Raw genomic sequence first — 72,089 nt, 5'->3', positions numbered from 1 at the left:
ATTTTGAGAGAAGTTCTACTGTGGGTAACATGATATCAAACAGCATCGCATGCTACAAAGAAAGCTTTTGTGAAAGGAAGAGTCAATCTATGCAGCAAACTTCATCGTTGTCTTATTTTAAGTAACTGCCGCAGCCACCCCAACCTTCAACAGCCACGACCCTGATCAGTCAGCAGCCATCAACACCAAGGCATGACTCTCCACCAGCATCTGGAGCTTCATCTGTTATACACAGGGCTGCTATGTCAGAACTGGAAACCCTGGTGGCATAGTGGTTAACAGCTACAGCTGCTAACCAAAAGGTTGGCAGTTCAGATCCACCAGGTGCTCCTTGGAAATCCTACGGGGCAGTTCCCCTCTATCCTATAGGGTCGCTATGAGTCAGAATGGACTCGACGGCAACAGCTGATCTTTTGTGTGTGTGTGTTTGTCAGAACTGACTCAACGGCATATAACAATAACAACATAGCGTTAAACATAACTTTTATATGCACTGGGAAACCAGACTTTGTGTGACTTGCTTTATTGCAATATTTGCCTTATTGCTGTAGTCTGGAACTGAATCCACAGTATCTCCAGGGTATGCCTTTATTAAACATGCTCAAAGAACTAAGGGAGAACAAAGACAAAGTACTAAAGTAAATCAGGAAAATAATATATGAACAAAACAAGAATATTAATAAAGAGATAGACACTATGTCTTAGTTTCTCAGTGCTGCTATAACAGAAGCACAAGTCGTGGCTTTAATTAACAGAAATTTATTTTCTCACAGTTTAGGAAGCCAGCAGTCTAAATTCAGGTCACCACTGGCTCTGGGGAAGTTTTTCTCTGTTGACTCTAGGGGAAGGTCCTTGTCTTTTTTCAGTTTACGTTCCTTGGTAATCTTCATGTGGTCTGGCATCTAACTTCTCCCATTCCTCATTGCTTGCTCTCTGCCTAATATGTTCTTTCTATGTCTCAAAAATGATTGGCTGAAGACACACCCTACATTAATATAGTCTCATTAACATAAGAAAGAAAACCCTATTTCCAGATGGAACTACATCCACATGTATGGGGTTGCCGTTGTTGTTAGGTGCCCTCGAGTTGGTTCTAACTCAGAACGACCCTATGCACAACAGAGTGAAACACTGCCCAGTCCTGCACCATTCTCACAATTGTTGCTATGCTTGAACCCATTCTTGCAGCCACTATGTCGATCCATCTCGTTGAGGGTCTTCCCAATTTTATCTGACCCTCTACTTTACCAAACATGATGTCCTTCTCCAGGGACTGATCCCTCCTGAAAACATATCCAAAGTATGTAAGATGCAGTCTTGCCATCCTTGCTTCTAAGGAGCATTCTGGTTGTACTTCTAAGACAGATTTGTCCATTCTTTTGGAAGTCCGTGGTATATTCAATATTCTTCTCCAACACCGCAATTCAAAGGCGTCAATTGTTCTTTTGTCTTTACTCACTGTCCAGCTTTTGAATGCTTATAAGGTAATTGCAAACAACATAGCTTGAATCAGGTGCACCTTAGGCTTCAAGGTGACATCCTTACTTCTCAACACATTAAAGAGATCTTTTACAGCCAATTTGCCCAACGCAATGCATCTTTTGATTTCTTGACTGCTGCTTCCATGGATGTTGATGGTGGATCCAAGTAAAATGTAATCCTTGAAAACCTTAATCTCCGTTTTATCATGATGTTGCTTATTGGCCCAGTTGTGAGGATTTTTGTTTTCTTTATGTTGAGGTGTGATCCATACTGAAGGCTGTGGTCTTCGATATTCATCAGTAAGTGCTTCAAGTCCTCTTCACTTTCAGCAAGCAAGGTTGCATCATCTGCATAGCGCAGGTTGTTAATGAGTCTTCCTCCAATCCTGATGCCCGGTTCTTCTTCATATAGACTAGCTTCTCAGATTATTTGCTCAGCATACAGATTGAATAGTTGTGGTGAAAGGATACAACTCTGATGCACACCTTTCCTGATCTTAAAACCACGCAGTATCCCCTTGTTCTATCTGAATGACTGCTTCTTGATCCATGTACAGATTCTTCATAAGCACAATTAAGTGTTTTGGAATTCCCATTCTCCATAATGTTGTCCATAATTTGGTATGACCTACACAGTTGAGTGCCTTAGCATAGTCAATAAAACACGGGTAAACATTCTGGTATCCCCTGCTTTCAGCCACAATCCATCTGACATCAGCAATGATATCCCTGGTTCTACGTCCCCTTCTGAATCCAGCCTAAATTTCTGGCAGTTGCCTGTCAATATACTGCTGCAGCAGCTTTTGAATGATCTTCAGCAAAATTTTGCTTGCATGTGATATTAACGATATTGTTCTACAATTTCCACATTCGGTTGGATCACCTTTCTTAGGAATAGGCATAAATATGGACCTCCTCTTGTTGGTTCACCAGGTAGCAGTCTTACAAATTTCTTGGCATAGAAGACTGAGCACTTCCAGCACTGCATTCATTTGTTGAAAAATCTCAACTGGTATTCCATCAATTCCTGGAGCCTTGTTTTTCCCCAATGTCTTCAGTGTAGCTTGGACTTCTTCCTTCAGTACCATCAGTTCCTGATCATATATTACCGCCTGAAATGGTTGAATGTCGACCAATTCTTTTTGGTATAGTGACTCTCAACTTTCTTTTGAACAATTCTTTTTGGTATCGTGACTTTCCACTTTCTTTTGAGGCTTCCTGCATCATTTAATATTTTCCCCAAAGAATCCTTCAGTATTGCAACTCGAAGCTTGAATTTTTTCTTCAGTTCTTTCACCCTGAAAAAATGCTGAGCATGTTCTTCCTTTTTGGTTTTCTATCTCCAGGTCTCTGCACACGTCATCATAATACTTTACTTTGTCTTCCCAAGGTGCTCTTTGAAATCTTCTGTTCACCTCTTTTCCTTCATCGTATTTTCCTTTTGCTTATCTACTCAACATTCAGGAGCAAGTTTCAGACTCTCTTCTGACATCCATTTAGGTCCTTTCTTTCTCTCCTTTCTTTTTAATGACTTCTTGCTTTCGTCATATATGATGTCCTTGATGTCATTCCACAACTGGTCTGGTCTTCAGACATTAGTATTTAATGCATCAAATCTATTCTTGAGATGGTCTCTAAATTTGGGTGGGATATACTCAAGATCGTACTTTGGCTTTTGTGGACTTGTTCTAGTTTTTTTTCAGTTTCAATTGAACGTGTAGATGAGTAATTGATCTGCAGTCTTCCCCTGGCCTTGTTCCATCATCTCTTTCCACAGATGTAGTCAATTTGATTCCTGTGTATTCCATCTGGTGAGGTCCAGGTGTATAGTTGCTCTTTATGTTGGTGAAAAAAGGTATTTGCAGTGAAGAAGTCATAGGTCTTGCAAAATTCAGTCACATGATCTCCAGCATCATTTCTATCATCGAGACCATATTTTCCAAGTATTGATCCTTCCTTGTTTCCAACTTTCACATTTCAATCACCAGCAATTATCAGTTTGTCCTGATTGCATGTTCAATCAATTTCAGGCTGCAGAAGCTGGTAAAAATCTTCCATTTCTTCATCTTTGACCTTAGTGGTTGGTGCATGAATTTGAATAATAGTCATATTTACTGGTCTTCCTTGTAGGTGTATCGATATTGCCCTATCACTGACAGTGTTGTACTTCAGGATAGATCTTGAAATGTTCTTTTTGACGATGAATGCAACACCATTCCTCTTTGAGCTGTCATTCCTGGCATAGTAGACTATATGATTGTCTGATTCAAAGTGGCCAATACCAGTCCATTTCAGCTCACTAATGCCTAGGACATCGATGTTTATGCGTTCTATTTCATTTCTGACAATTTCCAATTTTCCTAGATTCACACTTCGTACATTCCAGGTTCTGATTATTAATGGATGCTTGCAGCTATTTCTTCTCATTTTGAGTCATGTCACATCAGCAAATGAAGGTCCCAAAAGCTTGAATCCATTCACGTCAACAAGGTTGACTCTACTTTGAGAAGGCAGCTTGTCCCCAGTCGTCCTTTGAGTGCCTTCCAACCTGAAGGTCTTATCTCCTGGCAGCATATCAGACAACATTACACTGCTATTCATAAGGTTTTCACTGTTTAAATCTTTTCAGAAGTAGACTGCCAGGCCCTTCTTCCTAGTTTATCTTAGTCTGGAAGCTCAGCTGAAACCTGTTGGCCATGGTTGACCCTGCTGGTCTTGGAATACCGGTGGCATAGCTCCCAGCATCACAGCAACACACAAGCCCCTACAGTACAACAAACTGACAGATGCACCAGGGTAAAAATACAGGGTAGACATGTCCATTATAAATGGGAGAAATTGGAGGGAAGGAAGCTTTCACAGGCACCAAGCAAGTCCAAAACCCAGCAGAGAAAATTTCATTCATTCTCAGTCTTCAAACTAATCCTCTGTTCTCCAAAACCATCCAGGCAACAACCCCCCACCCTCCAGATTCTGGGTGTTGGCCATGCTCCCCAGATTCTGGATGGAGGCACCTCGGCCCTAGGTATCAGTTCCACCTTCCACACCTATTACTCCCTTAGCTTTGGGCAGCCCCATTCTCCCAGTTCATCTGAGTGGTGGCCCCATTCCTTCAGCACGGTAGGCTTCGTTCTGCTATTTGGGCATGGCAGCTTTGCCCCCTCAGCTTTGAGCAGTGAGCCCATCCTCTTGGCCCACCTGCATGGCAGCCCCACACTCCAGAACTGAGTTGGTGGAGATCTGATCGGCAACTACCCGTTATACCCATCGCATTAGGTCAATTCTGACTCATAGCAACCCGATAGGACAGAATAGAACTGCCTCATAGGGTTTCCAAGGAGCGGCTGGTGGATTCAAACTGCCAATCTTTCAGTTAGCAGCTGAGCTGAAACTAGGGGGCTGTTTTTCCACACTTTCAAATGGAAGTTGTGGTTCCATCCTTTGAATTGGGGGCAGATCTGCCTGCCACATTACCTCTCACAGTTTTGCCGATCCCCAAACTGCTCCTGTGATTCTCCTTTTATTTCTTGGAGGAAAACAGATGTTCACAAACAAGTCTCTCCATGGGCCCATCTTCTGCCTATAGAAATCCAGGAGACAGGCAGCTTTCCTTCATTTACTACTGTCTCTGACCCTTTCAGTCTAAGATGGTGGGATTTTTGCTTCAGCAGTTGAATAAATCCATCAGTCACAGCCTTAAGCTCTTTAACAAAAGACTGAGTAGCCACATCCTTGGTGAGAGTTCTAGGATATGTGACATGTCCTTAGTTTGTACAAGAGAATTTTCCAAATCTTTAAGTTCTGGCTTCATTTTGCAGAATTTGTCTTTAAGTCCATCTTTTACCTCTCACATTCTACTGTAAGTGGCAAGGAGAAACCATGCTACTTCTTAAGAACTTACTTAGAAATTTTCTTAACCAAATATCCAAGTTCATCACTTGCAAGTTCTGCCTATCATGAAACATTTGAACACAGTTTAGACAAGACCTTTGCCACCGCATAAAAAGTATCACCATCCCTTCAATGTTGAATCACATGTTTATCATTTTCCTTTTAAATTCTTACCAAAAGCACATTAGTGTCCACATTTCTAGCAACATTCTGTTCATGATATAGAAGCTCTCAATCAGAATTGTCCTTACTCTCCATAATTCTACCAACAGTCTCTTCAAGGTAAACTAGGTCCTTACTATAAAAGCACACCAAAATTCCTCCAGATTCTACCCATTACCCAATTTCAAAACCATTTCCACATTTTAGGTATTTGTGAGTAGCACCCCACTCTCTGGTACCAAATTCTGTCTTAGTTTCTTAGTGCTGCTATAACAGAAATACCACAGATTTGTAGCTTTAAAGAACAGGAATTTATTTTCTCACAGTTTAGGAGGCTAGAAGTCTAAATTCAGAGCACTGGCTCTAGGGAAAGGCTTTCTCTCTCTGTACCCAAGTCAGTGTAGGATGCATCTTAAGCCACTTCTGAGATATAAAAAGAGTAGATTAGGCACAGAGCAAGCAAGCAAGAAGGGAAAGAAAATATGTGCCAAGCCACATGACAATTGCCAAGAAACCAAAGAACAGAAACTGAAAAGAGACAAAGATTTTCCCCCAGAGTCAGCAGAGATTCATACTGACACACTTACAATCAAGCATTCAAATAAATATAAAAAACAAAGAGACAATCCTGAAAGCTTCAAGATGTCACAGGAGATTAAGTACCAATTTCTCCTCAGAAACCTAGGAGGCCAGAAGGTGCTGGGATGGCATCTTTAAAGTGAGGGAGTGGTGAGGGGAAGAGCAGTTAACCACAAATTCTGGATACATATAAAGGTGTAATTTATCATATGAACTCCATTTGGAGTGGTATACAATAGAGTTTTTGTATGTTAATGAAGTGAAGTTGGTATCAATTTACTTACGTTGTTACAAGTTTAAAGTGTAATCCTCATGGTAACCACAGAAAAAATATCTTAAAAATATATACAAAAGGAAAAGAGAAGGGAAACAAAATCGTTCACTACAAAATACAATTAATTCAAATGATGGCAGTATTGGAGGAAATGAAGGCCAAAGAAGTTATAAGACACACAAAAAGCAAATAGCAAAATGGTAGAAATATGTTCTTCCTTAATAGTAACTAATGTGTTGTTGTTAGTTATCAGGTGCCCTTGAGCCAGTTCCAAATTATAGCAACCCCATGCACAATAGAAGGAAACACTGCTGGTCCTGCACCATCCTCACTATCGTTGTCATAGTTGAGCCCATTGTTGCAGCCACTGTGTTAACCCATCTCATTGAGGGTCTTCCTCTTTTTCCCTGATGCTCTACCTTACGAAGCATGATGTCCTTCTCCAGGGACTGATGCCTCCTGATAATATGTCCAAAATATGTGAGAGGCAGTCTTGCCAATATTGCTTCTAAGGAACATTCTGGCTGTACTTTTTCCAAGACAGATTTGTTCATTCTTTTGGCACTCCATGGTAACTAATGTAGGTGGATTAAACTCACCAATGTAAAAGCATAAAGTGGATTTTTTTCTAAAGATTTATCTGTATTTTCTCTACAAGAGACATACCTTAGGCCCAGAGACACAAATAGGCTAAAAGTGAAAGGATGAAAGAAATATTCCATGCAAGTACTACTAAAAGAGATTGAGAGTGGCTATATTGATCTCAGACAAAACAAACTTTAAGAGACAAAGAAGCACATTATACAACAATAAGAGAGTTAATGCATAAAGAAGATAAAACAGTTTTAAGTATACCTGCATCTAACATCAGAGCCCCAAAATATATGAAGACACTAATAGAATTGAAGAGGGCAATAATAGTTCCAAATAATAGTTGGAGACTTTAATATGGCACTTTCAGTAATGGATATAACATCTAGAAAGAAGATAAGGAAATAGAGGATTTGAACAGTATAAATCAACTAAACCTAACAGAGATATATAGAATACTCCAACCAACAACAACACAATGCACTTTTTTCTCCAGTTTACATGGAACATTTTTGAGGTAACACCATGTGCTAGGTCACAAAACAAGTATCAATATATTTAAAAAGATTGAAATCATACAAAATATATTCTCTGACCAAAATAGAATGAAACTAGAATTTAATAACACACAGTAACTGCAAAACACACAAATCTGTGGATTTAAACAGCACGGTATTAAACAATCAATGGGTCAAGGAAGTAATCAAGAGAGAAATCAGAAAATACTTAGAGTCTAATGAAAATGAAAGTACAACATACCAAAACTTAAGGGATGCAGCGAAGGCAGTGCTCAGAGGTAAATTTATAGCAGTAAACAACTACATAAAAGAACGATCTCAGATCAATAACCTAACTTTACAATGTGAGGAACTAGCAAAAAGAGAAAACTAACCCAAAGCTACCATAAGGAAGAAAATAATAAAGATCAGAGTAGAAATTAAAACTCTGTCTTATTCTTCACTTCCTGCTTGTGCTAACCCTAAAGATTAGACAGAGGTGAAAACTTAGGGTCATTTTAGGGTCATCTGAGAGCCTTTTCTGTGCGCTGAGAGTCTGATTTAGGTAAAACAAAGTCAAATTCCATGCATCAGACCTTCGACTAAGCCCCTAAACCCAAAGACAGGTCAAAAAAGACAGACACAATTCCTTGAGGACAAGGTCTGGTCTTCCTACTCCAGAGCCAGGACCCACAATAGAAGTGTATTCTTCCATCCAGACTACTGCTAAACTGGGGATGGGGGTGGGACAAGTGTAACTTAAAAGGCTACAAAACCATCTTAGCATGTTTCATTTGCTTCTTTCCAGCTTACCATTTAACCTGATTGCTGTAAACATTTGACTATCTTCCAGAGTTCCTGTAGAGTTAATCCCAACACTTGGTATTTCAGGAGAGGCAGGCCCCTAAAAAAAAGAGAGTCCTCTATTATACCATTTCCTCCAATTGATTATTTACACAAATGCAAATATTACATATTAAGGAAAGAAGAATCTATTCAACAGTGTTGAAACAACTGCATAACCATAAAACAAAAGATGAACCTTGACTCCTACCTCACACCATAAATAAAAGTTGATTCAAGATTGATCAGAAACCTAAATGTAACAGCTAAAGCTATAAAGTTTCTAGAACAAAACATAGGCAAACATCTTTGTGACCTTAGGGTAGGCAAAGATTTCTTATACAGGCCACAAAATCAATAACTATAAAAGAAAAAAATTGATAAATTGAACTCCAATTTTAAAAAATTTGATCATCAAAAAACATTAATAAGAAAATGAAAAGGCAAGATATTGACTGGTAGAAAATATTCACCAGATATGTATCTGCCAAAAGACTTGTGTCCATATTACATAAAGAACTCATATTAATCAAAAACACAAACACCTCTATAAAAAAATGTGCATAATTTGAACAGGCAATCAATATAAAAAATACCCAAATGACCAATAAAAACACATGGTAAGTTTTTCAACAGGGAAATTCAAATTAAGATCCCAATGAGATACCATAATGGCATAAATTAAATATGTTGTCCATTCCAAGGTTTGGCAAGGACATGGAACAATTGCAAATCTCATATATAAATGATTTGAGGTAAAATGATACAAATATTTTGGAAATTAGTATGTTAGATAAAAAATTGTGGCGTATTTATGAAATAGGACACATGCAACTGTACAGATGAAAGAAAATCAGATATACAAGAACCTACTGAATATTCTCAGTTGTAATAAGTTCAAAAACAGACAAAACTAATCCATGGTGATGTTGTTGTTGTTAGGTGCTGTCGAGTCAGTTCTGACTCATAGTGACCCCATGTACAACAGAATGAAACAGTGCCTGGTCCTGCGCCATCCTTACAATCCTTGTTATGCCTGAGCCTATTGTTACAGCCACTGTGTCAATACACCCACCTCGTTGAGGGACTTCTTCTTTTCCACTGACCCTGTACTTTACCAAGTATGATGTCCCTCTCCAGGGACTGATCCCTTCTGACAACATGTTCAAAGTGTGTAAGACAGAGTCTCACCATCCTCGCTTCTAAGGAGCATTCTGGCTATACTTCTAAGACAGGTTTGTTCATTCTTTTGGCAGTCCATGCTATATTCAATATTCTTGACAAACACCACAATTCAAAGGCTTCACTTCTTCTTTGGTCTTCCTTATTCATTGTCCAGCTTTCATATTCGTATGATGTGATTGAAAATACCACGGCTTGGGTTAGACCCACCTTAGTCTTCAAGGTGATATCTTTGTTCTTCAACACTTTAAAGAGGTCCTTTGCACAGATTTGCCCAATGCAATGTATCACCTCATTTCTTGACTTCCCCTTCCATGGCTGTTGATTGTGGATCCAAGTAAAATGAAATCCGTTACAACTTCAATCTTTTCTCCATTTGTCATGATGGTGCTCACTGGTCCAGGTGTGAGGATTTTTGTTTTCTTTATGTTGAGGTGTAATCCATACTGAAGGCTGTGGTCTTTGATCTTCATTAGTAAGTACTTCAAGTCCTCTTCACTTTCAGCAAGCAAGGCTGTGTCATCTGCATAAGGCAGGTTGTTAATGAGTCTTCCTCCAATCCTGATGCCATCTTCTTCTTCATATAGTCCAGCTTCTCGGATTATTTGTTCAGCATACAGATTAAATAGGTATGCTGAAAGAATACAACCCTGACGTACACCTTTCCTGACTTTAAACCAATCAGTATCCCCTTGTTCTGTCCAAACAACTGCCTCTTGATCTATGTAAAGGTTCCTCATGACCACAATTAAGTGTTCTGGAATGCACATTCTTCACAATGTTATCCATAGTTTGTTATGATCCACACAGTCGAATGCCTTTGCATAGTCAATAAAACACAGGTAAACATCCTTCTGGTATTCTCTGCTTTCACCCAGGATCCATCTGACATCAGCAATGATATCCCCGGTTCCACATCCTCTTCTGAAACCAGCCTGAATTTCTGGCAGTTCCCTGCAGATATACTGCTGCAGCCATTTTTGAATGATCTTCAGCAAAATTCTGCTTGCGTGTGATATTAATGATACTGTTTAATAATTTCTGAATTCAGTTGGATCACCTTTCTTGGGAATAGGCATAAATATGGATCTCTTCCAGTCGATTGACCAGGAAGCTGTCTTCCAAATTTCCTGGCACAGACCAGTGAGCACTTCCAATGCTGCATCCATTTGTTGAAACATCTCAATTGGTATTCCATCAATTCGTGGAGTCTTGTTTTTTGCCAATACCTTCAGTGCAACTTGGATTTCTTCTTTCAGTACCATCGGTTCCTGATCATGTGCTACCTCCTGAAATGGTTGAACATCAACTAATTCTTTTTGGTATAATGACTGTGTATTCCTTCCATCTTCTTTTGATGCTTTCTGCGTCATTTAATGTTTTCCCCATAGAATCCTTCACTATTGAACTCAAGGCTTAAATTTTTTCTCAGTTCTTTCAGCTTGAGAAACGCCGAACGTGTTCTTCCCTTTTGGTTTTCTATCTCCAGCTCTTTGTACATGTCATTATAATACTTTACTTTGTCTTCTTGAGCCACCCTTTGAAATCTTGTGTTCTGTTCTTTTACTTCATCACTTCTTCCTTTTGCTTTAGCGGCTCAACATTCAAAGCAAGTTTCAGAGTCTCCTCTGACATCCATCTTGGTCTTTAATTTCTTTCCTGTCTTTTCAATGACATGACCTCTTGCTTTCTTCATGTATGATGTCCCTGATATTGTTCCACAAGTCGTCTGTTCTTCAGTCATTAATGTTCAACGCATCAAATCTATTCTTGGGATAGTCTCTAAATTCAGGTAGGATATACTCAAACTCATATTTTGCCTCTCATGCACTTGCTGTGATTTTCTTCAGTTTCAGCTTGAACTTGCATATGAGCAATTGATGGTCTGTTCCACAGTTGCCCCCTGGCCTTGTTCTGACTGATGATATTGAGCTTTTCAACCATCTCTTTTCACAGATGTAGTCGATCTGATTCCTGTGTGTTCCATCTGGCGAGGTCCATGTGTACAGTTTCTATTGATATTGGTGACAAAAGGTATTTGATCTCCGGCCTTGTTTCTATCACCAAGGCCTTATTTTCCAACCACCAATACTTCTTCTTTGTTTCCAACTTTCACGTTCCCATCACCAGTAATTATCAATGCATCCTCATTGCATCCTGATTGTATGTTCAATCAATTTCAGGCTGCAGAAGCTGATGAAAATCTTCAATTTCTTCATCTTCGGCCTTAGTGGTTGGTGTATAAATTTGAATAATAGTCCTATTAACTGGTCTTCTTTGTAGGCATATGGGTATTATCCTATCACTGACAGCGTTGTTCTTCAGGATAGACCTCGAAATGTTCTTTTTGACGATGAATGAAACACCATTCCTCTTCTAGTTATCATTCTTGGCATAGTAGACTATATGATTACCTGATTCAAAATGGCCAATACCAGTCCATTTTAGCTCGCTAATGCCTAGGATATGGGTGTTTATGTGTTCTCTTTCATTTTTGAGGATTTTCAATTTTCCTAGATTCATACTTCGTACATTCCAGTTCTGATTACTAATGGATGTTTGCAGCTGTTTCTTCTCATTTTGAGTCATGCCACATCAGCAAATGAAGGTCCCAAAAGCTTTACTCCATCCATGTAATTAACATTGACTCTTCCCCAGTTGTCTTTTGAATGGCATAGCTTCCAATATCACAGCAACACACAAGCCCCCACAGTACAACTGACAGACACGTGGGGGAATCTATGATGATAGAAGTTAAAATATTGGTTACCCCTGGGGATCAATAATGACAAAAATGCATGGGGAATTTTCTGGGTTAAGGAATATGAGTGTTAGCTACATGGGTGTATACATATGTAAAAATTCATCAAGCTATATGTTTAAAGGAGTCTCTGGGTGATGCACATGGTTAACACCATGCTTGGCTCCTAACCAAAAGACTGGACTTTCAAATGTACCCAGGGTGCCTTAGAAGAAAGGCATGGTGATCTACTTCTGAAAAATAATCCATTGAAAACCCTGTGGGTCTCAGTTCTCTCACACACATGGGGTTGTCATGAGCCAGATTGACTGGTGGCAATTGGCATATACTTAAGATTTGGGCATTTTACCATGTGTAAATTACAAACTACTTTATACCAAAAATAATAGGTAAAGTTGAAAAGATCAACAAGCTTTTCTTTTTTACAAACAATACAACTGCATACAGATAAAAATCAAAAGCATATACAGACAGCCAAGCATAATGGCTGATTATAAGTCAAATGACAAATTCAATTGCAATCCCATACAGCAACAGCAAAACTTAAGAATATGTAACTTTCATACATACAAGAACAATAAAATTAAAAAATGTGTTTACTAAAACATGTTTAACTCACTGAGGAAAAATTATAAATCACTTTCAGTATGCATTGAATATGACCAAAATAAAAAAATAGGTCAAACAAAACAACCAGTGCCGTCGAGTCGATTCTGATTCATAACAACCCTGCAGGACAGCGTAGAACTGCCCCATAGAGTTTCCAAGGAGCACCTGGCGGATTCGAACTGCTGACCTTTGGTTAGCAGCCAATAGGTATGTGAAACTAATTTAGAGACAGAATCAATAATGGAAGCTGTCAATTTTCTCAAATATTGTAATTATTATAAGCACTTTCAATAAGTTACAAAGTAAATTCTTATGAATAAATCCATAATTTTGTACAAGTCCAGTGAAAATTCCAGTAGCATTTCTAATGAACTCAACAGTAAATCAGTTCACTTTATATGGATGAAAAAAGGCAAAAACTATCAAAGGTAAAGAAAAACACACTTGGTTTTCCCTACTAAACCTGTAAATTAATATACATAATTAATAGAAAATGGTGTTAGTGAAAGAAGAAAATTAACTGAAGAAATAAAAAGGAGCCAAAGGAAGCACGCATCTGCCAACATTTGATCATAGACAAAGAGGGTATTGCATTGCAAATCTGTAAACTTGTCAGTTTTTTAATAAAAGGCCCAACATACTTCATTAACTGTGCTTGTTTTGCGTAAATATTCTGTATTCCAGGGAAAACACCAGTCTTTTTTCTCAATTGTATTTTAGTTTTATTTTATTTATTCTTGTAGTTTAGATGAACCTTTACAGAACAAACTAGCTTCTCATTAAACAATTAGTATACATATTGTTTTGTGACATTGTTTCCAACACCAAGACATGTCAATACTCTCCCTTCTCCACCTTGGGTTCCCTATTACCCACTTTCTCATCCCCTCCTGCCTTCTAATCCTTTCCCCTGGTCTGTTGAGACCTTTTAGTCTCATTTTCTTTCATGGGCCTGCTGTCTAATATTTGGCTGAAGGGTGGCCCTCAGTAGTGACATCATTACTGAGTTAAAAGGATGTCTGGAGGCCATACTCTCAGAGTTTCTCCAGTCTGTGTCAAGACAGTAAGTCTGGTCTTTTTTTGTGAGTTAGAATTTTGTTCCACATTTTTCTCCAGCTCTGTCCAGGACCTTCTATTGTGATCCCTGTCAGAGCAGTTGGAGGTGGTAGCTAAGCACCATCCCTTTGTACTGGCCTCAGTCTGGTTGAGGCCCTAGTAGTTGTGGTCCATTAATCATTTGGAATAATCTTTCCCTGTGTCTTTAGTTTTCTTCATTCTCCCTTGCTCCCAAAGGGGTGAGACTAGTGGAGTTTCTTAGATGGTCACTCACAAGCTTTTAAGACCCCAGATGCTACTCACCAAAGTTGAATGTAAAAGATTTTCTTTATAAACTATGTTATGCCAATTGAGCTAGATGTTCCCCAAAACCATGGTCCCCACAGCCCTCAGCTCAGTCATTCTGTCCCACAGGGAGTTTGGATGTGTCTATGGAGCATCCATGACCTTGCTCTGTACAAGTTGTGCTGGCTTCCCAAGTATTGTGTACTGTCTTGCTCTCCACCAAAGTTACCACTTATCTATTGTCTATTTAGTGTTTTTCCATCCTCACCCCTCCCCTCCCTCATAAACATCAAAGATTATTTCTTTTTGTGTGTAAACCTTTTTGTGGGTTTTTAAAATAGTGGTCTCATACAGTATTTGTCCTTTTGTGATTGACTTATTTCACTCAGCATAATGCCCTCCAGGTTCACCCATGTTATCAGATGCGTCACAGATTCATCATTGCTTTTTATCATTGTATAGTATTCCATTGTGTGTAAGACCCATAGTTTGTTTATCCATTCATCTGTTGATGGGCATCTAGGTTGTTTCCGTCTTTCTGCTGTTGTGAACAATGCTGCAATGAACATGGGTGTACATATGTCTGTTCATGTAATGGCTCTTATTTTTCTAGGATATATTCCTAGGAGTAAGATTGCTAGATCATATGGTATTTCTATTTCTAGCTTTTCAAGGAAGCACCAGATCATTTTCCAAAATGGTTGTACCACTTTGCATTCTCACCAGCAGTACATAAGAGTTCCAGTCTCCCTGCAGCCTCTCCAACATTTGTTATTTTTTGTGTTTTTTATTTGTGCCAGTAATGTTGGGGTGAGATGGAATATCATTGTGGTTTTGATTGGATCTGTTTTCTGAAACGTTGACTCTCCATTGATTCCTAGGTGTGCCTTCAAATGCCACCTGCTCTGAGGAGTCTTCACTGTTGTTGGCTGGAGCCAGGGATAAGGTCAGCGACATGGGTGCTCTACATGGGTGCTGAGAACTGGGGTGTTGGCAGAGCACAGTGACATCTTCAACAGAAAGAGCAAGGGACAGATACTCTTCAGAACTTAAAACTGGAGGTGACCTATGCATGGACTCATGAAAGGGATTATTTTTTTTATGTATTATTTGTGTTAAAAATGTCTCTCATCATAAATGCTAGAATTAAGCAGTTGTTGTTATTTGCTGTGGAGTCGATTTCTACTCATGGCAACCTCATTTCTGCAGAGTAGAACTGCTATGACCTTTCAGGAGCAGACCTCCAGGCCTGTCTTCCAAAGCTTCTCTGAATGGATTCGAACTGCCAGACTTTCAGCCAGTAGTCAAACACTTAACTATTTGATCCACCCAGGAACTCCAAATTAAGCAGTCTCTTGCTCCTTGGAAACTCTATGGGGCAGTTCTACTCTGTCCTTTAAGGTTGCTATGAGTCAGAATCGACTCAATGGCACTAGGTTTTTGGTTTTCTAGATTCGGGTTCCTTGGGAACTTAGTTTCATGCCCATGAGTCATATCATCTGCAAAACTCTGTACAGTCTCTTCCTACTATCCAGCAGCCTATCCTGTCCTTACCTATAATGGAGGGGCCACTTCTCCTTCTGACAAGTGACTCTAGGAAGAAAGGGGCCCTAGAGGAGGAGGAGGAGCTTTCCTGCGCAGTGCAAACTGGGGGCAACCTAGAACCACTACACTCTTCACCATTGATGAAGATTTCAGAGTTGTCCTTTATGGTTTGTTTCAGAGTCACTGCACCCCAATAGTTAAAGAAGTAGCTTCCTATGTCCAGAACCACACCAACACCTTTAACTTGAGGTTCTCTCTTTCAGTAGCCAGATGACAAGAAAAACCACTCATCTCTACATCTCTTAACAATATCTGTATATTAAGAGTGCAATCAAATTATCCCTGAACCTTTTCTTATAATGGATTTTCCATTGTTTTCATCATTTTCTGACTATTTCTGGATATTTTCTACAGAGTCTGGTTAAAGAGAGCTACCCTTCAAGGGGACCCAGTCCTCAAGTTAAAGTACCAATAAGCAAAACCATTAAGTATGGGCAGGTTGTAATAAAGGAAGCATCACAGCTCAACTGTTTCACATCAGCCCAAGGAAGAACTACAGAAAAAAAAAAAAATAAACCCTTCAAAATATCTGGAGAGTTTTTGACATGGATGCAGATTTCCTGAAGTTAAATCCAACTCAGATTTATGGTCTTGGATTGTGGTTAATAGCTAGGCACATTTGGGCGTGAAAATATAAGAACAGTGTATGAGGAGAGAGGTTTAGCTACTTTTTTGCACGAATATAAGAATGGAGATTACAACAAAGATGAGTGGGATTAGTGCTGAACATTATGAAGGGCCTCTTCTTGCTGTCCAGTCTCCTGATATCACACTAGGTCTCTAAAATAACACCTTCATCCCCAGCACCTGTATGTGCACACATGCTCATCTCATTCCTCTCACACACATAACAAACACACACACGCACCACTTACCACTACAACCACCACCACCTCGGTGAGTATAGAGATCTTCTCTTCTTTTTTCTTTGTCCTTTAGATGGAGGTTTACAGAACAAACTAGCTTCTCATTAAACAGTTAATACCCATATTGTTTTATGACATTGGTTAACAACCCCACGACATGTCAACACTCTCTCTTCTCCAACTTATGTCCCCAATTACCATCTTTTCTGTTACCTCCTGACTTCTAGTCCTTGCCCCTGGGCTGGTGTGCCCCTTTAGTCTCGTTTTGTTTTATGGGCCTGTCCAATCTTTGGCTGAAGTGTGACCCTCAGGAGTGACTTCATTACTGAGATGAAAGGGTGTTCCAGGGCCATATTCTCAGGGTTTCTCCAGTCTCTATCAGGCCAGCTAGTCTGGTCATTCTTTCTGAGTTAGAATTTTTTTCTACATTTTTCTCCATCTCTGTCTGGGACCCTCTATTGTGATCCCTGTCAGACCAGTCAGTGGTGGTAGCTGGGCACAATCTAGTTGTACTGGACTGAGTCTGGTGGAGGCCATAGTAGATGTGGTTCCTAATTCTTTGAGCTAATCTTTTCCTTGTATCCTTAGTTTTCTTCATTCTTCCTTGCTCCCGAAGGGGAGAGACCAATGAGGTTTCTTAGATGGCCACTCACAGGCTTTTAAGACCCCAGACGCTACTCACCGAAGTAGAATGTAAAAGATTTTCTTTATAAACTATGTTATGCCAATTGAGCTAGATGTTCCCCAAAACCATGGTCCCCACAGCCGTCAGCTCAGTCATTCTGTCCCACAGGGAGTTTGGGTGTGGCTATGGAGCTTCCATGACCTTGCCTTGTACAAGTCGTGCTGGATTCCCCAGTACTGTGCACTGTCTTACCCTTCACCAAAGTTACCACTTACCTATTATCTATTTAGTTTTCTTCCGTTCCCACTCCTCCCCTCCCTCATAACCATCAAAGATTGTTTCTTGTCATGAGTTTTTAGAGTAATGGTCTTATACAATATTTGTCCTTTTGTGATTGACTTATTTCACTCAGCATAATGTCCTCCAGTTTCATTCATGTTATGAGATGCTTCACAGATTCATTGTTGTTCTTTTTTGTTGTGTAATACTCCATTTTGTGTGTGTACCAGTTTGATTATCCATTCATCTGTTGATGGACACCTAGATTGTTTCCATCTTTTTGCTATTGTGAGCAATGCTACAATGAACATGGGTGCGCATATGTCTATTCATGTGGTGACTGTTATTTCTCTAGGATATATTCCTAGGAGTGAAATTGCTGGATTGTATGGTATTTCTATTTCTAGCTTTCTAAGGAAGTGCCTTACTGTCATTTCCAAAATGGTTGTATCATTTTGCATTCCCACCAGCAGTGCATAAGAGTTCCAATCTCCCCAAAGCTTCTCCAACATTTGTCATTTCCTATTTTTTTAATCCGTGCCAGTAATGCTGGGGTGAGATGGTATCTCATTGTGGTTTTGATTTGCATTTCTCTAATGGCTAGTGATTGCCAGCATTTCCTCATGTGCCTGTTAGTCCCTTGAATGTCTTCTTTGGTGAAGTGTCTGTTCATTTCCTTTGTCCATTTTCTAATTGTATTTTTGTCTTTTTCTTGTAGAGGTGTTGGATTTTCTTGTCCGATTTGTAATAGCCAAAAATTTTTTCACAATCTGTAAGTTCTCTTTTTACTCTTTTGGTGAAGTCTTTTGATGAGCATAAGTGTTTAATTTTTAGGAGATGCCAGTTATCTAGCTTATCTTCTGGAGTTTGTGTGTGGTTGATTGTGGTTTATATCTTGTTAATACCCTGTATTAGGGCTTCTAGTATTTATCCTATTTTTTCTTCTATGAGCTTCATATTTTTTTACTTTATATTTAGGTCTTCGGTCCATTCTGAGTTAGTTTTTATACATGGTGTGCGGTATGGGTCTTATTTCATTTTTTGCAGATGAACATCCAGTTTTGTCAGCACAATTTGTTAAAGACTGTCTTTTCCCCTGGTAGACTTTGGGCTTATGTTGAAGATCAGGTGAACCATAAACCATAACCCGTTGCCATCAAGTCGATTCTGTCTCATAGCAACCCTATACGACAGAGTAGAACTGCCACATATGGTTTCCAAGAAGCGCCTGGTGGATTTGAACTGCTGACCTTTTGGTTAGCAGCTATAGCTCTTAACCACCATGCCACCAAGGTTTCCAAGTGAACCATAGGTGGATGGATTTATATCTGGGTTCTCAACTCTGTTCCATTGGTCGATGTATCTGTTGTTGTACCAGTACCAGGCTGTTTTGACTACCCTAGCTGCATAGTAGGTTCTGAGGTCAGGTAGTGTGAGTCCTCCGACTTTATTCTTCTTCTTCAATAGTGCTTTACTTAACCAGGGATTCTTCCCTTTCCATATAAAGTTAATGATAACTTTTTCCATCTCTTTAAAGAATGTTGTTGGTATTTGGATAGGAATTGTATTTGTAAATTACTTTGGGTAGAATTGTCATTTTCACCATGTTGAGGCTACCTATCCATGAATATGATATGCTTTTCCATTTATGTAACTCTTTTTTGGCTTCTTGCAGTAGTGTTTTCTAGTTTTCTTGCTATACTTCCTTTACATCCCTGTTTAGATTTATTCCTAAGTACTTTATTGTTTTAGGGGCTACAGTTCTGTTTTCATGATTTCCTTTTCATTGTTCTCTTTACTGGTGTATATAATCCAACTGAGATTTTGGAATGTTTATCTTATATCCTGCTATTCTGCTGAATCTTTCTATAAGTTCCAGTAGTTGTTTCATGGAGTCTTTTGGGTTTTCTATGTGTAGTATCATATCATCTGCAAATAGGGACAGTTTTACTTCTTCATTACCAATTTGGATGCTCTTTATTTCTTTTTCTTGCCTTATTGTTCTAGCTAGGACTCCCAGAACAATGTTAAATAGGAGTGATGATAAAGGGTGCCCTTGGCTTTTTCCTGTACCCAAGGGGAATGTTGTCAGCATCTCTCCATTAAGAATGATGTTGGTCATTGGTTTTGCATAGATGCTCTTTATCATTTTGAGAAATTTCCCTTCTATACCTATTTTATTGAGAATTTTATCAGGAATAGGTGTTGAACTTTGTCGAATAACTTTTCTGTGTCAGTTGAGATGATCGTGTGATTCTTTTCTTTCCTTATATTTGTGTGGTGGATTACATTGATTTTCTAATGTTGAACCATCCTTGCATACTTCATATGAATCCTACTTGATCGTGGTGTATTATTTTTTTGAATGATGCTGAATTCTATCAGCTAGAATTTTGTTCAGAATTTTTGTACCTATATTCTTGAGAAATATTGGTCTGTAATTTTCTTTTTTTGTGGTGTCTTTGCCTGGTTTTGGTATCAGGGTTATGCTGGCTTCATAGAATGCATTCAGAAGTGTCACTTCCTTCTCTATGTTCTGAAATAATTTTAGTAGTACCAGTGGAAACTCTTCTCTGAATGTTTGGTAGAATTCTCCAGTGAAGCCATCTGGGCCAGGGTTTTTTTTATTGTTGTTGGAAGTTTTTTTAATTATTATTACCTTTTCAATCTCTTCTCTTGTTGTGTGTCTGTTCAGATTTTCAATATCATTTTCTGTTAGTTTGGGTAGGTAGTATGTTTCTAGAAATTTGTCCATTTCCTTTAAGTTTTGAAATTTGTTGGAGTATAGTTTTTCATAATACTCTGTTATGATCCTTGTTATTTCAGTTGGGTCTGTTGTGATGTCCTCCATTTCATTTCTCATTTGGGTTATTTGTGTTCTCTCCTGATTTTCTTTTGTCAGTTTGGCCAGTGTTTTGTCAAATTTGTTGATCCTTTCAGAGAACCAACTTTTGGTTTTGTTGATTCTTTCTATTGTTTTTTTACTCTCTATTCCATTTATTTCTGCTCTGATCTTTATTATTTCCTTTCTTCTGGTGGCTGTGGGCTTTTCTTTACTGTTCTCTTCGTATTTGTTTGAGTTGTGTAGCTAATGTTTTGATTTTGTCCCTTTCTTCTTCTTCTTCTTCTTTTTTTTATGTGTACGCCTATTGCTATAAATTGATTTCTAAGGGCTGCCTTTGCTGTGTCCCAAAGGTTTGGTATGATGTGTTTTCATTCTTGTTTGATTCTAGGAATTTTTTTAATTCTATTTCTGATTTCTTCTTATCCAGTGGTTTTTAAACAGAGTGCTATTCAGTTTCCATGTAATTGATTTTTTTTTTCCTTGCTCTTCCTCTTTTTAATTTTTACCTTGGTGGTGTTGTAGTCAGAGGAGATACTTTGTGTTATCTCAGTGTTTTGGATTTTGTTGAGGGTTGCTCTGTGGCCTAAGACATGGTCTATTCTGGAGAACGTTCCATGTGCATTGGAAAAGAATGTGTTCTTTGCAGCTGTTTGATGGAGTGAGCTTTATATGCCTATGAAGTCAAGTTAACTGATTGTGCCCTTTAGATATTCTATATCTTTGCTGAGTTTCTTTCTAGATGTTCTGTCCATTATTGAGGGTGGTGTGTTGAAGTCTCCTACTGTTATTGTTCAACTATCAATTTCTCTTTTCAGTGTTGTTAGTTTGTTTTATGTATTTTGTAGCCCTGTCATTGGGTGGACAGATGTTTATTATGGTTAGGTCTTCATGATAGATCATCCCTTTAATCATAAGATAGTGCCTTTCTTTTTGTTTTATACTGGATTTTGTTTTGAATTTTATTTTATCTGAGATTAGTATTGCCATTCCTGCTCTTTCTTGGTAGCTGTTTGCTTGACATATTTTTTTCTGTCCTTTGATTGTTAATAAATTTACGTCTTTGTTTCTAAGGTGTGTCTCTTGTAGACAGCATATTGATGGATCCTGGTTCTTTTTTTTTTTTTTTTTAATCCATTCTGTCACTCTCTGTCTCTTTATGGGTGCATTTAGGCCATTTACATCCAGTGTCATTACTGATAGATGTGAGTTTATTGCTGTCATTTTGTAGTGTTCTTTTTTTCTCCCTGTGGTTCTAAGGTTTTCTTTGTTCCTCTTATTCTCCAGTTCCTGAATTCCTTTTGTTTGTGGATTTTTTTTTTCATTTCCCTTCTTTTCGTAGTTTTGTTTTTACTGAGACTTTACGTTTTTCTTCTTTATTTTGATGAGTAGGTTTGTTAACTTTCTTTGTGGTTACTTTGAAATTTACACTTATCTTTTTAGGTTTGAACTAGTCTGTTATTACTTGGTATCACCTTGCATTCTTCTTCATTTGAAAATTCTGTACCTACACCATTTATTCCCTCTTTTATTGTTCTGAAGTTGTTGTCATCTACAGATTAACCTCTCTGGCTCCCTGTTGTAATTCTTTTGGTTTTGGATAGTCCTTGAGAGTTCATTTTCTACATTGGTATCTGGCTGGTACAATCTCGCATCCTAGATTCAGGCTGTGGTCTGAGGTTGTTTGCTCTCAGGCTGAAGGACTCCCTTTATTAATTCTTATAAGCTTGGGTTTGGTTTTTTCATATTCCCTTAATTTTTGTTTATCTGGAAATGTCCTAATTTCCTCAACATATTTGAACGAGAGTTTTGCAGGATATGTTATTCTTGATTGTCAATTTTTTTTTTCAATGTTTTATATATGTCATCCCATTGCCTTCTTGCCTGCTTGGTTTCTGCCAAATAATCAGAGCTTTGTCTTATTGTTTTTCCTCTGTATGTGACTTTTCATTTTTCTTGCACTGCTCTCAGGATACTTTCTTTGTCTTTTGTTTTAGCAAGTGTGATTATGATATGCCTTGGTGATTTTCTTTTGGGGTCTATCCTGTATGGGGTTTGTTCAGCTTCGTGGATGGTCAGCTTTTCATCTTTCATGACAGTGGAGAAGCTTTCTGTCAGCAATTCTTCAATGATCATCTCTGTGTTTTCCATTTTCTCCCCCTGTTCTGGAACTCCAATCACTCAACAATTTTTACTTTTGATTGTATTCCACATACTTCTCAGGGCTTCTTCATTCTTTTTTCTGATTTTTCCTCAAACAGTGTTGTACCCAAGTATTTGTCTTCAATTTCACTGACCCTATCTTCCATCACTTCAAACCTGTTCCTCAGCCTTTCTATGACAGTGTCCAATTCTTAAATCCTGTTCATCTTTTGGATTTCTAATTGCTGTTTTTCTATGATTTCTAGTTGTGAATTTATTTTATTATTTTATTCCTGAATTCTTCCTTTTTTTGGTCTGTGTTTTCCATGAATTTGTGTGTCTTTTCCACAAATTTGTCTATTTTTCCTCAATTTTGTCTGCTTTTTGCTTCAACTCTTGAATAGCTCTGAAATTAGAGATTTGAATTCCTTATCAGGTAGTTCTAGTGCCTTTTCTTCTACTGGAAACTCATCTGGTGTTTTATTTTGGATGCCTTCTGGAACCATCATGTCCTTTTTTAATATGTTTTGATATTGTCTGCTGTCTTTGGGACATTCAGTAGTGATTTTCTTCATTTATTGATTGTAGATTTGTTTGTTTCATCCTGCTTTTTAGTTTTATTTCGTTATGTCTTAGTAGGCAGGCTGTGTGTTTCTGATGTTTGCTCACCTGTGGGTATGATACTTTTCACCTCCTAGTCCAATGGGCAGGGCCAGTTGCTCAGCTATGGTGCAGCAGGTTATGTCCAGCTGAAGGGGGGGGCTGGGATGGGTTGTTTGTGGCACATACTGGGGCCAAAAGTGTGGGCAGGGAATCAGTGCAGGGCAGGTTCTGGTAGGCCATACCTGTGCTGCTCAGGGGCGTGATGGTAAGTGAATGGTGCAGGTAGGCAGGGAGGAGGAGGAAGGTTGTGATGTGTGCAGCTAAGATGGGTATGAGAAAGAGGAGACAGAAACAGGAGCCAAAAACAAACAAAACAAAAGGTGCTAAGGGAGCTTGCCCTTGGAGTGGAGAGATGAGAATACAAGGGATGGAGAAAAGGCAAAAAGAATAAATAAAAAAACAAATATATAAATAGAAAAAGAGAAGCTCCCAGGGATCCCACCACTCTGCTGCAACAACCAGACAGGTGGCTCCCGGGCCATGTAGTACAGCCTGGCTAGAAAGGGTAGATGTCACACAGCACCAGGTATCCAGGAGACAGGAAAAGAAGGTAAATATAGAGACATAAGAAAATGAGAAATGAAGAAAGACCAAAAGAAAAAAAATGATGTCCCCAGGGATGCCACCAATGGAGCTGCATGGACCAGGGAGATCACTCCCAAGCTGGCAGTACAGCTCACCTAGAAGGGGCTCCCAAGCAGGGAAAAGAAAAATAAAACAAACAAGCAAACAAAACAACAAAAACAAAAAAAGGCCCGTGAATCTCACCAGTGTGAGGGGCTGGGGAAGCAGTTCCCCAGTGAAGTGGCACCTCACAGCCTTTCAAGAAGAAGCAAAGATGACACATGGAGTCAGGCGTTTGAGAGAAAGGAGGAAGGTGGTAAGAGATAAGGAAGAAAACCAAAAGAAGTGGATAAAACCAACACCAGCAACAAACAAATGGCACTCAGAGAAACAGCCAGTGTCGGCAGGGTGAATCCAAGCAGCACCTTGCCAAAGCCAGTGCCTCCTAGCCAAGAGACTGTGGCCAGCAGGAAACAGAGGAGGCCAAGCAGGAGGAAGAAGGGTAGGGGGTGGGAAAGCATGTACCGCTGGTTACCGGGTGCTCTGTCTCCTTCTGGGAGGTCTGTGAAGCTGCTTTCCCATACTCTCTGTTCACCAATCTCCAACAAAAGTCCAAGATGGCAAATCTGTGCTGCTTTAGCGGATACGGAACCTCCACATGTATCTCTCCTGGCTGTCTATTCCTTGTCAGTTTCTTATTCCATTTGGTGTTTGGCTGAGTTCTTTATCTCTTCATTTGATACTTAAGGTTCCAGGATTGACATTCATCTCTGTTTTACTTAGTTTTTCAGGTCTTTGCTGTGGAGGGACGGCATGGTGCTTCCACCCATAGTGTCATATTGGCTCCGCTAGAGGCCTTCTCTTTTGCTCCTTGTTCTGAGATGGATGTATCTGACTAGTCTGCAATTAGCCCCTTTCCCACCTGAACTATCTGCTAAGGCATTTCCTTTGGATTTAATTACATGCAATAACAGTAAAGCCAAAGAGATTTTAAAAGATTAAATAAAATAATAAAGTGAAGAAATGTGTTTTAAACCACAAAGTAACACCTTTTTCTGGTATTCACTGAAATATTCCTAAATTCTTATTCATTTTTCTACATTAAGTCAACCCTTAATTTTTCTCTTGAGAGACAATCCTACTCAACCTCTGATTTCCCACGTCTCCCTCACTTTTCAACAGATAAGTCCCAGTTTTAAGTCCAATGTGCACCATTATTTCTAGTTCAGAACCTGATTTAGGAGGTGTCTTAGTTATTCAGTGCTGCTATAACAGAAATACCACAAGTGGATGGCTTTAGCAAAGATAGATTTATTCTCTCACAATCTAATAGGGTAGAAGTCTGAATTCAGTGTGCGGGCTCCAGGGAAAGGTTTTTTCTCTCTGTCAACTTTGGAGGAAGGTCCTTGTCATCAATCTTCTCCTGGTAGAGGAGCTTCTCAGCACAGAGACCCTGGGTCCAAAGGATTCATTCCCCTCCTGGTTCTTCATTCTTGGTGGTAGGAGGTTCCCTTGTCTCTCTGCTTACTTCTGTCTTTTAGATCTCAAAACAGATTGACTCAAGATACAACCTAATGTTGTAGAACTGAGTCCTGCCTCATTAACATAACTACCTCTAATCTTGCCTCATAAACGTTATAGAGGTAGGATTTATAATGCATTGGAAAAATCACATCAGATGACAAAATGGTGGGCAATCACATAATGCTGGGAATCATGACTTTGCCAAGTTGACACACATTTTTGAGAGGACACAATTCAATCTGTGACAGGAGGTTTAATAGGTACAGAACAAAGGGCAACAAATTTCAAATAGCAGCCAACTAAGCTCTAAAACATAAAGGACAAATATTCTCCTTGCTCCACCCAAGGAAGAAACCTCTGAATTCCTCTCAAATGGGCAACTGAGGGAAACTGGGAATCACTTTTTGCCTCTGGCATGGCTACAGGGACCCACAATCTCTGATGATCAATTAGTCTCTGCCATGGATAAGAAGGTGCACGGAGACTCAAGGGGTACAGGTTCCCATGGAGATGGTATTTGCCTCCCATAGGACCTGACTTGCAAAAAGCAATAGCCATGTGTATCCAACTGTGTCAAGGGCTCCGAAAATTGCTTCGGTATAGGATATGCATCCTTCAATACAAAACTGAGTGGCTGTTTCCTCTGTATGCCTAATGAAAGAATAACATATTAACCACAAAATATTTTTATTAAATTCTGTTCTGCTAGTTCAAATAATCCATTTTTCCATTAGGTGAATGCATATGCTTAAATTATTTAGACCTCCGTATACAAGCATTATCATGTGTCCTTATCCTCGTTAGAAATGTGTTATAACGTTCAGGAGAAAAACCATTCATTCCATTAAGATTGTAGCAACTGTGTTGGTTAGAGCCTTGAAATAATAAACATGAGGTTCTTAGGTAGTGGCTAGCTGGGTAGGCTTTGGGATAAGACAGGCCAGATTCAAATAATAGCCCTTTACTTAATGGACATGTAACTTGCGGCAAGTCACTCAAAATAATTATCTGTCCTTAGGGTCACTATGAGTTGGAATCGATACGATGGCAACAGGTTTGGTTTGGTTTTTAGTCTCTTGATCAATACAAATATTGCGGGGAGGGGGATAATACCTATCTTTCATGTTGTTAGAATTAAGTGTGATAATAGAATATATCACGTAACATGGTGCTTGGACTCTAACAAACCCATTATTGTCAAATCGATTCTGACTCATTGTGATACCATGTGTTACAGAGTTAAACTGCCCCATAGGTTTTTATTAGCTATAATCTTTAAGGAAGCAGATCTCTAGGCCTTTCTTCCTTTGTGCCAATGGGTTCAAACCACCAACCCTTAGGTTAGTGGTTAAGCACAAAACACTTGTGTCATCCAAGGAGCTTTAGACTATAGTAAGACAACAATAAATGGAAAATATTATTACAGGAAATACTAGTTTTATGTGGGAAATAATATTCCCTCTGGCCAACCAACACTTGGTGACTCAGAAATGTCTAGAAACCTGGCCAGGATCACCTGAAGTAAAGTTGTGAAGTAAGTTAAGCTCATATTTGATTCCTTCTTCATCTAATCTCTAACTCAATCTTTCCTATTAAAAATACACCCTCAAAACATAAAAATTTAAAAAAGACAACTGGCAGTGTGTGGTAGTAAAGGTTGGATTTAGGGTTACAGAAGCCTGGGGCTCAGCTTCGTCTAATGTTTGCTAGGTGAACTTGAGTGTTACGTAAACCCTATGAACCTCTATTTCATAATGAATAAATAAGGAATATACATCAAAACTACCTGACAATGTTGCTGTAATAATGATAATTTATGCAAAACACTTTTTAAATATTCAATAAATATTAGTTATTGTGTTTGGAATAAAAGATTAACTCAATATGAACATTACTGAGGCTATAAAAAGTTATTAACAAGGGTACCTGCATTTTAAAATGTCACCAACATTTAAGGACATGGAATGACATAACCGTGGTGGAATTTCAGGTATCCACTGTGTTAACACTTGGACCTAGAGCCTCCTGAATCTCCCACCGCTTTCCACCACAGGAATCTCTTTTTTCTCATCTGCGTCACTCCCTGGAAAACCTGGTGGCGTAGTGGTTAAGAGCTACAGCTACTAACCAAAAGATCGACAGGTGCTCCTTGGAACCCTACAGGTTGGTTCTACTCTGTCCTTTAGGGTCACTATGAGTCAGAATGGACTCAATGGCAACAGGTTTGGTTTGGTTTTTTGCCACACCCTGCTATTCCCTGGAAACCCTAGTGGCATGGTGGTTAGGTGCTATGGCTGCTAACCGAAAGGTCAGCAGTTCAAATCAGCCAGGCAATCCGTTGAAACTCTATGGGGCAGTTCTACCCTGTGCTATAGGGTCACTATGAGTCAGAATCAACTGGGCAGCACTAGGTTGGTTTTTTACTATTCTTTCTTTCTCCTATATCACTTTTTCATGGTTCCTTATTTTTATGTTTTTTTCTTTTCTATTCTATTCTCTCTCGCATGTACAGTATCTTTCCCATGATACCAATCAGCTTTATGAGAATCTTGGAACTGAGAGTTTCTTCCCTTGACTCAATTAAAACAAAAACCCACTGGCGTCTTGTCGATTCCGACTCATAGAGACTCTATAGGACAGAGTACAACTGCCCCATAGAGTTTCCAAGGAGCGCCTGGCGGATTTGAACTGCAACCTCTTGGTTAGCAGCCATAGCACTTAACCACTACGCCGCCAGGGTTTCCTTGACTCAATTAGGACCACCGAAATGATTTTGCCTTTTTCCTCAAGTAGATAAAGGACATCCATGTCTCAGACTCTACATGCTGTATATAAGTACCTCTGTTTACGATATCTTTATTTGCTCCAAGTATCATAAAAGGGTCATGTAACAGACCTTCAAAATGGATCTTGAGAGGTGAGCGAACATGGTCAGGGTCACAGGTAATTTGTAGAAGAACCAGAGTGAACTCTTTTCCTTAATCATTGGGTACATTTACATGGCACCATGCTGGGAACTGTTGACTTAGAAAAGGTGATGTCATTTTGAATTAAGTCTTCTCTCACTCTTAGGCTTGCCTAGAACCTAGTCCCTTTCCAAGAGTTGCTACAATACCCGCTTCCCAACCTCATTTCTTTGGAACATTGTGATATAGATCAATACTTACTCCCTCCTGCAAAATGATCAAAAACATTGAGAAAGAAAAAGCCCCAAGAGATCCCCACTTCCAACACCCAAACAAGGAAGGTAAGGTACTAAAACCCTGAGGCCTATCGAGGGCTATTTACTACTCAACAACTGCTCTCCCAGGAATAGAATGGGCTCTAATGACCTGAGAGCTATTACAGACAATTGTATTGATCCTCCTTTCCCCCTCCTACACTGAGTCTCTGCCTTTCCGTACTATCTTCTTCAGAGCCCCCTTCACATCCTTATTCCTTAGGGTATAAATGAGAGGATTGAGCATGGGGGTAATTATAGTATAAAAAAGTGCAACAAACTTTCCTTCACTTGGAGAATAACTATGCATGGGTTGGAGGTACGTGTAGATGGCTGAGCCATAGAAAAGGAAAACTACCAAGAGGTGTGACCCACAAGTCCCAAAAGCCTTTCTGCGTCCAGCAACTGATTTGACTCTCAGCACAGCCTGAGCAATGTGTACATAAGAGCCTAGAATTAGTGCTGCAGGAAGCATTACAATAATTACTCGGGCCACAAACATCTTCACCTCTGTACCTTGTATATCCTCACAAGCCATCTTCAGGAGAACAGGCATCTCACAGAAGAAGTGGTTCAGGTGATGGAGGCCACAGAGCGGCATGGCCATCATGAGACCTGTCTGAACTGCAGAGTTCATGAAGCCTCCCACCCAGGAGATGGCAGCCAGTGTCTGGCAGAGTCGGGGGTGCATAATGGTCGTGTAGTGGAGTGGTTGACAGACAGCAGCATAGCGATCAAAGGCCATCACCACCAGGAGCACACACTCAGTGGAGCCCAGGGCGAGGAAGATAAAGAGCTGGGCCACACACCCTCCGTAGGTGATGGTCCGGTCAGATCCATGAAGGTTGATCAGAAGCTGGGGCACAGTGCTGGTAGTGAAGCAGAGGTCCAGGAAGGAGAGATTACAGAGGAAAAAGTACATGGGTGTTTGCAACCGCAGATCCAGGCGGGATAGAGTGATGATGGTGATATTGCCAAAGAGAGTTAGGGGGTAAAAAATTGAAATAAAGATGAAAAGGGCAAGTTCCAGTTGAGGCCAATCTGAAAAGCCCACCAAAATGAAGCCATCTCGGTAACTAGTGTTGAACCCTCCCATAGTCTTTCACCTGTACAAATACAGAAAACAATCTTATGCCTCTTAAGAAAAACATGGGCCTATGTTTCTCAAACAGTTACGCGCTCAGCTACTAAACTGAAAGTTTGGAGGTTCAAATCCACCCAGAAGCACCTGGGAAGAAAATCCTGGCCATCTACTTCTGAAAGATCACAACCATTGAAAACACTATGAAACACAGTTCTACTCTGAAAAACATGGGGTCCTCCTAAGTCATAATTGACTCTACACCAATTGGTATGGGTTGATTTATGAAGAAACATGGATTAGTTCCTTATTCCACAGTATTGCCTAAAGACTCCTAAATCATGTATTTTATTATCTATTTTGCTATTAAGTTTTGCTCTGTTCAGCCTTCTCCTTTTCTTACTCTTCTCTTGAGGGTGGAAATCACAGGATTAGGAATAATGTGACCTTCATTAGAACCTTATTCTTGCTGCCTTCTTGTTCCATGAGTTCAACCACACCCCTTAATACCTTCGATCTAGTGTTCCCTTGTCATAAGTAGAAATGATGATTACCTCCCTTTAGGCCTTGAGGCCACCACATGTCTCTCAGTTTGTCATACCGTGGGGGCTTGCATGTTGCCGTGATGCTGGAAGCTATGCCACCAGTGTTCAGATACCAGCAGGGTCACCCATGGCAAACAGGTTTCAGCTGAGCTTCCAAACTAAGGCAGACTAGGAAGAAGGACCCAGCAGTCTACTTCTGAAAAGAATTAGCCAGTGAAAACCTTATGGATAGCAGCGGAACATTGTCTGATATAGTGTGGGAAGAAGAGCCCTTCAGGTTGGAAGGCACTCTAAAGACAGCTGGGGAAGAGCTGCCTCCTCAAAATAGAGTTCAACCTTGATGCCCAGATGCAAACATCCATTAATAATTGGAATGTGGAATGTATAAAGTACGAATCAAGGATTATTAAAAATCATCAAAAATGAAATGGAACACATAAAGATCGATATCCTAGGCATTAGTGAGCTGAAATGGACTGGTATTGGCCATTTTGAATCACTCAATCACATGGTCTACTATGCTGAGAAGGAAAGCTTGAAGAGGAATGGCGTTGCATTCATCGTCAAAAAGAACATTTCAAGATCTGTCCTGAAGTGCAATGCTGTCAGTGATAGGGTAATATCCACACACCTACAAGGAAGACCAGTTAATATGACTATTATTCAAATTTATGGACCAACCACTAAGGTTAAAGATGAAGAAATGGAAGATTTTTACCAACTTCTGCAGTCTGAAATTGATCAAACATGCAATCAGGATGCACTGATAAATTACTGGTGATTGGACTGTGAATGTGAAAGTTGGCAACAAAGAAGAAGGATTAGTAGTTGGAAAATACGGCCTTGGTGATAGAAAAAAATGCCAGAGATCACGTGATAGAATTATGCAAGACTAACGAATTCATCATTGCAAATACCTTTTGTAACCAACATAAACGGTTACTATAGGCATGGACCTCGCCAGATGGAATACACAGGAATCAAATAGATTACATCTGTGGAAAGAGACGATGGAAAAGCTCAATATCATCAGTCAGAACAAGGCCGAGGTGGTCAGTGGATCATACCACCAATTACTCATATGCAAGTTCAAGTTGAAACTGAACTGAAAATTAGAACAAATCCACAAAAGCCAAAGTATGATCTTGAGTATATCTCACCTGAATTTAGAGACCATCTCAAGAATAGATTTGACACATTGAACAAGAATGACTGAAGACCAGACCAGTTGTGGAATGACATCAAGGACATCATAGGTGAAGAAAGCAAGAGGTCATTCAAAAGACAGGAAAGAAAGAAAAGACCAAAACGGATGTTAGAAGATACTCTGAAACTTGCTCTTGAACATTGAGCAGCTAAAGCAAATGGAAGAAATGATGAAGTAAAAGAACTGAAGAGATTTCAAAGGGCAGCTCAAGAAGACGAAGTAAAGTATTATAATGACAAGTGCAAAAAGCTGGCGATAGAAAACCAAAAGGGAAGAACATGCTAAGCATTTCTCAAGCTGAAAGAATTTAAGAAAAAATTCAGGCTTTAAGTTGCAATAGTGAAGGAATCTATGGGGAAAACAGGAAGCATCAAAAGAAGATGGCAGGAATACACAGATCATTATACCAAAAAGAACTGGTCAACATCCAACCATTTCCAGAGGTACTGAAGGAAGAAGTCCAAGCTGCACTGAAGGCATTGGCAAAAAACAAGCCTCCAGGAACTGACAGAATATCAATTGAGATATTTCAACAAATGGATCCAGAGCTGAAGTGCTCACTTGTCTATGCCAAGACATTTGGAAGACAGCTACCTGGCCAACCGACTGGAAGACATCCATATTTATGAGTATTCCTAAGAAAGGTGATCCAACTGAATGTGGAAATTATCAAACAATATCATTAATATCACACGCAAGCAAAATTTTGCTGACAATCATTCAAAAACAGTTGCAGCAGTATATTGACAGGGAACTGCCAGAAATTCAGGCCGGATCCCGAAGAGGATGTGGAACCACAGATATCATTGCTGATGTCAGATAGATCCTGGCTGAAAGCAGAGAATACCAGAAGGATGTTTTCCTGTGTTTTATTGACTACATAAAGGCATTCAACTATATGGGTCATAACAAATTATGGATAACATTGAGAAGAATGGGAATTCCAGAACACTTAATAGTGCTCGTGTGGAACCTGTACATAGATGAAGAGGCAGTTGTTCAGACAGAACAAGGAGACACTGCATGCTTTAAAGTCAGGAAAGGTGTGCGTCAGGGTTGTGCCCTTTCACCATACCTATTCAAGCTCTATGTAGAGCAAATAAAATAAGAAGCTGGAATATATGAAGAATGGGGCATCGGGATTGGAGGAAGACTCATTAACAACCTGCGCTATGCAGATAACACAAGCTTGCTTGCTGAAAATGAAGAGGACTTGAAGCACTTAGTGATGAAAATCGAAGACCATGGCCTTCAGTAGAGATTACACCTCAACATAAAGAAAACAAAAGCCTCACAACTAGACCAATGAGCAACATCATGATAAACAGGGAAAAGATTGAAGTTGTCAAGGATTTTATTTTACTTAGATCTACAATCAACAACCCATGGAAGCAGCAGTCAAGAAATCAAAAGATGCATTGCATTGGGCAAATCTGTCGCAAAAGACCTCTTTAAAATGTTGAAATGCAAAGATACTGCCTTGAAGACTAAGTACACCTGACCCAAGCCATGGTATTTTCAATCACATCGCATGCATGTGAAAGCTGGACAGTGAATAAGGAAGACAGAAGAAGAATTGACCCCTTTGAATTGTGGTGTTAGCAAAGAATATTTAATATACCATGGACTACCAAAAGGACTAACAAATCTGTCTCAGAAGAAGTACAACCAGAATGCTCCTTAGAAGCAAGGATGGTGAGACTGTGTCTTACATACATTGGACATGTCTGGAAGGATTGGTCTCTGGAGAAGGACATCATGCTTCGTAAACTAGAGGGTCAGCAAAAAAGAGGAAGACCCTCAATGAGATGGACTGACACAGTGGGTGCAACAATGGGCTCAGGCCTAACGATGATTGTGAGCATGGCACAGAACCAAGCACTGTTTCGTTCTGTGGTCACTGTGAGTCAGAACAGGCTCAAAGGCGCCTAACAACAACATACATTGTGGTAAGGATCAAATGTAGTAATATGAAAACTGCTTGTAAAAACTTAAGGCGCAAAAATGTAATATTTGTATTCTATGTTTTTCTCTTTTGCTCTTTTTCTTGATCGATTAACGTGTTTCAGTAGGTCAGAACCATGGATTATGAGGCTGAGATCTCAACATTGATCTCTGGGAGCTCATTTGCTTCCTTCTGCTCAGTGTATTTGATCAGCTCACCCTTCCTGGAAGGCCCGCTTAGGACCAGCTTCCACTTGTCATGAAGGACTGAAAAGATTATAGATCCTTCGATTTGGGGGAAAAAAGAACAATTAGCAACAAATACTCTTCTTATGCTAAGTCATAATGCCTGGAATAGACTCACTTCTTCTGCTCCTGATGAATCTATCCCTCAGCTCTACAGGAAGAGTTAGTTGTTCCCTACTTCTACCCCAATCCTCTTTGCACAGTTTCTCTCTAGCACCTGTAACTTTGCATTTAAGTTCTTTTTACTTGTCTTAGTTCTACTCTGAGCTGTGGTCTCCTCAGTGGTAGGCGACATAATGAATACAAAAATAAATATTTGTGCCTTCCTTCATGGTACGTTAAAAAAAAAAAAAAAAAAAAATTGCTGTCGAGTTGATTCTAACTCATAGCAACCCTATAGGACAGAGTAGAACTGCCCCATAGGGTTTCCAAGGAACACCTGGTGCATTCAAACTGCCAACCTTTTGGTTAGCAGCTGTAGCTCTTAACCACTATGCCATTAGGGTTTCCTCATGACACGTAAGAGGTACTAAATTGATGTTCCTTTAATTCATGGCATATAGTAAATGTTAAATACATTTTGTTGAGTAAAAAGATTTACTCTCCCTTCAAATCTCATGGAAATTTATTTACTCTAAGAAACATACAGATTAATTACTATTACACTTTGACACACTAAGTGGGATATACATAAAAAGTTTCTCTACTTTAAGATTGATATTTCTTGTAATAAAATTCTAAAAAGGATTATGAAGAGTGCATCAGCAAGGAAAAAAACAAAAAATAAATAAGGTTCCCCTATAGACTGGCATATGTTCAATTAAAATAATTTTTGGCTTTCCATTTATTGTCATGTAAAATTTGGCCAAGGATATTGGTGATGTTTTCACAACATGACTGATGTAATTACTAAATAGTACCAGTAAAAAATCTTGAATTGGCAAATGTTTTGTTGTATGTTTTTATATTAAAAAAATAAGTTTTTAAATAATAATTTTGGGCAAATTAACTCATTTCATGAAGGATCAATGCTGGATCGATAAGTCCAGCAAGGTATTGGATGCCACTCTTGATGATCTTGGGGAAAAGATGGATTCTGATCTGCGTTAATAATAAAAAAGTGTTAATCCACATGTAGCCTCACCAATACATCAAAGCTATTTTCTAAAGGCCACCAAAGTAAAATATAATGACATAGAGTTCCTGCACCAGAGACCCCACAGATCTGCTCAACTACTGACCAGCTGTACCATCTTCAGGAAAATTTACTTCTGTATCACTTTATCCAGTTGTTAAACAGAGATAATACCTTGTGTCATCATGTTTTAATGGGAATTAAATAATGTGATGCATTCTATAAACTGCAGATAATATGCTGTACACACTTTGAATACTTGCCTGTCTCCACCATTAATCTTCGAGTTCCATGCCACTGCATCTGCTTCTGTTCATCATTGTATCTTCATCTACCAGTGCACTACCTGGTGAATAAAAGACTCTCCATAAATATCTGTGCTGGCATTAGAAATATTTGATTTTTGTGCATCATGTAAAGAATTACTACATCTGGAATACAGCTTCTTGTTTAGTGGCACGAGGTTTTTAACTCAGCCCTGCTCTATATTTTTATCAAGAATTTTTATGATACCATAGAGGTGTGCATGCAATAGAACAAAAGTTTATAAATATAATTAATATAACAAAAAAAACATAATCTAAAAATATCTCAACACTATTCAACAAAGAGCTTTAAATAAATTACATACTACTGAACGGAGAAAATTGAACCTAGGCTTCAGGACCTTAATTGCACAAATGTAGAATAGAAGGAGACTTAACTCAACAATCAATCATGAAAAGGTGAAAGACAGAGATGACTTGGCTTGTACTGCCAAAAAAAATCAACAATGCCCACTTGACTGTTGAGTTTTAACAAGTGGAAACTCAAACAATATAAAAATACTGAACTTTGGACTCTCTAGTTTGGATGGAAGCCTAAAGAAAATTTCCTATAGCCCCTTGCACCATTTGATGCATGGCTCCCCAGGACAGCATCCTAAACTGAGAGCTTACATAATGAAGCCCCTGCTTCGTGTCATCATCCTTTAATAACCATAATTTTTGCCCCTTTATTTTCCCCTTATCTATCATCTGCTCATTTCTATATTTATGTGTCTTAATTCCTTGGTCCATCATGTCAATTATTTTCTTGCTGCTCTCCTTAACTTATTATCTCTCTGCCCTATGCAGCCAGTTCTGGAAGAATGTAATTCTCTATACTTACCATAAATCAAATTAGATTAATGAGTTCTGCTGAAAAGAATGATTCAAGTGTTGAATGCAATACTACTTAAGCTTTATGTTCTTGATAATGTATCTTGTTTTAATTGTGGAACAAATATACATAATGAAACACTTGCCAATTCAACGATTTTTACATGTATGATTCAGTGACATTGACTTATACCTTATCTTTAGCATTCCCCCTCTCTACTTGCTCTTTTCCAATTAATGTTACATGTGAAAAAGCCCCTTCAACTACAAAATAATCTCCCTTCATACTATGTTCCTTTCTAGCTACTGCTCTATGTCTTTCATACTCTTCATAAATAAGTTCATTGAAAGAGTTGTCTGTACCCACCTGGAGCAAAGGAGAATGAAAAACATCAAAGACACAAGGTAAATATGAGCCCAAGAGGCAGAAACAGCCACATAAGCCCTAGAATACACCAGCCTGAGACCAGAAGAACTAGATGGTGCCCAGCTACCTCTGATGATTGCCCTGACGGAGAATCCCTGATGAAGCAGGAGGACAGTGATGCAGACCTCAAATTCTTCTAAAAAGACCAGACTTATGGTCTGACTGAGACTAGAGGGAACTAGTAGGTCATGGTCCCCAGACCCTCTGTAAGTCCAAGAGTGGAACCATTCCTAAAGCCAACTCTTCAAACAAGGATTGGACTGGACTATAAGACAGAAAATGATACTGGTGAGGAGTGAGCTTCTTGGCTCAAGTAGACACATGAGACTATGGGGGCAGCTCCTGCCTGGAGGTGGAATGAGAAGGCAGAGGGGGACAGGAGCTGGCTGAATGGTCACGAGGAATACACAGTGGAGAGGAAGAGTGTGCTGGTTTATTAGGGGGAGAGTATCTAGGAGTACATAGCAAGGTGTGTATAAGTTTTTGTATGAGAGACTGACTTGATTTGTAAACTTTCACTTAAAGCACGATAAATTAAAAAAAAAATTGTCTGTGCTCAATGTTTCAACTTTGTCCCCTCCCATCAGTCTCCAACCTGCTGCTATATGGATTTCGTCCACACAACTCTTTATGGAAACATCTGGTGGACATTCTTCAGTTCTCATCTCTGTTTAAGCATTTTATCTGTTGACTATTGCCCCTTTCTACACAAACCTCTTCACTTCCCTGGTTTTTTCCTACTTCTCTGTCCATTCCTCAGCCTCTTTGGCATGCTCCTCTTTCTCTGTGCAGCCCTAACAGGGCTTACACAGCCCTTACAGGGTTCCATCCCCAGAACCTATTACCATTCTACACTTTGCCTGTAAAATGCCATCCACGCCAGGGCTTGAATCTCAGGTCACAGTGTTGATAATACCCAAGGGTATCTGTCCTCCCACAATCTTTCTTCTTAACTTCAAACTTCTATAATCCATGTCCTACTTCCTAATCTCCAGCTATTGGCTAGGGTCCTGGTAAGAACGAGCTGATCTTCCAGAATCACAGCATCCATGTCTATCTGAAGTATTACATTAAACCTCTCCCAAGACTGATGCCAGTGACTTCCTGTATTCAGCACACCTTACCATGCACTCCATGAATTGTCACATCTTTCACTCAGGAATCAGATGCTGCAGTTATGATACTTTTCCAATCCCTCACAGATCTTTGTTTTCTTCAATCTTCCTATGATCTCTATTGCTTGGTTCTTCCTCATGCTCACATATGGTAATCATAAAAAGAAACACTCTTCTTAAATCCTTCCTGAACAGGAAACTCACAAACTCCCTGGGAGCCCTTCCCATCTTTCAAGAGCAGTTGCAAATTACTATTCACATGGATTCAAAGGTGGGCCTTTTGTAAATCCCACACAATATTCTTAGTGCTATATCTCATAACCCAAGTGAGCTTGATCATAAGGCAGGTCTTCCCCTGGTCAAACTGGCTCAGGAATTAGGCAGCATTGAGTCATCATGGGAAGAATTTCATTGCATGCAGCTGAGCAGGGGTGAGGAGAGGGTGGAGATCTCATTAGGGGAGACACAGAATAAACACAAATCTCCATCCAATAGACAACTCTCCAAATATCTGAAGGAAATTGTCATGACATGCAATCTTTGCTAGACTTCATATTCCTCAACTGAAGGCAATAGACTTAAAATGCCAATGATCTTTCACATTTCCCAAATCTATCATTCCAGTAAAAGAAGGAAATGAAGTGAGGCTGATATAACTGCTCCCTAATCCTCTCGTGTTCTTATCTCAAGTCTCCAGATGTTCATGAATTTTATACTCAAATATAAGTACAGGGTCCAATACTCTGCATTGGTCAGATATAATTTTGAGTATTTCACAAGTTCTTGGCAGGAGACTTGGATTACAACCTTGAAAATTTCAGAGACTCCAGAAAAAAACAAAACTGATATTGCATCTGAAAACATCTCATATGAGAAATAGATTTTTTTTATTGTGATTTTAGATTGGAAATGAGAAAACTTAAAGACAAACACGATAGCTTTTTTATGTGTTTAAAGATCTGTCACATGGGAAAGATGGTAAACTTGCTTTGGTCTCCTCCAAAGGCCCTAATTAGGACCAACTGGTGAAAATTGTAGACAGATTGAGGCTCAATATAATAAAAACTTTTTTAAAAAATGAACCCTTCTAAAAATGGACTACCTGGAAATATAGGGATATTCTTGTGACATGAAAGCTTCCTGCTCATTCAGGGGCTGAAAGGTGACCTTGCCAGATGTTGTAAAATTGTTCCTGCATTAACTGGCAGACTAATTTAAATGACTTTGAGTATCCTATCCAGCCACAATAGTCTGTATTTTTCTAATCTTAATGCTTTAAGATGAAAACATAACCTCTACTCCTAAGACCCTGGGCACACATATATCATTTTGAAACTTGCATATTTAAGACTCTTGATTTTATGCATTACAAAGATCAATGTTTGTGTTCCTCTCTGTGCGTGTTTGTGTCTGTGTGTATGGGCATCTGTGGGTCTGTGTATGAACTCTACAGATAATAAACTTCTTGAGACCAGAAATCATGTGTTACAAAATGTTTCAGCATCATGCAGTACAACTCACTTCACGTCAGTCCACTAATTTAATGATATTGTCTGACTAGAATGGAGCCACATTCAAGTCAGAAAATTTAATCTTCTACTCTGAGCAAAGGAGGAGATTCCACAAATTCCTTTCTAATCACCTTCATTATTAGAACAGCCAACCTTACATTTGAATCTAATTTCACTTTCTCATAAAGCCTCTGTGAGTAGTACTCTTATTAACTTTGGAAAATTATATTCACTATCAAAGCCTGGCCCAAAGCATCCTACTATTCATTCTCCATCACACAGTCTACACCTTCTAGAGACCCAATCATTCTCTCATCCTAACCCTACTTCTCTCATATGTAATATCCTGCCCTATTCCATGAGTCTTTAGGGTAATCTGAGGACTCTTTTACAAATCCCCAACAATAATCCATTAAAATTTTCTCTTATAAGACCAGAGAACCACAATTTATGTCCAGTCACCTCTATGACATCCAAAGGCTGAGCTAACATGTTGTTTCAACTTGACTCCTCACACACAGCACTGTCTCCAAACAGTACAGATTCCCTCCTGTTATATATTCCTCCAAGAAGTCTTCTTACATTTATCTTCAGCATCTCTGATCATGCCTCTCTTTTTCATCTCCTGACTCTGATATATACAGTTTACTTTGCATATTAGAGCTACTGGCATCTAGGATTTGAGTTTTGGAAGGGACCTTCAAAATTACTTTAAGCCAACTCTCATGCTTCCAATAAAGAAACTTAAAGTCCTATAATTGTCCAATAATTTCCCCATGTTCATGCAGTTGGAGAGTAGGAGATACAAGTGAGAATACTTTTTGGTCTGCTGTGTGTAGTTGGTGAGTGGATGGGTGGGTGCGTTGTGGAGAAGGGCAGACTATCACTGATAAAATATGTTCCTGTGTGAATTTAACATCTCTACCTCCTCAAACAGGGGACCTTACACAGTGAAACTCAGGGCTAACTGTCTAATGAAATATTCCTAGAGTTTTCTAGATTCTGTGAAGCCAAAGGAGACCACCTAGTCCACAATCGCCCCAAAGTTCCAGAAAAGAAAATTACCACAATTACCTCCCCAATCCTACTGAATTCAGAGGTGGTTTGAGACTGACAGCATCTAGAGATGCCTGAGAAGATGTGTTCTTCTTTGGTCCTGACTTCATCTGTATGGTGGACGGCTCTGATCATAACTTCTTTCTTGAAGAACTCATGATTGCATACAGTTCCCTCCCTCAGCAGGGAAGATGGATGAAACCTATAATTCTGGATGTGGGACCATCTTTCTCACTGGATCCCTGCACACTCACCCTAGCCAGCTCTGACCAGAACTGAGCTAGTGTGTTATTAAGCCACTTCTTGACCCAAGACTGAGCTCAACTTCTCCCCCAGGGACATTGCTAAAGCCTCCTTTAGAGCAGTGGAGGGAGAATTGTTTACGAGGTGACACCTTGGAGACCTCTGGGTCCCAATGTGGCAATTAAAATCAACTGACGGGCCCCAAGATCTGCCTTGCAGTCCTCAATTCTCTCTATTCCCCTTACTCAAAGCATCTGCCTCAACCAAACAGACCTATGCAATATAATCAGAGCACCATTTTTCACTTGGCTCATGCTACTCCACAGCCTGGAATTCCTCCCACTTCCCCTACTCTGATCCAAATCCTACTCACCCTTCAAGAACCAGACCAGATCCCACATCTCACTTGAAGCCTACCATTTTGGCCACATGGTTCAAATATCTACCTTCCCTGACTTCTCATATACTGCTAATATAGCCTCATTTATGTGTATCATTGATTCAACTAATTAGTAATGTCCTTGATGAGAAATTTGTTCTTTTACATTTCTCTGTCTCTGTCACAATATTTAATGCATTAATATTTCTTCTTTCTTTATACCCTGTTTAAACACATAAAGTATTTTAAAAAGATTTGTTCATTTATCAACTCATTCAAAACTTATATTGAGCTAAAATAGATATAGAAGGGAAATTCCTCAACATAGTAAAGGGCATCTATACAAAACCAACGGCTAACATTATTCTTAGTGGAGAGATGCTGAAAACATTCTCTCTGAGAACAGGAAGAAGACAAGGATACCCTTTATCACCACTCCTATTTAACATTGTGCTGGAAGCCCTAGCTAGAGCAATAAGGCAAGAAAAAGAAATAAAGGGCATTCACATGGGTAACAAAGAAGTAAAACTGACCTTATTTGCAGGTGACATGATACTGGGCATAGAAAACCCAAAGGACTCTGTGAGAAAACTACTGGAACTAATAGAAAGACTCAGCACAGTAGCAAGATATAAGATAAACATACAAAAATCTCAGTTGGATTCCTATACACCAATAAAGAAAACAATGAAAAGGAAATCAGGAAAACAATACCATTCATAATAGCCCCTAAAAAAAAAAAAAAACAAAGCACTTAGGAATAAATCTAACAAGAGATGTAATAGACCTATATAATGGAAACTACAAAACACTACTGCAAGAAAGTAAAAGAGAACTACATAAATGGAAAAAATATACCATGCTCATGGATAAGTGGACTCAGCATTGTGAAAATGTCAATTCTACCCAAAGCAATCTACAAATACAATGTAATCACCATCCAAATACCAACTTTATATGGAATGGGAAGAGGCCCCAGATAAATAAAGTGCTATTGAAGAAGCACAAAGTAGAAGGACTTGCACTACCTGACCTCAGAACCTCCTATACAGCCGCAGTAAACAAAAAAGCCTGATAAAGAACAATTTGTCAATGTATCTGGTACAACAATAGATACATTGACCAATGGAACAGAGTTGAGAGCCCAAATATAAATCCATCCACCTATGGTTACCTGATCATCCACAAGAGCCCAAAATCCATCAAATAGGGAAAATACCGTCTTTTTAATAAATGGTGCTGGCAAAACTGGATGTCCATCAGCAAAAAAATGAAGCAGGACCCACATCTCACACCTTACGCAAAAACTAATTCAAAATGGATCAGAGACGTAAATACAAAACCAAAAACTATAAGGATCATAAAAGGAAAAATAGGATCAACACTAGAGGCCTTAATATACGGCATTAACAGGATACAAACCATAACGAGCAACACACAAACTCTAGAAGATGAGCTAGATAACTGGGATCTTAAGCACTTATGCTCATGAAAAGACTTCACCAAAAGAGTAAAAAGAGAACCTACAGACTGGGAAAAAAGTTTTGGCTATGAAAAAGCTGGCAAAGGTCTAATCTGTCATATCTACAGGAAAGCCCAACACCTCTCCAACAAAAAGACAAATAATCCAATTTAAAAGTGGGCAAAGGATATTAACAGACATTTCACCAAAGAAGACATTCAAGTGGCTAACAGACCCATGAGGAAATGCTCGGGATCACTAGCCATTAGAGAAATGCAAATCAAAGTCACAAGGAGATACAACATTACTAGCATGAATCTAAAACACAGGAAATATTTCTCCAGCTTCTAACCCCCTCTACCTTCTCATCTCCCCTCCAGGCAGGAGATGCCAACATAGTCTCAAGTGTCCATCTGATCCAAGAAGCTTGCTCCTCACCAGCATCCCTCTCCAGCACTTTGTCCAGTCCAACCCCTGTCTGAAGAGTTGGCTTTGGGAATGGTTCCTGTCCTGGGCCAGCAGAAGGTCTGGGGCCATGACCACCGGGGTCCGTCTAGTCTGAGTCAGACCATTAAGTCTGGTCTTTTTACAAGAATTTGGGGTCCACATCCCACTGTTCTCCTGCTCCATCAGGGGTTCTCTGTTGTGTTCCCTGTCAGGGCAGTCATCAGTTGTAGCCAGGCACCATCTAGCTCTTCTGGTCTCAGGCTGATGTAGTCTCTGGTTTATGTGGTCCTTTCTGTCTCTTGGGCTCATAATTACCTTGTGTCCTTGGTGTTCTTCATTCTCCTTTGATTCAGGTGGGTTGAGACCAATTGTACATCTTAAATGGCTGCTTGCTAGCGTTTAAGTCCCCAGATGCCACTCTCCAAAGGTGGATCCAGAATGTGTTCTTAATAGATTTTATTATGCCAATTGACTTAGATGTTCCCTGAAACCATGGTGCCCAAACCCCCACCCCCCACCCCCGCAGTCCCCACTCCCCCTCCCCCCTCCCCCCGCTACACTGTCCTTCAAAGCATTCAGTTTATTCAGGAAACTTCTTTGCTTTTGTTTTAGTCCAGTTGGGCTGACCTCCCCTGTGTTGTGTGGTATCTTTCCCGTCACCTAATTAGTGAATACCCCATCCTACCCTCCCTCTCTCTTCTCGCTCGTAATCATCAAAAAATATTTTCTCCTCTGTTTAAACTATTTCTCAAGTTCTTATAATAGTGGACGTATACAACATTTATCCTTTTGCAACTGACTAGTTTCACTCAGCATAATGCCTTTCAGGTTCCTCCATGTGATGAAATGTTTCACAGGTTCGTCGCTGTTCTTTATAGACGAAAAGAGAGAGTGGAGAGAGGGAGCGGGCTGTCTTATTAGGGGGAGAGCAATTGGGAGTATGTAGCGAGGTGTATATAAGTTTTTGTGTGAGAGACTGACTTGATTTGTAAACTTTCACTTAAATCACAATAAAAATTAAAAAAAACAGGAAATAATGTTGGAGAGGCTGTGGGGAGATTGGAACTCTTTTACACTGCTGGTGGGAATGCAAAGGGGTACAACCATTTTGGAAAATGATATGATGCTTCCTTAAAATCTAGAAATAGAAATACCATATGATCCAGCAATCCCACTCCTAGGAATATATCCTAGAGAAATAAAAGCCATCACACATATAGACATATGTATACTCATGTTCATTGCAGCATTGTTCGCAATAGCAAAAGATGTAAAAAACCTAGATGCCCATCAACAGATGAAGGGATAAACAAACTATGGTACATGCACACAATGGAGTACCATGCAACAATAAAGAACAATAATGAATCAATTGTCTTTTTAAATATGTCTGTAAACTTCTGCTAGGTATTGGTAATTGTCTTAGTTATCTAGCGCTGCTGTAACAGAAATATCACAAGTGGATCACTTTAACAAAGAGAAATTTATTCTCTCACAGCTGAGGTGGCTAGAAGCCTGAATTCAGGTTGCCATCTCCAGGGGAAGGCCTGCTGTCTCTGTCAGCTCTGGGGGAAGGTCATTGTCGTCAATCTTCCATTGGTCTAGGAGCTTCTCCATGCAGTGACACCAGGCCCAAAGGATGTGCTCCCCTCCTGGTTCTTCATTCTTAGTGGCATGAGACCTCCCTCCTCTCTGCTCCATTCTCTTTTTATATCTCAAAAGAGATTGACTCAAGATATAGCCTGATCTTGTACATTGAGTCCTGACTTATTAACATAACTACCTCTAATCCTGCCTATCAGGGGACAGCCCCAGCTAGGAAAGACCCTCACGGTGCGACCAGGCAGATAATCCGAAGAACTGACACGTAGCCCTTTCCAGATTCGTACGTTTATTCAAGGAAACTTACTGACAAGGGCAGCAGCTGCTCTCTCCAGTGGCAGCAGGCTGGAGTGTTTTCCATGCTGAGCCAAAGAGGCAGAGAAATTTAAAGGGGAACAAAACCAAAAGATGCATGCAGCAGTTTTTCTAAGACCCAAGAGTTAAGCATAATCAAACTCAAGCGAGGGCGGCTTCCCAGGCCAGTTCTCATCGGCTTGGAGCCAGTGAGGCCGCTTCCAGGACCATAGCCAAGGCCCTGCCTTGACCATAGTGCAGCCATGATGAAACCTTGTCTCCCTACAGTACCTCATCAACATTATAGAGGTAGGATGCACAACACATAGGAAAATCACATAAGATGACAAAGTGGTAGACAGTCACTAAATACTGGGAGTTATGGCCTAGCCAATTCGCCACACATTTTTAGGTGATACAGTTCAATCCACAGCAGTAATCATGAATGCCACAAATTAATGCAAATTAGTGAGAAGTGTAATATAAACTTTTCACATATATTCTTATCTACACTGTTCTCCTATTTCCAGTGACTGATTTAACTCCTCATGATTGTAGCTCACTTCTTAAAAAAAAAAAAAACCCTTGCCATCAAGTTGATTTTGACTTACAGTGATCCTGTAGGACAGAGGATTGCCCCATAGGGTTTCCAAGGAGTGGCTGGTGAATTCAAACTTCCAACATTTTGGTTAGCAGCTGAGGTCTTAACCACTGTGCCATCAGGGCTTCTTAATAGGTAGTCTCAAACTGACAATGAGGTTACATGAAACAAAATATGTAGGCTCCAGAAGCTTATTTTGGTTACGGGGCAGTCAAGATTCGCTGTATCTAACCCTGCTCACTGTGCCAACTGTGCAAACCAATTCAGAGAGGCTATGATCACCCACTTTTGACACCAAATTGTGTGGTGGATAACAAAGCCCACTCCACATGCCAGCTACATCCTGTAGAAATCTCAGCCTTCCTTTCCTCATCAGTCCAGACCCCAGCTGCTCCATGAAGCCCTTCTCGCTCTCATTCCCATTCACCCAGGGCTACATCAGCAGCTACTGGCCCCTTTTCTTTTTCTTAGCTCCAATAATCCATTGAAACAACTCACAGATTCCAGGAAAACAGCTATCTTTAATCTAACAGAAGAAAGGATACAAACATATAAGGAGGGATCTTGGCACAGAGTTTCCATGTCTCCAGGGGACATACATACCCTCTTGAGAGCAGACATTTGCTCTCTCCATCCAGGAAACTCCACTGGGCCTCCATCTTCCAAGGCCTTTGTTGGCCTCACTACATGGCCATAATATATTATATTATGCCTCTTGAGGTTTAATCATCATAGGGCCCACAGGTGTTCCTTTTTGGTCTGGTCAGCTCCCACTCATCAATCTCAGATGTGTACCTGCTCTCAGGAACCAGAACCAAAGGCCAAATTGTTTACTGCAGGGAATTCCATGCCTCAAGTTACTTATTAAATTTTTGCATTGTGTTATCTGAAGTCCATTAGCAACTCCTTTGCTATCTAGGACTCAAAGTGAGTTCCAGTCTTGCTGTTTATGTATCAGCAGTTGTAATTATAAGGTTTCATTTGGAACATTAGAGAAATGTGAAATCTTCTCCCTTGATCTGAGTGATCAAAATTCTCTTTATGCTGCTTTTATGGGAGTGAATTCATAGCTCATTGAAACACAGTAGCTCTAGATATATATGGTTGGCAGTTTTTCCACGATCTTAGCTCTCTACCCTGGCTGACAGCCTATTGCCTGAATTTCCAACCATGAAACTTGCATATGGAGGACTAGGTCAGATTTTACAGAAACTCCTGGGCCTTCATCTCCATTTGATTCATTGAACATACTTTTCTCCAAGCTCTGGAACTATGACCAGTGGAGTATTCAGCACTAGTGCTCCATAGAATAGGCAAGCCCAGTACACTCCCTGCTCCCACCCCTCACTCCATCCTTATCATTGGAACTATGACAACTGAGGATTTGAGGGAAAAGTGCCCTGCAGCACTATCTTCAGATTCTCCTTCAGGCTACAACGTCAGTGACCAACAAAGAAAATATCAGTTTTCCTAATGCCCTGATTTTCAGCATTGTCCCAAGCCATCCTGCCCAGACACAATTTGTACAGACCACTATATGGGCTTATAATTTATTTTCTCCTGTTTTTCAAATATTAAACACTTTAATGCAAGAGAGACAACAATAATAAAAGTCATTAACATCTTTTGGTATCAATGAGATTTTCTATTACAAAGCAAATAAGTGTTTGAATTTGAAAAAGCCGAAAATATAGGAAAACTCAGAAAAAATTAACATTGTCCAAAATTGAAACTAAAGCAAATATTGCTTTCTTGTACATATATATTTACAGTATATATATATACATATATGCAGTGTTCTTTTATGCATATATAAACCTATCTATAATACATAACTCTGTGTTATCGTTTATTGGCATTAATAACTTGAAGTTTTTAGTTAAATATATCTTAAGAGTATTTTTTCTCATCAATAAATATTCTGCCATCAGATAAATTTTAATGGCTACTTTATGTTCTACTTTATAGACAAAACCATTTTCTGTTTTATCCAAAGTCCCAATTACAAGCACTTAATTTGTTTACAAATAAAACTGTAATAAACATCTTAGTTCATTCATATTTTTCTACATTTTTTAATGTTTCATTTAAAAAAGAATTGCAATATATTGGAATTCCTGAATCACACATTTGTGCTTTTAAGAGTTTTGATACAAAACATGTTATCCTCAAAAAGTTGCATCCACTTGTATTTCAACCAACAGAATGGATACCATAGAATTTAGTATTCTGAATTTGTCTCAGTGAAGAAAGTAGCATGTAACAAAAAAAAAAAAAAAAGAACCCAACACTGTATGGCTTTATGATACTCATTTAAGTATCAAAAACTGGGTAGGAGGTGATTCCAGGGTTTCTCACCAAGAATACAGAATCTTTCCATCTGTCTGTGCCATCATGATTAGCTGACACAATGGTTGGCTCCTCTAAGAGACAATATCAAGTATCACTTCCAGACACACTCTCCAGAAGAGAAAGAAGGCATATCTTTTCTGCAGTAAGGAAGACTTTCCCTAAGAGTGTCAGTGGACTTACCCTCACAGATGGTAGGAAACTCACCTACCTGCAAATATCTGCAAAGTTAATAAGACAAGCATCATTGTTGTCACTACAAACCACAAGAATGCAAATACAGGCAGTCCCCAGATTAGGAGCATCCAACTTAACATACAACATGTAGTTAAGAACCACTGTTGTAAAGTTGGAAACCCTGGTGATATAGTGGTTAAGTGCTACAGCTGCTAACCAAAAGGTCAGCAGTTTGAATCCACCAGATGCTCCTTGGAAACTCTATGGGGCAGTTGTACTCTGCCCTATAGGGTCGCTATGAGTTGGAATCAACTCAACGGCAATGGGTTGGGTTGTTACCATAAAGCCGATTATACCAAAAATTCTAGGTACACACAATGCTTCATAATAACAAACAGGTGCTACTTTATTATTATTATTACTGTATTATTATATTAAAAATGTTTTAGTGTATCTGAAAGTTTTTCTTTCATTTTTTATGCATAGAAATGTACACTGCATACTATATACTAAGGCAAACATTTGATTAACTGACATTAGATACAAACTGTACCTAACCGATTTTCATACAAATTTGACTTAAAGACAGATTTAAGAACAGAACTCATTTGTAATCTGGGATCTACCTATATCATGGAAAAGAAGTTGACACATTCAAAATAGGCTTTGATTCATCGTGGAATCTCACAAAGTCATCATTCAACAATTTCTTTAGATTCCAACACTCTTTTAAGAACTATGACTCAGACACACTATTGGTGGGACTGAAATTTGCTACACTCTCTGTGCCCATGTTCTTCTCAGTTGACACCTACCACATCAAAAACCAAAAATCTTAGTACAAGAATTGATGAAACACCAAAAAGTATGAGGAACTAACATTAAAATAAAAATATCATCATCAATGGGATCACAGACTATCTAAACAAATGTACATATATACAATTAAATAAACACCAAACAAAAAAAGAAAGAAAAAAGTAATGTAGGAAGAGTGTAGAGGAAATGGGGATGGAGATGGAGTTGTTCATACTACACAGATGTGTGGCAGAGCCCCTGAAATAAACTTCGAACAAACTCTTTGAAAGGCTCCTCCTAACCATACAAATCCTTTCTTAAATGAAATAAGCTGGGTTTTCTTTTCTTAAGCAATATTCTAGACTGATATGAGGTATTTACACTATTGACAACTTTAATATACACAGAAATGCTGGTATATCTGGCCATTTATTGACCCAATATGTCTATTACCTGGCACTTTGAATTTACCAACAAAGTGACACTTTATGCTCATGTTGACTGTAACATACAGGGAAGAGCAGAGGTCCAAGATCGTTGGCCAAATGACTCTCCAGAGTCAGGAAGTATCAGAGAGGCAATCTTTGATGTTAACAAGATTTACAAGACTGCAGGACTTCCAGAACTGTGTTCAATTAAGACCATAATTTCCCTATAGGAACTATCATTATAAATTATTCACATCCACTTTCTTGCATAGATCCCATTCCCCACAACTGGAAAGCAGCATCCTCAACTCTAACTAGAATCAATATTTGTCCATGAGGCCACTAATTTTATTGGATTTATGTCCTTACATATTAAAAAAAAAAAAAAAACCCATTGCCGCTGAGTCGATGCCAACTCATAGTGACCCTATAGGACAGAGTAGAACTGCCCCATAGGGTTTCCAAGAAGTGCCTGGTGGATTCAAACTTCCGACATTTTGGTTAGCAGCCAGACTCTTAACCACTACGCCACCAGGGTTTCCCCTTACATATTAAAAAAAAAATTTTCCTGCAGGCTCAGACTGAACCGTAAAATTAATATTATTATTTTAGCTGTTTATTCACTAAGCACTTAAGAGACAGATTTTTATACCTAAAGAACAGTGGAAAAGGGTGACATTTACAGCCAAAACAAAGACAAAACCCATTGCCATAGAGTCAATTCCGACTCATAGCAACCCTATAGGACAGCGTAGAAGTGCCCCATATGGTTTCCAAGGAGCAGATGGTAAATTCGAACTCCCGACCTTTTGGTTAGCAGTATTAATGCCTGCATGACCAGGGCTCTGAAACCTCTGGTGAATCCTAGTTTTACAATGTTTCAGTATGCTCTCTTCCATTATCTCCATGAGTTTTGAATTTATCCCATGTCCTTCTGGGCGTTTTCTTCCTAAATAATGGTGAAAGCCACAAAGGAAGTTCCTTGTCTTTTCTGTTTAGTACACAATCTCTTGTATAGGGTCTTTGTTGCCCCCCTGAACTTGGGAGTGGCATCAGGCAAGCACATACCCTACAGGAATTTAAATATGTAAACTCATAAGAATTCCCTATGCATAGTAAAATTGAATTTTGCATATATTTTTTATTACATACCATCTGTAAATATATATACTATGAATTTATATTTCATGCAATTTTTAAGTGTTTACATTTTTAAAATAAGTGTATTATTTGGGGGTGGTTTAAGGAATTTGAAAAATTATTTTAAATATTTACCTACAATTGTCTTTAAACCCTAATGCTTGTGTGAGAAGTGACTTCAGTCTGTGAGTTGGACTCCCAGCTTCAAATACTGTTCAGTTCTGAGAAATAAACTTAATCTTTCTCAACTATCATTTTACACAGGGTTGAGACTGTGGGAAAGTTGAGTCAACATGACACTAAAAACTGAATTGCAACCAATCTAATAAATTCAGTAAACAAATGGGCTAAATACTATCCATGAGACTGAATTTATTGATGCATTGACTCAGTGTCTGTTTTGTTAGTTGCTGTCGAGTCAGTTCTGATTCATGGAGACCCCGTGTGTACAGGGTAGAACAGCTCCACAGGGTTTTCAAGGCTGTGAATTTTCAGAAGCAGATCTCCAGGCCTATCTTCCGAGGCACTTGTGCGTAGGTTCCAAATGCCAACCTTTTAGCCAATAGTCGAGTGCTTAACTGTTCGTGCCACCCAGGGACTCCTCAGTGACTGTAGAGACTCAAACACATTTAGTTCTTCTTCCCTTGGCAATGATAATGCACCCTTTAAACAATTCCCCACAGCTGTGTTTTCCTCATGGACTTGCCCCAATTCTGCCTCCTCAGCTCTATGCCCACCTCACAACCTCTGTGGGGAGTTGCCTGTTGCTCTAAGCTCTCACACCAGCCTCTCCTTTTCAGCTCAGCATTTTTAATAAGGCTTCAGTAATATTTTTTTTTTCAGTAATATTACTGGGCAAAACTTTCCCAAACAGCTAATTCTCATTTGTCCTGTGCATAGCTCCTTTAGAGCAGGGATCATATTAGGTTTGCCCTTATATTTCCAGTCTGTTTGCATATCTGAATTATGACGTGTTCAATAAAATTACTGTCTTATTTAATCTGTGGCACCAGTCCTTAACACACTTTAAACACTCATCCTTGATTAAATGAAAGAATGAATGAACATAAGAACTTCAATATTGTTCTTTATATTAGTGACACACTTGCACACCTTTTCCTGCTCCAGTGAATGCTCTTTACCCCAACCGCCACACATATGTGCAAGTCCTAAAGACCTATTTAAACATGAAGTAAAGTATTTCATGCTGCAGGGCATCTTCCTTGATGGGACAGTTCTGGTGGTGTAGTGGTTAAGCGCTACAGCTGCTAACCAAAAGGTCAGCAGTTCGAATCCACTAGGGGCTCCTCAGAAACCCTATGGGACAGCTCTACTCTGTCCTACAAGGTTGCTATCAGTCTGAACTGACTCAATGGCAACTGGTTTGGTTTTTTGGTTCGGGGGCAGTTCTACTCTGTCATATGTCGCTATGAGTCAAAATAGACTCAATAGCACCTAACAAAAAAGGTCCAAGACATGGTATTGTATTATCTCTGATTATTTTACCCTTTTTTCTTTTGTGAAGTGTCAGTTCAAATCTTGCTTTATTTAGACTGATATCCATATTATCCATCTTCATATATAAGCCACTTTAGAGAATTTTTCATATCTTTCATGTCTTCTTTCCCTCAGAATATCCAGAATGACTTAGAAGACTATGGCTCCAATAATCTCACAAGGAAGTGAACAAATACTGCAAAATATCCAGATTACAGATTTTGATGGGAGCAAAAGTGTGAATGAATGTCTGTATTATACAATTTATTCTAAGACTACAATCGCCAGTATTGATGACAATAATTCTACATTTAGCTTGTAGTTGGTGCTGCCTTCATTTATTTTCCAATCAGTTTGGGCTGAAATTGTCAAAGAAAACTATCCTTCCTACCATAAATCCACCATCCAAATTATTTCTATGACCCAAATTCCAGGAATCATAATTTCTTAAACTAAGTCCTTCCAGATCACTTTTCTCATTGCCCTCTTTACATCTTTGTTCCTCAGGGTATAGATTAGTGGATTCATGGTGGGGGCAACAATGGTATAAACAAGAGCCAGGATCTTTCCCTGATTCTGAGAGTAGTTATTCTTAGGCTGAAGATACATGAACATGACGGTTCCATAGAACAGCAAGACCACCATTAAATGGGAGGCACATGTCCCAAAGGCCTTCTGTCGTCCTTCAGCAGAGGGAATCCTCACCACAGTCCCAGCAATGCAGGCATAGGAGGTGAGGATAATGTAGACTGGAATGACAGTAATAAGCAGGCGTGCAATTAACATTTTTGATTCAGTTGGACCAGTGTCCACACAAGACAGATTGACGATGACCAAGACCTCACAGAAGAAATGGTCCACATGGTGGTGGCCACACAGAGGCAAAATGATGGCCAGTGATGACTGAAAAAGAGAATTGGCAAACCCAGAGAGCCAGGAAGTGGCCGCCAGAAGGTGGCAAATGCGTTGGTGCATGACTGTAGCATAGCGCAAGGGCCAGATGACAGCAACATAGCGGTCAACAGCCATGACAGCAAGAAGCACACATTCTATGGAGCCAAGAGCCAAGGCCACTGAATATTGAACTATGCAACCTACATAGCTGATCGTCTTATGACCACTCCAGATGTTCACCAGCATCTGAGGGACAATGCAGGTGGTGAAAGAGATGTCCAAAAATGATAGGTTTCGGAGGAAGAAATACATGGGGGTGTGGAGTTGGCTGTCCAGGATGGAGACCAAGATGATAGCCATGTTGCCCGCCAGTGTCATCGTGTAGAAACCAGTGACAAACAGAGAAATGATGAACTCAGCCTTTGGATATTCTGAGAAGCCTACTAAAATGAAGTCTTCCCATGAGCTGTCATTTATTTCCATCGTCTGTTTATTTCATGTCACTTGAAATAGAATCAAGTGTTATCTATATATTACCAAAAAAAAAAAAAAAAGTTGGTCAATTTTTATATAAAGTCACTATCATTTCATAGGCTTTTCAAACAAATCCAAACAATAGGAACTCAAATTTTCTGGTTTATAAAATGATTTAAATATAAATCCTATATCACAAATAATGTAAAAATGAAATGGAAGTAATTTAAAAATACTTTTATAAAAACAAAATATGTATACTTTATAAATATAATACAAAATATATTCTATTTCTGGTGCTTCTGCTGGTTGTACTATCTAATTAATTAGCTAGGCACCATATCTACATCGTTTCTATTTCACTAGTGGCAACAATCATTATTTCCCCTAGTGGCCCACTTGCAAAATTTTTTATTCCTGTTCCCACAACGTTATGCTCTGCAGGTTGAGAAGTCTTAGTTCCAAAGACGCGAATGTTTACACCAGGAGACACAACACTGATTCTATCAAACTGGAAGTTAAGAAAGCCACCCAGGTACTTTGGGCTCCTTATACCTCTGGATCAACAGGCAAAGAAAGGAGTTAACATACTGACTGGCGTGACTGGTCCTGATTATCAGACGGGAATCAGACTGATATTACATAATGGAGGTAAAGAAGAGTACATATGGAATGCAGGAGATCCCTGAGGGCGTCTCTTAGTACTACCACTCCCTGTGATTAAAGTCAGTGAAAACTAAAGCAACCCAATTCCAACATGACTACTAATGGCCCAGACCTGTCAGGAGTGAAGGCTTGGGTCACCCACCAGGCAAAAAACTGCGACCAGCTGAGCTGCTTGCTGAGGGCAAAGGGAATACAGAATGGGTGATGGAAGAAGGTAATTCTAAATACCAGCTACAACCCTGTGACCAGTTGCAGAAATGAGGACTGTAATTTTTATGATTTTGTTTTGTTATGTGTATATATAGATATGTATACATACTAAATACCTTTATTTTCTTCCCTCCTTTATCCCATTACTCATTATAAAATATAACATGTAAACAGGGCTAGTGTGTTTTCGGTTATACACGCATTGTCATATCATGTTAAGCACAAGTATGACTGTATAATTGCCTTTATTTAGAGATTACATATGGTTTAAGGAGATGTGTATAGGTGTCAAGGTGACAAGGGGTGGACTATAATGGTTAATATTATGTGTCTACTTTGCTAGGCTATGATTCTCAGTAGTTTGGTGGACATTACGTAATAACCTTCCATTTTGTGATCTGATATGAGCAGTCAATCAGTTGAAAGAGGTGTTAACTTGGGGGCTTGGCCTGCATCCATGACATAAATGGATATTCTGGCAAAGCTGTCTCTCTCAATCTTTTATTCGTCTTGTCATACTCTGACCTTCAGTTCTTAGGATATAAGAAGCCTTCAGCCTGAGGCCCAACCTACAGATTTTGGATTAACCAGCTCCTGCAACCCCATGAGCCAGCAGCCAGGTTATGAGTGGAGTCACATATATATGGTCAACTGATTTTTTTACAAATGTGCTAGCTAAGTTCATCCAATGGGGAAAGAGAATCTCTGTAATAAATGTTGTCAGGAAAACTGGATTTCTGCCTGCAGAAAAACAAAGAAGGATTCATGTCTCACACCATTTACCAAAAAAAAAAAAAAAAATTTGAAATAGATTAAGGACCTAAATGTAAAAACCAAAACCATAAAATTCTTGGAAGAAAATTCAGAGGCAATTCTGTCAGGCTTATCTTTTACCAATGGATTATCTAATATGGTAACAATACTACAAACAGAAAAAGACAAAACAGAAAAATGTGACCTCACAAAAATGAAAAACTTTGTTTCACCAAAATACTTTACTAAAAAAAGTGAAAAGACAAGCTACTGACTGGGAAAAATCTTTAGAAACCATATATCTGATAAGAATCTAATAACCAAAATATACATAAAACTTAGAACAACTTGACCATGAAAAGACAAACAACCCAATCATAAAATGAGCAAAGGACTTGAATAGACATTTCACCAAAGAGGACATTCACTTGAACACCCAACACATGAAAAGATTCTCAACATCATTAGCCATCAAAAAGAGGGAACTCAGAGCCACAATGAGACACCATTTCATTCGCATTAGGACAGTTAATGTTAAAAAATAAAAAATAACAAATGTTGGCAAGGATGTAGGGAAATTGGAGAACTTATCCATTGCTGGTAGGAATTCAAAATGGCACAACCATTTTGGAAAACACTGTGGTGTTTCCTCAAAAAAACTAAAAATAGAACTAGCTATGACCCAGCAATTTTACTCCTAGGTATATACTCAAAACTCTTGAAAATAGACCAAAATGGGTACTTGTACACCAGCATTCACTGCAGTACTATTTGCAATAGCCAAAAGGTAAAAACTACCTAAACGCCTACCAGTGGAATGAATGGATAAACAAAATGTGGTACATACATGCATTGTGTGGAATACTACTCAACCAGTAAGCGAAATGAAGTCTTGAAACATGCTAAAAAAGTAGAGCTTGAAGACATTATGCTGAGTGCAATAAGTGAATTACAAAAGGACAAATATTGTATGATCTCACTTATATAAAAAGACAAGAACAGGTAAATGTATAGAGACCAAAGTTTATTAGTACTTCCCAGGGGTAGGAGGGAGAAGGAAAGGGGGGGAGGGTTACTGATTTTGGAGTAATGACTTTCAGTTTATTGCATTGATTAAGGATAGTGTTCCGCAGCCAGTTAGATTAATTGCTGTCAATAGACACTACCCTTGTAAAAAGTTGAATTGACAAAGGTTGTGTGATAGGTATATTTACAACAATGACAAAAAAAAGAGTAGCTGCTGAGCCTGCTTATGTATAGCCAAACACCTCATGGGGCTTTGTTTCTTGATTTGAAGGTTTAGGGGCATGATTCCACGGGACATCACAGTTAATTGGCCTAATAACATGTTTAGTGCTTCTGTTCTACCTCCTAGGTCATTGTGTACTACCTAGACTTTGAAAAGCTTGCGAGCAGCCACCCAAGGTACAACAATTGGTCTCTATTTGCCCGGAGCAACATAGGAAGAAGGTGCATCAGGAATTGGAAAAGGGAACCTAATGTGTGTATGGTTGCCTCCACGAACAAATGCCTCCTTTGCCATAAAACCGGAAGAACTAGATGGTGCCTGGCTGCTGTTACTGGGCATTTTGATTGAAGACTCTACAGAAGAATCTTGATCAAAAGGTGGAAAATGTAGAACAGAATTCCAAATTCTCAATGGAATCCAGTCTTTCTGGAGCTATTGAGGTTGGATGAACCCCCAAAATTATTGCCCTGAGTTATTCATTAAGCTTTACACCTTAAACCAAAACTATCCCCTGAAGTCTTCTTTCAACCAAAAATAATTAGTAAAGTGGGTCTGCTTTGAGCATTGTGTTCTTTTAAAGCACTACCTGTGTGAGCTCAGATTGACGATGGTAACTCAAAAGGTTGAATGGAAAGCTTAGGGGGAAGTAAGTTTAAGATAATGGTGGTGTAATAATTTGGAAGTGGATAGCAGAATGGTAGCACAACTTGAAAAATGTAACCAAGTGTTCATCGACAGATGAATGGATAAATGAAATGTGGCATATACATACGACGGAATATCGCGCAGCCGTAAAATTATACGAAGCTCTGATACGTTTTGCATACACCGTGGGTGAACTTGAAAACATGCTAAATGAAATAATCCATGTATAAAAGAACAATTATTGTATGATTCCATTTATATAAGGTATATAGAATAGACGAAATTCATAGAGACAGAACATAGAGGTTACTAAGAGTGAGGCTGGAGTGTATTGCTTAATGGTTAGAGAGTTTCTGTTTGGGATGATGAAAAATTTTGGAATAGTGGTGATGATTGCACATCATGACTATAATTAATGCCACTGAATTGTACACTTAAAAATGGTTACAATGGTAAATTTTATATTATACATATTTTACCAAAATTTTAAAAAATCAAAAAATTAGAAGCAGGGTTATTTTGATATGTATTAGGATTTGTTTTTTCAAAATAAATAATTTTAATTAATTTTTTCTCCTAAAAATATGCACTTGGAAATATGATCAGGTGTCAAAGGTGAGCAGCATAATAGGGATGACTACAGGACATGAAAGAAAATGATAAAATAAGCTTATGTCAATTTCCTGCAAAATGGTGGCATGAGCAGCTCCATGCTCCCATCCTTCCCACAGGGTCACTAAGAAAAACGATCAGAAATTGGCAGGCTCAACTTTGTAAGAATTCGGAAAGGCAGTCAGAGGCTTGCAGCAACTAAGTAAATGTTGAATTAAGAAAAAGGCAACTTGTAAAGCCAGGAACGCTTTGGTTTTCTACTGTCCGCCCCTTCCCTTTCCCTGGCTCTGTGACTTGGCCATCTCAAAGCTATGGCAGCCGACCCTACTCTCTGGGAGGAGGTCTGATCTTTACTAGAGGATTATTTGTATTATAATATATTATATTAACAACAACAAAAAAAATTGCCTTCAAGTGGATACCAACTCATAGCCTCCCTATAGGACAGAGTAGAATTGTCCTGCAGGGTTTCCAAAGAGCACCTGGTGGATTCCAACTGCCAACCTTTCTCTTAGTAGCCAAACACTTAACCACTTCATCACCGGAGCCCCTAAGTATGCATGCCAAAAAAGAAAACCCGTTGCAGTCCAGTTGATTCCAACTCATAGCAACCCTATAGGATGGAGTAGAACTGTCCCATAGGGTTTCCAGGAAGTGCCTGGTGGATTCAAACTGCCAAACTCTTAACCACTACCCCACCAGGGTTTCATAAGTATGTATAAAAATGTGTGATTACATATTATTATAGCAGAGACTTTGCTAGCAGATTATTACTTGTGCCTGCTCTCATCTGTCTGGAAGCAGCCTGAAGAACTAAATAGGGGTACTCCTCTTGGTTTGGCCTGAGGGGGTGGGGGTGATGCGTAGCTGGAGCAGGGTGGGGGGAGAGGAGTAGTGGGACAGTGCCTGAAGGCTGTGACTTCCTGTAGCCACCAAATGCTAAACAGTGGGATTAAAACATGTAGTTAATACCTAAAGGCTGAGGGAGAAGCTGGAGTGAGAGTTTCTTTTGGAAATCAGGGCTGTCAAAAGCAACATGGAGGAGCTAAGAAAGCCATGCATGCTCAGGGCAAAATACATGCAGAGGAAATACCTTAAAAGACTCTAGTTTTCACCTCTGGCTGATCCATAATCCTACTACAAGCCAGCCTAAGTGGTGAAGGGCCCCAGCACAGCCCAGCAAAGACTGGGAGGTGTGGGGGCTTTTTTCTTCTTCCCTGGATTACAAAGAAACTTCTTCCACAACACTAGCTGGACATAAACTGGGGAACATAATCCTCAGTGTCCACATACATCCAATAAGGCGGTCTGCAAAAACAGTTCGGGGAAGTTGCTGAGCAGATGGACTACTACAGCCTTTAATAGTCCAAAAAAAAAAAATCCAAACCCTGGGGAAGGGTAAGAATCTGAGTTCCAGATTTACCACATTATAAATGGATAAACAAAATGTGATATATACATACAATGTTATGGATATTATTCAGCCTTAAAGAGAAATAAAGCTCTGATACCTGCTACAAATAGATGCACCTTGAAAACATTACACTGAGTGAAATCAGTCAGACACAAAAGGACAAATATTGTATGACCCCACTTATATGAACTATCTAGACTAGGCAAATGCATAGAGACAGAAAGTAGATTAGAGTAACCAGGAGGTGAGAGGAGGGAGGAGTGGGGAGTTACTGGTTAATGGCTACAGATTTTCTGTTTGGGAAGATAGATAGCGGTGATGGTTGCACAACCTTGTGGCTGTAATTAATGCCACTGAATTGAACACATAAAATGGTTAAAATGGCAATTTTTATGTTATATGTATTTTACCACTATAAAACTGTAAAAACAAAGTGAAAGAAAGAGATGAAATTAATTATAATAACATTTTATTTAACTTACGTTTATTACCAATGCAGCATGTAGTCAATATAAAAAATTATTAAGGAAACATTTTACTTTCCTTTATCATACTAAGTCTTCAAAATTTTGTGTGTATTTTACACATAGTACACATTCAAACATGCTAATTTTATCAGAAATATTTTATCTGTATTTAGAATTCATAAATTTACATTTGAAAGAGTAGATTCTCATATGCAAGGTGTTTCAAACATACTGAAAAGTTTTCCGATGGCTGAATCAAGTATGAGTTTTTCAATTTCAGCTTAAATTAAATAAACTATAAAATCCAGTTCCTCAGTCACACTAGCCACATTTCAAGTGCTCAAACGCTGGACAGTACAGGCTAGAGGCTTCATTCACTGAGTGAAGAATGGAGACGTCTGCACAGCTAGTTCTCCATTTGGGGATATGTGGCTGGTTTATTACATTGGAACACGCCGTTGAACCCTACTTTTAAAGTTAGTTTTGTTTTTGTATGCAGGTTACCTGCCAGGCTGCCTTTCTACCTGTTGTTACATGACGTCTCGCAATATGATCAGTCGTTTCTGTTCTTAATACTCTTCCATACTCCTACAGGCCTTTTGGATTTCCTTATTTTTGTTTTCTCTTTTCTACTCACGTAGACAGTAATATTATATTTCTAAAGAGACATCTACTTAACCGCAGGTACAAGTGTATTTATATATATACTAACACATTCTCACTTACTAAAATCAACTTGAAAAATTACGCATATAATGTGAAATCCATCCTTCTTTTGTATTACGCTACCCTTTTGCAGAAGTCGATGCACTGAGTGGTGCAAGTGGTTAATCACTGGGCTGCTAAATGGAACGTTGGTGGTTTGAGTTCACCCAGGAATGCCTTGGAAGGAAGGCCTGGCCATCTACCTCCAAAAGAGCACAGCCATTGAAAACCCTAGGGGCTGCAGCTCTACTCTGAAACACAAGAGGTCCACATTGCCTCCACAGCAACTTTTGTGCTACCCTTTTGTATGCATTACATAAACAGAAGTATTGTTATGAACTCTGGGCATCATTATGAACCCATGGTCTTGTTCCAATTTACCTAAATTATCTTTATTATTATTATTTCTCAAATTGTTACAACTTGGCCAGTTCCTTTAAGGTAGACCATTTGTCTTTTGAGAACTGTCCCTAATTTTCTTGTAAAATTCTTTGGATATTCCTTGCCATCCAACATTTTTTGCAGCCTCAAAATGTGGAATTAACCACGCCCCAAGGAATTTGTGTTTCTTTTAGTAGAGAATAGTATTAAGAACCAAAATATGGGTACTAGATGTGAATAATAAAGTGGTAGTAGGGAAAATTGCTATAACCAATGATGTGAGGACATTCATTTTTCTATGACAAAGCTAGAAATGATATTATGTTCTTCTTATTTTATAACATGAAATTCCATTGATCACCACAACTTTCTCCTACATTTAAGCATCCTTATGTGTATGTCTTCTCTTTATGAGCTCTCTGTCATGCACATACTCAGCATCACTAGGCCCCCAAGTGCATCAGGGACCCATCATAGAAATTGTACTGAAGAAATAAAAACCTTAGATCCTACCTGGTGACTGGGAGTTCTCAGCCCAGTCCAAAGCGTTCAGATCAGGCTACAAAACAGCTTTTATGGCTATCCAAGGGAATAGGAATTGCAGCAGGATAACAGTGGCTGCAGAAGCCACTGCTTTATTTTGTAGTTCCCTGGGATTCAGCCTCTGGTGGTCAATTAACACCAGGCATGTAGGATCCCTGGGAGAGAAAGCCAGAAAAGATAAGGGGTCTCCCCAAGGATTTTCTCCAGAGGAGTACAAATAATTCCATCCACTTGCCATTGTTTTTCCTTTCACTGTTTTTATTAATCATATGAGACACACGAAACATTTTGACATCTGTGTGAAATCAAGGCTGTCCAGGATGGCAAGATACCTGCCAAATTAAAACACAAAAACACCCACCAACCTACCAACCAAAGCCTGGTTTTAGGACCAGTTGCTTGATAGGTGTACTAGTTTCCAAGGGCTTCCATAATAAAATGCAGCAAATTGGGTGGCTTAAAACACAGAAATTAATCGTTTCACAGTTCTGGAGCCTGGAAGTCTAGATTCAGGGAGTCGGTAGGATTGTGTTCTCTTTGAAGGCTCTGGGGGAAGAACTCATCTTGCCTCTTCTGGGCTCTGGGAGCCGTAGGTGCTCCTTGTCTCATGGCAGCTCCATGTCTCATGGCAGCGTAACTCCAACCTCTGCCTCCATCATCGCATGACAGTCTTCTCTCTGAATGTCTCTTTTATAAGGAAACCAACCACTAAGATGGGATTAGGACCCACTCCGCTCCAGTAAGGGAGCCATGGTGGTGCAATGCTTAAGTGTTCCGTTGCTAACCAAAAGGCTGACAGTTTGAACCCACCCAGCTGCTCTGTGGGAGAAAGACCTGGCGATTTGCTTCAGTTAAGATTACAGCCAAGCAAACTCTATGGGAAGTTCCACTCCGTCACATGTGGTTGCTGGGCTTCATAATCCGCTCAGTGGCATCCAACAGCAGCTATTCCAGTATGACCTCGTGTTAAATTAACTGTTAACATCTTCAAAGACCCTATTTCGGAACAAGATCAGATTCATAGATGCCAGGGTTATGACTTTAACATTTCTTTTTTGGAGGGTGCAGTTCAGTCCATAACAATGGACATTTCCACAGTTGTCTCACACAAGTCAAAAGCTGCCCTCTGCAACACCTCTCCCTACTCCCCACAGGGTGCCTTCACCAGCCCGCACACTGTTTCTGTTTCACTCGTCCAGGGGTTGCACTTAAAGCGGCCTCCACAATCCAAACATGGCTTATCAGAGGGGGTCACTGGCACTTCACCATTGTTTTGTTTGTCTCAGTTTACCATCACTGAGTTAAAATCTAGGCCTTTGGTGGATTCTTGGGAAAATCAAAAGAAAGCATATATCCAAAGTAAAGGTGGTACATAACTGCATATAATGCCAAATTATCATTAAATTGATCTTTATAAGCTTTTCATCCAGCATTAAAATAAATATTTTAAATCCTTATCTTTCTTTTGGATTTTTAAAGTTGTTAACTTGTTCTTTATTTTCTATGTTTAAAAAAGGAATTTAGCATCTCCACTTGTGCCATTTGATTCTAAGACAAAATGAGTAGCACAGAATATATTAATAGAGTCAGAGAAGAGCACTTAACTTTTGTAACATGATAAGCATGGAAAAACATGTAGGAAAAATCACCAGCAGACTCCAAATTCTCATTTTTAACTGACTTATCAGTCACTGCATGAAAGAAAGAATATAAACTTTGGAGTCAGTTGGACTTAGATTTGTAACCCTCGCTCTTCTATCCTGTCTCATTCTTACTTCTCAATTCCAACAGTCTCTCTTTATCAGTTTCCTAAGGCTGTTATAACAAATTACCACAAACTACGTGGCTTAAGAAGTCCCTGGGTGATGCAAATGGTTAACACACTACTGCTAACTGAAAAGCTGGAATTCCCCGTCCACCCAGAGGTGCCTCAGAAGAAACACCCGCCGATCTACCGCCAAAAAATCAGCCATTGAAAATCTTGTGGAGCACAGCTCTACTCTGACACACGTGGAGTTGTCGCGAGTCAGAGTCAACTTGACAGCAACTGGTTATGTGACTTAAAAAAACAGAAATGTATTGTTAAAGTTCTGGAAGCTAAAAGTCTAAATTTAGGGTACTGGCAGGGTCATACTCTCTCTGAAGGCTCTAGAGGAAGATTTTTTCTTTTCTCCTCCAGGTCCTGGCAACCCCAGGAATTCCTTAGCTTGCGGCAGCCTAGGTCAATCTCTGTCACCGTCTTCACATGACTGTCTTCTGTCTATGTCTATCTGTGTCTCTTCTCCTTTTTTTTTTTTTTTTTAATAAAAACACCAGTCATATTATATTAAAGGAGCCCTGGTGAGGAAGTAGTTTAAGTGCTTAGCTGCTAACTGAAAGGTTGGTGGTTGGAACCCAGCAACCACTCCATGAAAAAAAGATGTGACAATCTGCTTCCATAAACATTATAGCCTTGGAAACCCTATAGGGCAGTTCTATTCTGTCCTATAGGGTTGCTGTGAGTCAGAATCAACTAGATGACAAAGGATTTGTTTTGTTTGTTTGTTTGTTTTTTAATTGTATTCAGGCCCACTCTCCTCCAGTATGACCTCATGTGAACTAATTACACCAGCAAAGACAGTATTTCCAAGTAAGGTCAAATTCACAGGTATTAGCTTTGGGACTTAGCAAATCTTTTTGAAAGACACAATTCAACCCATAACACTCTCCTACAGTTTTAACATCCATTTTAATTATAGTCAAACACTCCAGCTACATGGACCCCTCATAATTACTAGACCATTCAAATCCATCCCAACTTTGTCTCAGAAACTCACTTGCTTGGACACTTCAGTTTTACTATAATTCTAAATATCTGTTGAGAAAAATTACCCAAAGCCTGCAAATAAGGCAAAATACAGTAATAAACTACTCTGTGCCCTTTCAAGGAGCCCTAGTGGCACAGTGGTGAAGCACTTGGCTGCTAACTGAAAGGTCAGTGGTTCGAACCCACCAGCCCCAAGCAATCAGAAAGCAGAAGCTGAAGAGACAAGGAGTACCAGCAGCACAGCTGCCTCAGTCTCAAAAGGGTAGGACCACAACCTCTGGGGTCTCAAAGGGTGGAACTATGGCCTGCTGGGTCTCAAAGTGTGGGGCCATGGCCTCCTAGGATTCAAAGAATCAGATATTGACCAACTCGTTTCCAGGGTTTGGGGCTGCCATTCATGAGTGCTAGGAAGATGACGCTGGGTCCACTGCCCAAAGCTGAGGGGGTGGTGCTGCCATGCCCAAGCGGCAGAGCAACAGGGTCTGCCAGGGCCAAGAAGGTATGGTCACCCCTCAGAAGAACTAGGAGAATGGGCCTGCCCAATTGCAGGGGAGTAGGCTTGATGTTCAGCGGGCCTAGAAAGCAGAGCTGAAGCTCAGGATGGAAAGGTCTCCACCCAGAATCCAGACAGTGTAGCCAACACCCAGAGTCTAGAGGGCAGGGCCATTGCCTAAATGGTCTCAGAGAACAGAGGATTATTTTCCAGGCTTGAGCGCTAATGTAATGTGTCCTGCTGACTTGCTTGGTTCCTGTTATCCCTTCTTTCCCTCAAATTTCTCCCATTTGTAATAGAAATGTATAGCTTGTAACTTGTATTCTAGATTTCACAGATGAAGAGGAATTTTTGGATTTTAGAATTGGAGTTGATTCAAGACTTTTGCTATGATATGATGGGGTGAATGTGTTTTACATGTGACAAAGAAATGAATTTTGGGGGGCCAAAGTGTGGGATGTTAATGGATTGAACTGTGTACCCAAAAAATGTGTGTCAAATTGACTAGGCCATGATTCCCAGTAGTGTGTGGTTGTCCACCATTTTGTCATCTGATATGATTTTCCTATGTTTGTAAATCTTACCTCTAGATGTAAATGAGCCAAGATTAGAGGCAGTTATGTTAATGAGGCAAGACTCAATCTACAAGATTAGGTTTTATCTTGAGTCAATCTCTTTTGACATATAAAAGAGAGAAATGAGTAGAGAGACAGAAGAACTTCATACCAACAAGAAAGTAGTGCCAGGAGCTGAAGGTGTCCTTTGGGCCCAGGGTCACTGCACTGAGAAGCTCCTAGACCAGGAGAAGATTGATGTCAAGGATGTTCCTCCAGAGTCAACGTACAAAGCTTTCTTTTGGAACTGGCATCCTGAATTCAGACTTCTAGTCTACTAGACTGAGAGAATAAGTTTCTGTATGTTAAAGCTGTCTACTTGTTAAATTTCTGTTGTAAGGATCACCAGATGACTAAGACATAGAACTATAACTAAAGTCCCAGTGAGCCCCAAAAGGTGAAGTACAAAGTGTGAATCAGGAGGAAATATGCTAAACTCCAAAAGAACTGCTTGACTTTTCTAATATGTACAGACAGAAACCTGAGGAATATGGGCAGGAATGGTGATGAAATGTGTGGGATATGGTGCCAGGAGTGTAGAGATAGACGAGTCTGTCTTTATTGATATGGGCCCACTAAGCACAGGCTCTTCTTTCAGTATTTCAGCTTGAGAGGTTAGGAAAGAATCTAATAGTTTATTTGAATGGGTCACTGAATGATGGTTTACACGTGGCCTACACTAAACCAAGTTGAAGTATCAGAACTGCCTTGGTATACTGTAGAAGAAGGTATCTAAAGGTTTAGGGAAATTGGCATGTTAGAGTGAATTTGTCAGGTTAGACCCACAGATGGAGAGAACATGGAGTGCACAGTGGACATACCTTTTACCACAACAGTGAGGAACAAATTTGCGAAGGGAGCCCCAGCATACTTGAAGACTGCTCTGATTGCTATTTTATGTAATTCAGCTTTGAGAGTGAGAACTGCTGGAACTGAATTAAGACACCTAACTATCCCCACTTGTCTGTCAGTTTGTCGTACTGTGGAGACTTGTCTGTTGCTGTGATGCTGGAAGCCATGCCACCGGTATTCAGATAACAGCATGGTCACCCACGGCAGGCAGGTTTCAACTAAGCTTTCAAACTAAGACTGGCTAGGAAGAAGGATCGAGAGTCGTTTACTTCTGAAAAGAATTAACCAGTGAAAGCCTTATGAATAGCAGCAGAACATTGTCTGATACAGTGCCGGAAGATGAAGCCCCCCCTCCAGTTTGGAAGGCACTCAAAATACAGCCTCCTCAAAGTAGAGTTGACCTTAATGATGTGGATGGAATCAAGCTTTCAGAACCTTCATTTGCTGATGTGGCATAACTCAAAATGAGAAGAAACACCTGCAAACATCCTTTAATAATCTGAATGTGGAATGTACAAAGTATGAATCTAAAACAATTGGAAATCTTCAAAAATGAAATGGAATGCATAAAGATTGATATCCTAGGCATTAGTGAGCTGAAATGGACTGGTATTGGCTATTTTAAATCACACAATCATATGGGCTACTATGCTGGGAATGACAACTTAAAGAGGAAAAGTAACGTACAGGGTCAGTGGAAAAGAGGAAGACCCTCAATGAGATAGATTGATATAGTCGCTATAGCAATGGGCTCAAGCATAAGAAAGATTGTGAGCATAGTGCAGGATCTGGCAGTATTTCATTTTGTGGTACATAGGGTCACTATGAGTTGGAAATTACTCCATGGCACCTCTTTTAGCCATCTAAAGCTGCTATAACAAAAATACCACAAGTGGATGGCTTTAACAAAAAGAAATTTAATTAGAAGTCCAAATTCAGCTCCAGCGGAAGGCTTTCTCTGTCAGCTCTGGAGGAAGGTCCTTGTCATCCATCTTCCCTTGGTCTGGGAGTATCTCAGCGCAGGAACCTCAGGTCCAAAGGACACACTCTGCTCCCGGTGCTGCTTTCTTGGTGGTATAAGGTTCCCCTGTCTCTCTGCTTGCTTCTCTCTTTTATATCTCAAGAGATTGCCTTAAGACATAACCCAATCATGTAAGTTAAGTTCTGTCTCACTAACCCAACTGCCACCCATCCTCCCTCATTAACATCATAGAGGCAGGATTTACAACATATAGGAAAATCTCACAATACTGGGAATTGTGGCCCAGCCAAATTGATACACGCATTTTGGGGGGGAACATAATTCAATCCATGACACCACCTAACAACAACAACTACAGTGGGGCTAATTGGACCCTATAGTGTTGGAGCCAAATGGGAGTACTCCATCAACAAAGTCAAGATGAGCATAGTTACCATAATGAACAGCAGAGTCAAAGTGGTAATTAGAATACTCTGATTTGTATGGATTTACTGTATTGGCTACTTAGGAATGGTGTCCCTAGGAGTGAAATAGATAGGAAATCTGCTAAATATTTGCTTGATTTGTACAAGTGGAAGAATTCTAGTTAAAGTGAACAGTAGTCTAACTCATACTGCCAGAATAGTGAGTCATGGCCCTTCAATCAATGCCCAGACTTGAGCAAGGTTACAGACCCACAGAAAATCAAATGAAAGGGAGGACAGGTCCCCTTGAAGAAGGACCCCACTACACTGCCAATTATTTCTACTGTTAATCTTTCTCCCAGCCTTCCCCAAAGTGATGTACAGCCTTTTACAAGAGAGACTGTTCACTGGGGAAAAGGAAATAATCAGACTTTTTTGCGATTACTGGATACTGCCTCTGAACTGACACTAATTCCAGGAGACTCAAAATGTCACTGTAGCCCACCAGTCAGAGCAGGGGCATATAGAGGTCAGGTTAATAATGAATTCTTAGCTCATGTCAATCTCACAGTAGGTCCAGTGGTTCCCCAAACCCACCCTGTAGTGATTTCCCCAATTCCAGAATGCATAATTGGGATAGATCACTCAGAAACTGGCAAAGTCCCCACATTGGATCCCTGACAAGTGGAGTAAGGGCTATTATGTTGGGAAAAGACAAGTGAAGCCATTAGAATCGTTCCTACTTAGGAAAACATTAAACCAAAAGCAACACAACTTTCCTGGAGGAATTGCAGAGATTACTTGCACCATCAAGAATCTAAAGGATGCAGGGGTGGTGATTCCAACTGCATTCCCTTTCAACTCGCCTATTTGCCCTGTGCAAAAAAAAGATGGACCTGGGAGAATGACAGTGGATTATTAAAAACTTAATCAGGAGGTGGCTCCAATTTCAGCTGATGTTCCAGATGTAGATTCACTGCCTTAGCAAATTAATTCATCTGCTTGTGCCTGGTACATAGCTATTGATCTGACTAATGCCTTTTTCTCCATACCTGTTTTGAAGGACCACCAGGAACAATTTGCCTTCACTTGGCAAGGCCAGCAATACACCTTCAGTGTCTTACCTCAGGATATATCAACTCTCAAGCCCTTTGTCATAAATTAGTCTGCAGGGACCATGAATACCTTTCCCTTCCACAAGGCATCTCACTGGCCTATTACATTGATGATATTATGATGATTGGACCTAATAAGGACAAAGTTTCAATGACTCTGGACCTATTGATAAGACATTTGCATGCTAAACCAAAAAAAAAAAAACCCTTTGCCATTGAGTCTATTCCAACTCATAGCAACCCTATAGGACAGAGTAGAACTGCCCCATAGAGTTTCCAATGAGCGCCTGCTGGATTCAAACTGCTGACCTTTTGGTTAGCAACCATAGCCCTTAACCACTATGCCATCAGAGTTTCCATTTGCGTGCTGGGGAGGGGGGAATTAATCTGACAAAAATTCAGGGGTCTTCCACCTCAGTGAAATTTCTAGGGGTCCAGTGTGTGGGGCATGTCAAGATATTCCTTCTAAAGTTAAGGATAAGTTATTGCATCTGGCCCCTCCCACAACTAAAACGGAGGCACAATACCTAGTGGGCCTCTTTGGATTTTGAAGGCAATATATTCTTCATTTGGGTGTGCTACTCTGGCCTATTTACCAAGTGACTTGAAAAGCTGCTAGTTTTGAGTAGGGCCCAGAACAAGAGATGGTTCTGCAACAGGTTCAGGCTGCCGTGCAAGCAGCTCTGCCACTTGGGCCAAATGATCCAGCTGGTCCAATGGTGTTTGAAGTGTTAGTAGTGATAGAGATACTGTTTGGGGTCTTTGGCAGGCCCCTATTGGGGAATCACAGTACAGACCCTTCAGGCTTTGAAGCATAGCACTACCATCCTCCTTTTGAGAAACAGCTTTTGGCTTGTTATGGGCCTTAGTAGAGACTGAATGCTTAACCATGGGCCACTAAGTCACTATGATGCCTGAACTTCCCATCATGAACTGGGCATTGTCTGACCCATAAAGCCACAAAGTTGGATGTGTGCAGCAGCATTCCATCATTAGATGGAAGTGGTATATATGAGATCAGCCCCTAGCAAGACCTGAAGGCACAAGAAAGTTGCATGAGAAAGTGGCCCAAATGCCCAGGGTGTCCACTCCTGTCATATTACCTTCCATCTCCCAGTCTGCATCTAAGGCCTCATGGGGAGTTCCTTATGATCAGTTTACTGAGGAAGAGAAAACTCATGCCTGGTTTACAGATGGTTCTGTGTGACAGGCAGGCACCATTTGAAAGTGGATAGCAGCAGCACTATAGCCCCTTCCTGGGACCTCCCTAAACGACAGTGGTGAAGGGAAATCTTCCAAAGGTTCAGAACTTCTAGCTGTGCACCTGGTTGTTCATTTTGCTTGGAAGGATAAATGGCCAGATGTGCAATTCTATAGTGATTCATAGGCTGTGACCAATGGTTTAGCTGGATGGTCAGAGACTTGGAAGGAACATGACTAGAAAATTGGAGACAAGGAGGTATGGGGAAGAAGTATGTGGATAGACCTCTCTGAATGGGCCAAAGAAGTGAAGATATTTGTGTCTCATGTGAATGCTCATCAAAGTGTGAACTCAGCAGAGGAGGATTTTAACAATCAAGTGGATAGGATGACTTGTTTCATGGAAACAAGTCATCGTCTTTCCCCAGTTACTTCCATCATTGCCCAGTGGGCTCATAAAGTGGCCATGGTGGTAGGGATGGAGGTTATACATTGGCTCAGCAGAATGGACTTCCACTCATCAAAGCCAACTTGGCTACAGCCATTGCTAAGTGCCCTGCCTGCCAGCAGCAGAGACCAACATGGAGTCCCAGATATGGCACCATTCGTCAAGGTGATCAGTCAGCAACCTGGTGGCGGGTTGATTACACTGGACCACTTCTATCATGGAAAAGGCAGCATTTTGTTCTCACTGGAATAGACACTCTGGACATGGATTTGTCTTCCATGCACACAATGCTTCTGCCAGAGCTAGTATCCGTAGACTTACAGAATGCCTTATCCACCGTCATGGTATCCCACACACCGTTGCCTCGGATCAAGGAACTCACTTCACAGCAAATGAAGTGCGGCAACAGAGCCAAGCTCATGGAATTTACTGTCTTACCATGTTCCCCACTGTCCTGAAGCAGCTGGCTTCATAGAATGATGTAATGACCTTCTAAAGACACAATTATGCCACCAGCTAGGTGGCAATACCTTGCAGGGTTGGAGCAATGTTCTTCAGGAGGCTGTATATGCTCTAAACCAGCACCCAACATACAGTGCTGTTTCTCCCATAGCCAGGATTCATGGGTCCAGGAATTAAGGGGTGGAAATAGGAGCAGCGACACTCACTATTACGCCTAGTGACCCACTCACAAAATTTTTGCCTCCTGTCCCTACGACTCTATATGCTCTGCTGGTCTGGAGGTCCTAGTTCCAAACGGAGGAATGCTTCCAACTGGAGAGACATCACTGATTCCATTGAACTGGAAGTTAAGAGTGCCACCTAGACACTTTGGCCTCCTTATCCCCCTAGATCAACAGGCAAAGAAGGGAGTTTCCCTACTGGGTGGTGTGATTGATCCTAATTATCAAGAGGAAATCGGATTGATATTACTTAATGGAGGTAAAGAGGAGTATGTCTGGAATGCAGGAGATCCCTTAGGGCATCTCTTGGTCCTACCATACCTGTGATTATTGTCAAGGGAAAACTACAGTAACCCAATTCTGACATGACTACTAATGGCCTAGACCCTTTAGGAATAAAGATACCGGTCACTCCCCACCAGGCAAAGAACCATGACCAGCTGAGGCGCTTGCTGAGGGCAAAGGGAATACAGAATGGATGGTGGAAGAAGGTAGTTCTAAATACCAGTTATAACCACATGAACAGTTGCAGAAACAGGGAGTGTAATTGTTATGAGTATTTCTTCCTTGTATGTGTTCATCAAATATTTGTTTTCTTTACTTATAAAATATGTCAACAGAGCTAGAAACCCTGGTGTCATAATGGTTAAGTGCCACAGTTCCAATCTCCTATATCCTGGCCAACATTTGTTGTTACCTGTTTTGTTTTTGTTGTTGTTACCTGTTTTGTTTTTGTTGTTGTTGTTGCTGTTTTAAATCAGTGTCATTTCAGGTGGGGAAAGATGGTATCTCTCATTGTAGTTTTGATTGCATCTCACTAACGGATAATGGGATACCCTGGTGGCATAGTGGTTAAGTGCTACAGCTGCTAACCAAAAGGTCAACAGTTTGAATCCACCAGGCTCTCCTTGGAAACTCTGTGGGAGAGTTCTACTCTGTCCTATAGGGTCACTATGAGCTGGAATTGACTTGGTGGCAACTGGTTTTTAATGGCTGATGATATTGGACATCTTTTCATATGTTTGTTGGCTGCTTGGATGTCCTCGTTGGTGAAGGTTCTGTTCATGTCCTTTGCCCGTTTTGTGATTGGGTTGTTTATCTTTTTATTGTTGAGTAGTTGCAGTTTTTTTTTTTTTTTAGTTGCAGTTTTCTATAGATTTTAGGGATTAGACCCTTATCCAATGAATCATTTTTGAAGTTTTTTTTTCCCCCAGTCTGTAGGTTGTCTATTTAATCTTTTAGTGGATTCTTTTGACGCACATGAGTTTTTAATTTTTATGAGGTCCCATTTATTTTGTCTTCTTCAATTCGTGCATTTGTTATACTGTTTGTATCCTACTTTTACAGATGATTAGGCCCCACAGTTTTCTTCTTATGTTGTCTTTCAGGAATTTTATGGTTTTAGATTTAACGTTTAGGTCTTCAATCCATTTTGAGTTAGTTTTTGTGTATAGTGTTAGGTATGGGTTCTGTTTCATTTTTCTGCAGGTAGATATCCAGTTTTGCCAAGGCCATTTATTAAAGAGATTCTGTCCCACTGAATGGACTTTGACCCCTTGTCAAAAATCAGTTGTCCTTGGAGAGCTGGAATTAATTCTGAGTTCTCAATTCTATTCCACTGGTCTATGTGTCTATTGCTGAACCAATATCAGGCTGTTTTGATTACAGTAGCAGTATAGTATGTTTTGGTATCGGGGAGTGTGAGACCTCCTGCTTTGTTCTTTTTCTTCAGCATTGCTTTGACTATTCAGGGTGTCTTTCCTTTCCATGTGAAGTTGGTCAAGAGTTTTTCCATTTCTGTGAAGAATGTTGTTGGGATTTGGATTGGGATTGCATTGAATCTGTAAATCATTTTAGGTAGAATTGACATTTTCACTGTATTAAGTCTTCCAATTCATGAGCAGGGGATGTTTTTCCATTTGGTAGGTCTCTTTTAGTCTGTTGTAGTAGTGTTTTATAATTTTCATTGTAAAAGTCTTTTATGTCCCTGGTTAGGTTAATTTCTAGATATTTTATTGACTTAGGGGCTATTGAAAATGGTATTTTTTTTTTAATTTCTTTTTTTGGAGTAGTCTTTGAGGAAACCAACTGATTTCTGTGTGTTGATCTTGTATT

At 39.7% G+C, this 72,089-nt stretch overlaps 2 protein-coding genes across 2 annotated transcripts; both read right to left on the bottom strand.

The window, feature by feature from the left end:
* Window positions 1–26,156: 26,156 nt before the first annotated feature.
* On the bottom strand, window positions 26,157–30,189 carry LOC100653611 (olfactory receptor 2Y1-like). The gene has a single exon (XM_064279290.1). It carries the CDS (start codon window positions 29,635–29,637, stop codon window positions 28,699–28,701), a length of 939 nt encoding a protein of 312 aa, XP_064135360.1. The 5' UTR covers window positions 29,638–30,189; the 3' UTR covers window positions 26,157–28,698.
* A 21,622-nt stretch (window positions 30,190–51,811) lies between these two features.
* LOC100677607 (putative olfactory receptor 2W6) lies at window positions 51,812–52,741 on the bottom strand. Its single transcript, XM_023553013.1, has one exon. The coding sequence runs from the start codon at window positions 52,739–52,741 to the stop codon at window positions 51,812–51,814; it is 930 nt and encodes a 309-aa protein (XP_023408781.1).
* Window positions 52,742–72,089: the final 19,348 nt, after the last annotated feature.

This window comes from Loxodonta africana, chromosome 2 (genome assembly GCF_030014295.1).
Source record: "Loxodonta africana isolate mLoxAfr1 chromosome 2, mLoxAfr1.hap2, whole genome shotgun sequence".
Classification (NCBI taxonomy): Eukaryota; Metazoa; Chordata; class Mammalia; order Proboscidea; family Elephantidae; genus Loxodonta; species Loxodonta africana.
Note: the sequence above shows the minus strand (reverse complement) of the source record. Positions and strands in the feature narration are given on the sequence as shown.

Coding starts and splice junctions, on each gene's coding strand:
- LOC100653611 (XM_064279290.1), bottom strand. CDS start 29,637: ATGGGAGGGTTCAACACTAGTTACCGAGATGGCTTCATTTTGGTGGGC.
- LOC100677607 (XM_023553013.1), bottom strand. CDS start 52,741: ATGGAAATAAATGACAGCTCATGGGAAGACTTCATTTTAGTAGGCTTC.